Source organism: Arachis hypogaea, chromosome 2 (assembly GCF_003086295.3).
Source record: "Arachis hypogaea cultivar Tifrunner chromosome 2, arahy.Tifrunner.gnm2.J5K5, whole genome shotgun sequence".
Taxonomy (NCBI): domain Eukaryota; kingdom Viridiplantae; phylum Streptophyta; class Magnoliopsida; order Fabales; family Fabaceae; genus Arachis; species Arachis hypogaea.
Window position 1 is genome coordinate 92,154,714 of NC_092037.1, and position 71,192 is coordinate 92,225,905.

The window sequence follows — 71,192 nt, forward strand, 5'->3', positions numbered from 1 at the left end:
GCTCCTCCACCCAATTGTTTTGTTCCTCTTTTCTCCTCCTTATCCCTGCTTTTCTGGCCTCATTCTCTATGGATTTCAACCCTGGAGTTGAGAGTTCAGGCCCATATCTAGGCATTTCTGAATTTACTAATGATCTTGCTAGCTCCTCCTCACATGTTCTTCTGTCATGCCCAATTCTCCCACACTTATAGCAGTAATCACACAGTTTTTCATATTTGAATTCTGCCCAAGAATGGTCTGTGTCTTTTCTTTTGAACCAAAATTCAGTTTTCAGTGGTGCTTGAACATTTATCTCAACTCTAACCCTCAGAAAGGATCTAAGCATATTCCCTTCAACAAAGGGATCTTCAGCACTGATCACTCTCCCAACTATGGCTCCTATTCTCTCAGCATTTTTTATGTTAATTTTATCATAGGGTAAACCATGTATTTGAACCCAGATAGGGAGCTGATTATAGTTTACCTCTTCAATGGACAGGTTTGAGCTCCACCATTGCAGACTCAACATGTGCCCTTCTATCCTCCATGGTCCACCTTCATATGCTCTTCTGGCTTCCTCCTGGCTCTTGAAGTTCAGGATAAAGGAGTTTGGTCCTGCATTGGTGATCACCAGACCCTGTGGATCTCCCCACATGTTGAAGATCGTTTTGCGCACTGTGACCGTATTGAGCACCTTTTCTGTCAACACCCGACCGACTAATTTTTGGTTTGTATTATCTCCATGTTAAGCTGAAGATTCTTCCAGGTCCAGAACATCCTCTTCCTTGGCTACATTCTCCATCCCTTCCATGACTTGCCTTGTTGGATTATGTATCTTTTGTCTCCGCCTGTTGTTTATGATTCTCTTGGAACTTATATGTGAATTTATATGTGAACTGGCTTAAATAATTTGTAAGATTAAAGGCTTCGCTTGTCGAAGCAGTGTTGCTCCACTTCTGGAGAGCGTGAGGCTCCACTATAGGAGAACTGGTTTGCGCCCCTATTGAATGGAGGCTTAATTAGCAAGAAGTTACATATTAAAAATCTTAAGAAGGCCATGAACTCAAAGCGGGCCAAGCTACGTGAGATTTCCATATGGACATTGTCAAAAAAAAAAGTTTTAGTGACAAAAAAATACATAAGATAATAAAGAAGGTATTGCTCATTAAACAAGTTACCGTCCAAAAAAAGAAACATGAAAGCATTAAACAACCTAACACAGGAAAAAAATGTCATTTCAAGGGTGAATGATTTCTTGGTGTCTCATAGTTTGGTACTAATATTAGTAGACAAATAAATTAATGGTTAAATGAAGAAACTATAAATCCAACTGTTTTTAGTTAACACCAATTATTTTTTTATAATTTGACTTTTTAAATTTTGTTAGTTAATCTTTTATAACACATTGACTCTAATTATGATGTCAAATTAATTTTTATCCATATTTTTCTTTAACAAGCTTACGTAAATTCTATTATGTTGAGATTAAATATTTCTTTTGACTTTTCGCTTCATAATAAATATATATTCTTCCAGCACCAAATAATATGTAAAATTATACATATTTTACTTTCAAAGGGGCATATATCTATTCAGTACACGAATAAGAACAATTTTAGTTAAACTACCAACCTCCAAGACACAAAAATATAAACCGGAACCATAATCAATAAAGCTACTTCTACTTCACAAGAAATTTTGGTTTCCCACGGTATCCCCCAGCCCGGCAGGCCAAGGACTAATCCGCCGCGGTACTGAGCTCCATTTAAGGGTTTGTCGCTGGCCAATGGGTTGCTGCATGCACAAGGCGGGATTCAAACCCCCGACACTTGCTTAAGCGGACTAGTGAACTAACCACTAGACCAACCCAACTTGGTTTACTTCACAAGAAATTGATATAACTATTAGTAATTTTTTTAATGGAAGAACCATAATCAGGTTTGCGTCAGAAAAAAAAGCCCATTACATTCCAGAAAGGAAAGAAAGAAAATGTAGATTGAAGTTAATTTTATATCATAACAAGTGTAATTACGCGTGCTATGCACGTAATAATATTAAAATTAAAATTTTAAATTATTTTTTTAAATTATTTTAAATTATAATAATTTGATTAATAAAAAAGTAATATATTATGTATTATTTATTTTATTTAATTTAGTGTTAATTGGATTAACTTTAAAATAGTTATTAATCGGTTTTAATAATCTATTTTTTTCAATAAAATAGACATATATACTAAATGTGATCATAAATAATATAGTAATAGTTAAATTCACCAACAAATATATTGGCTATTATCACACTATAAAACAAATTAAATATGAGAAATTTTTCACATACAAGCATTTTTTTATACAAGTCTTTACAAGTACACCTTCTTCTTCTTCTTGCGCACGTTCTTCTTCCTCTTCCTGTTCTTTTTTTTCTTTTTTTTTTGTTTCTTGCATTCTCTTTCTCCTTCTTCAACCATTACTGTACGTTTCACTGCACCTTCTTCTTCTTCTTCTTCTTGCTGTACGTTCTTCTTCCTCTTCCTCTTTTTCTTCTTTTCTTTCGTTTCTTGTCTTCTCTTTCTCCTTCTTCAACCGTTACTGCACGTTTTTACTTCTTCTTCTTCTTCTTCTTCTTTCATTTTTTTTGCCTTCTCTTTCTCCTTCTTCGTTTACGTGTTTTTCTCTCTATTTTCTTTCTTCGTTGTTCTCGATTTCCATTATTTTTTGACCTCAAGCTCTGAAATCGTTTTTGAAGAAGAAGAAGCAGCAGAAGACGAGGAGGAGAAAGAGAAAGAGTTCTAAATTATGCATAAGGTGTACTTCAACGAATTTTGGGTGTATTTTTTAAATTCTTTGGGTGTAGTTTTTGTAATCCTTTGGGTGTATTTCTGTAATCCTTTGGGTGTATTTCTATAATCGTTTGGGTGAATTCCTGTAACCGCTTGGGTGTATTTCTGTAATCCTTTGGGTGTATTTCTATAATCCTTTGAGTGTATTTCTGTAATCGTTTGGGTGTATTTCTGAAGTTTCATTATCTTCAAATTTGGCAAGAAACTCGTTTTCATGGAGGAAGAAGAAGAAGAGTCGTTTATAATGCATGGTGAGTAGCGCGCTTTGGAAACAAGAAGTGGTTGAATAACGTGCGTTTATTTACTCTTGAATGTGGGAGTGTAATGCGTGTTATTTGTTGGGCTTGTACCAACTTGTAAAACTTATAAGCCAAAAAGACTTGTATGTGTAGCAGGCCTCATTAAATATAAATGCTATTAGCACACACTTATAAATCTATAAAATCGCACTGTCTTTGATTCGTGCAAGGGTTTACTTATCAAATAAACTTAAAAAATGAACAAAAAATATTTATAAAATGGACCTAGCATCACTTGAAAGAATCATGGAAAATAATCAACTTACCTTATCATCCATGAGAACCATTTTTATGTAAGTCGTCTTGTTCTTGTCAAATTTGGATGAGACTTTCTATAACCTTATACTTCTTGCCTTTATTTTTCAAACTTTTTCATTACATAATCTACCATAGGTAATACTGTTGATAAAATCGTAGTTAGTATCCCTTAGGTATGAAAAATAATAAACAGAAGAAGTTTTATGTCTGAGATACGAATTTTTTAGATGATAAATAATTGTAACAATTCACTATTAATCCTTATATATATATATACACACACTAATTATACACGGTAATAATTAGCAAATATTTTCAATGGAGATACTTGCTACAATTAGATAAAATTTATGCTATTATATTTTATTAACCTTTCTGATTAATTCAATAGAAATACTTACTCAATATTTATCTTATCAACATTAATTATATGCCAATATTTTTAGGAAAGAGCTAAAAGAAAAGATATATAAATATATATAATATTATTGCTATATAGGAAGCAAACATAAATTGTTATATTTTTTTATTATATTATACAACTTAAAATTATACTATCATGTTATTATTAATTCTAAATACTTGTTATAATTATATCAAATTTAATTATGACCCTAAATAAATAAAATATATAACATTTAATATTATTTTTTTCTTTTTTACATTCAATATTTACTGCAAATATAAAAAATAAAATAATTAATGAAAAAATATGAGTAGAAAATAAAACATATTAATTAAAATTCAATTTGTTATCTAATTAATAATCTTGTGTCTATACGATATAACTTTACGAAAATGTTATGAATCACAACTTTTTTTATTCTAAAAAAAAATTATATGTAACCTTTAGTAGTACAAAAAATAATTATAAGAATTAATTATTGATATTGATAATCACAATTGATTATTGATACCCTAATTTTTTTAAAATATGTTTTACCTTTCTAAAATATAATGCATGTAACATGTAGACCTTATTATTATTATTATTATTATTATCCATTAATTGATATCAAATTAAATGGGTCACTATTAATGTGTGCATCAACTATCTCCTAATAAAATTATTGCACTTGAATGATAATTAGAACTATATCAATTAATATAATTAGAATGCTTAAAAATATCGATGATTGATAAGTAGTATAATAACGCATTAAATATTAATTTGATATAATTATAATGAAATATTTTCTTAAATTAATATAATCATGCATTATTCATGAGTTAATTGTAATATAATTAGAATAAATTTATTTGAAAGAAAAAAAGAATTCATGTGTAATTTCCAAAAATTATAATAATTTTTTCATATATATATATATAATTATATACATATATATATATATAAATAAAAAATGTATGAATTATATTTTGTTAAACTTTATATGTTACCGGTTATTAAAAATATTTAAATTACATATATTAATTATTTTTTGTTATAATTATTTTGTTTTATATATATGATTATTTTTTATTCTACAATCGTACAATAATTTTTTATTTTTTATATCCATATATATTTCTCAATTTCGACCCCATTCATACGCATATTAACATGGTTTTTTTAATATTGATGTTTTAATTTTTTGTTTTTCTTTCTTCCACGTATCTTTCCTTTTTTTAAATAGTGATGTTTTAATATTTTTTAAATATATTTTTTAAAATAATTAAATTACTAATTTGAAATATGAAATGAGAAATGAAAATATGATACATATATTCAAGAAAGAAAATAAACTTAAAAATCAGAAAACAAATTTTATATTAAAAATATAAAAATAATATATTAAAAAAGAATAGTCGTAATATATAAATTGAGTCAACAATTTAAATTTCTTTAAAACTAATTTAATCAAATAACAATATTAGAAATAAATTATTTAAATGATATTTAATCTATTATAGTTCTTAGACATGTATAAATTAGAGTCATTTTCATAACGATAACCAACAGAAACAATATCGTAAGTTCGAACATTTAGAATTCATGCAAATTCAGTCCATTTCCTTGTTCTTTAAAAACCTTCTGTATCTCTGATAGAGTTGAATCACAATTCTTTTTATGGAAAAAGAGTTACGGATGTGACTTTGAGTTAAATGCTAATTAAAATGCTATAGTCATTAAGATTAATTTGTATTAAACTTCAAAAAGCATTATTAAACTAATTATCAATCAAAAATATTTTTAATCATTTTAATTATATTGATATTATTCTAATTCTTTCATTATCTAATGATTTTATTAGTGGCAAGTTGTTACCTTAATGGTAAACTATTTATAATAATAATAATAATAATAATAATAATAATAATAATAATTTTATTAGGATAAATATCAAATTCTATTCCTAATATAAAAATACAAAATTTTATTTCTTTCATTTTTATTTTACCACTTTTAATTATGTATTTTTTATTGAATGCTAATTATAATATAATTATAATAAAGATATTTTTATAAAATAAATTTAGAAGAGAAAATAGTACATTTATTTTGGAGGAAAAAAAACTCACGAGGAGACACCTCACCTTCATTAGTTGGGAAGAAAACTCAGTTTTAGTATATTAAGTAAATAGAATTTTAATAATAATACACAGATAATTGAAATAGTTTATATACAGGTTTTTCAAGTTATTATTATTATTATTATTATTATTATTATTATTATTATTATTATTATTATTATTATTATTATTATTATTATTGGATAATAAATAAGAATTAGAATTATATCAATATTTTTAAAATTAATATAATTTAAATAACTAAAAATATTTTAAATCAATGTGCGTTATTAATATTATAAGATTTGATCATTTTATGATTAGAATCAAATATTCTTATCATAATTATCACGACCGGTGCAATTATCATATCATTTTCATATATTATTATTATTATTATTATTATTATTAAAATGATTAAAAGTATTTTCAATTGATAATTGATAAATAATTTAATAATGTATTAAATATTTTAATTTGATATAATTTAATGAAGATATGTTCCTAAATTAGTATAATTATATATTATTCAGTAAATATTAATTATAATATAATTATAATAAAGATATTTTTTATAAAATAATTTAGAATAGAAAATAGTGTATTTATTTTGGAAGGAAAACGGATCAGAGTCACAAAAAATTGACACCTTATTTCATTAGTCGAAAAAAACCTAATTTTAGTATATTATGTAGATAGATTATGATCAATATGTTATAAATAAAATAAATAACAAACACTATTGGGTCAAATTATAAAAAATAACTGTTACTAACTAAGAACCCTTAGATTCATATTTCTTTCATGCATCAACCATTAATTTATTTGCGTATCAATGTTAGTGCCAAAAGATGAAGCACCAAAAAATCATTCACCCATTTCAAGGAATCACTTTGAATTCATGCGAGTTCGTTACTTTTTCCAGCAAGGATTAAGAAAGACGTGTTAATATTTAATTTAGTCTTAAATTTGTCATAAATTTTAATTTAGTCTTTCTAATTTTAATTATTTTTATTTAGTCTTTAAATTTTATAAACTTTATTTATATTAGTTTTTGTGATAATTTTTGACACACAAATATTAATAAAGTAATAATATAGAATTAGATACTAAATTAAAATTCATAAAATGAAGCCATTTTTATTTTAGCATTCAATTAGCTCAAAAACTATATCATATCACTTGTTTTAAAAAGAAAAGTTTCAATAAATATTATTTGTGCGTTGTTTTTAAATTATTTGATTGTCAAAATTAGAACGATGTTATTTTATAGAGTCCAACATGATATTCGGCTGTCTACGTCAATATTTTATTAATGATGATGTGTCAAAAATTATTTCAGGATATGAGTCACGTTTGCAAAATTTGAGAACTAAATAAAGATAATTAAAATTTCAAGGACTAAATTAAGACTCGCGTGCAAGTTTAGTGACGAAATTAACCATTATATTAATAAAGACTTTATTATTATGCATTGTGTTCAAACCATGATTTAAATGTTTTTCAAACGGAAGATCCAGAAACATATATATTATAAGTGGTCTTCTACTTCTAAAAGAAAAATAAAAAATTATAGTTGATCTTTCTCTCCTAGATTAGCTTGGTTGGAAGAAGTGACATTTTTCTAATTCTTTCATCATTGTCTAGGGAGGCCATCACCATCTATATTACAAACATTGAAGAAGACATTTCCAATATTCTGTTTTATATGTTTATTTTAAGAGAGTGACTGCTCGGATTATTATTATTTGATCCCTAGGCCCCGGAAAATGGACAATAAGCATCATGTTGTTAAATAATGATATATCACTCACAATTATTTTTATTTATATATTTTTTTAAACTAGATGCTATTGTTAAATAATGAGAGCTAAATTTTAAATATATCAAATGTTTTAATGAAAGTCATAATAGTAGTTGGATATTATGAACTAGTTTAACACTTTATTATATTCATCTTTCCAATTAATTAGCATCTTTTTTTAGCTAAAATAGCGAAAATTTCTGGAATGATCTGAGAGCAAATAAATATTCTTATCCTTTATTATTTATTTTGTTAGTTTGAAATTAGTTATCATTTTATATTTTTATTAATATTTTTAATTTACTTTTAATAATGTTGATATAAAAGAGAATTAATGAATTAAAGTATTAGTACCGATTTATTTTCAGAGAAGCTAATAATAACTCTAAATTAGAATAGTTACCTTGCATAAATAACTGAATGAAACTCTGATCAACTTTATTTCTCTAAGCAAAAATCATGTAGTAGTACACCCATTAAAACTTAAAATTGATTAATAATAACAATGAAAGATCAGGGATAAACAATTTTGAGGCTTACTAGCTTGTTAGGATAATAATGATAACAAGAAGAGTGATGTTGCCAATCTCAAATTTAATATATATTATCACTTCTATTATATTATTATGTGATTTTTCCAAATTAGTCTCTATTTTTGTTATTGATGATAAAAAAAATTTAATGAGAATAATTTGGAAATAAAATATAATAAAAGAGTGTTATTATTAATAATATTAATTAAGACAACATAATCACATTTTGGAGTTACTCCTAAATGCTGTTGTGTCAAAGACTTTGAGGAAAAACCTTGTTCTTGGTATGGATAACTTTGATTGCAAAATGGTGCCAATGGTAGCAATAAGCTTCTTCTTCACTTCTTTGTTTATGCCTCCCATTGAAACAATTTCAGCATATGCAGCTGGTTCTTTGTTTCCCTCAAATGTTATTGGCACTGACCCCTTCAATATTACCATCACAAACTACACAATAATAAGTTACAAATTAATCACAATATACATCATATAAATTTTTTAGTCATGATGAGTAAATTCTTTTGTAGGAAATTATTTTGGCACAGAAGTAACAGTTATAAACATTTGTTAATTTAGGCCCATAGCATTTCCAGAAATTTTTTTAAGTGGCCATTTATTTTTTTAGTAGCAATAATAATATATCGTTTTATATTTTGTCGTTAAAAGATTTTAGTGGCAATTATATAATTACCGATAAAATCTTTTTAATAGCTGCACCAAATATATAATTATTATTATAATATATAATAATAATGACAAATTATAACCGTCACAACAATATATACTAAATAAAATATACGGTGATCATTATATTATTACCACTAAAATTTTTTGTCATTAAAAATTATTTTTGTTGTAATGCAGCTATTACAAGAAAGGAATCTCACCCCTCATCTGGTCAAAATCGATTTTGACAAAAAAAATTGCTATTTTATTTTATTTTATTAACAATTAATTTACATACTTTCTAAAATTCAGGAAGCCTTTTATACCCTTTTTAAAATATAGTGACTAAATTACTCCTTATTTTATTTATTTATTTATTTCATTTATAAAACCGTTACAAACTGTACAATTTTCATTTCAGCTCAAGTATGCAAAAGCGATAATATGGGCAGACAACAAGAATCACAAAATTGAAGAGTAATTTTCTTTTCTAGTCTGAAAGCAATTGCAAATTGACTTTGATACTGTCTAATTTCAGTGTATGTTCACATCTCTGTATGAATTTCAAACAAATAATGGTAGGGTGTGTTAGGTGCCAAGCAAACATTGGTTAATGGCTATTATTAATTTTCAATATAAAGATAAGGTGCTACTGTTCAAGCACACTCCATTACTGTCCTGTTATGTTATTCACGCAAGTGTATCCACTTCTTCCACTCATTCCATCTTCACGTGTGAATTATGTACAGTTCATGATTTGATGCTACGTCAATTCACATTTTATTTTTTATTTATTTAGGTTAGTTATATATTTTATTCAATAATAATAGATAAAATGTAGGGTTTAATATTAAATTGATTCTTTACGTTTGAGTGTAATCATATTTTGGTCTTTAAGATTTAAAGTGTCATATTTGAATTTAAAAAGTTTCATTTAGTTTCAATGTAATCCTACCATGAGGTCAAAATTAAGTAATTAACGGGATATTCTACATGACAGCAATATAAAAATAAAGTTGATAATTTAGAGAACAAGTGTAAGTTCTAAAGGCACAAAATCAACTATGGATTTATTTATTATTTTTCTTAGTTCTATAGAAAATATTTCATTTAAATTATAAGAAAAATTATAAATAAATGTATTGATGCATTTATGGTTGATTTTTTGGAATCACTAATGAATCAACAATGGAATCAAGCAGAAACAGAAATAGGAGCAGAACAACAACAACAATGAAACAATATAATCAATCAGAAGCAGAAGCAACCAGAAACAACATTAATAAAAAATCAACAACATAATAGAAGCAAAAGCAGAATGAAAGCAGAAGCAGAAGAAAAATAGAAGTAGAAGCAGAAGCTGGCGAGCCACCCGAAACCGCCATCACAGCCATAGTATCGCAGATCCGCCATCAAAGCGCCGCAACCCTTTTCTTCTTCTCTCTTCACGCTACCCTAACGCCACCGTCACAACGCAACCTCTTCTCCTTCCTCGGCTCACCACCGAAGCCTTTCCCTATTCTTGTCTCGAACCAGAACTCACAGCCATCGCACACCTCCGCCGAGCCCAGAGGAGCAGTGGCGAGATCCAGCCACCGAATGACGACAAGAAGCGGCGACGGATTGGAGCAGCGGCGGCGGATTGGAGCGGCAAGATCCTTCCGCCTTCCTCCTCCCCCCTGAATCCCTTCCCCCTTTCCCCTTATTTAACGTTGTTGTTTTTTTTTTGGTTAGGGGCATTTTTAGAATAAAAATTAAAAATTTGATAAAAATGACTATTTTAAAACAAACTGAAACCTTCGAAACCATTTTATAGCGAAAAAAGTTAGAAACGAAATAAATTTTCAGTCTCTACGTTAAAGACTAAAATCATACTTAACCCACTAAAAATACTAGAATAAAGAGATTGCTAGACTAAAAATATGTTGTAACTTATTTTTAATTTTTATTTTATATTTTAATATATATTTATATATATAACTATAAGTATAACTGATTTTTTGTATAACTAAGTATGGTTACTTTTTATTAATATTAGTTAATATTTTAGATTAATACTTTATTTCTATATTATTAAAATTTATGATTTAAAATTTATAATTTAGTATTTAAAATTTAGAATTAGTCAAATATTAATTAAAAATAATATATTTTATTGATATATAAAATTGTTATTTTGAGAAAACTAAATAACAATGTTAATAACAACTTTTTATTTAAAGTTTAATTATTCTGTTGGTCTCTATAGTTTTATAATTTTTAATTAAGTTTTTATAAATTTTTTTTTAGTTGGGTCTCTGCATTAATTTTTTTTTAATTAGATCCCTCTTAGTAATAATTGACTTAATTGGATAAGAATCCAACTAAAAAATATTGGTGCAAAGACTCAAATAAAAAAAATTTAAGAACTCAATTAAAAAAAATTAATGTAAGAATTCAATTAAAAAGAAAAAATATAAAAATTTAATTAAAAATTTTGCAAAACTATAAAGACCAACAGAGTAATTAAATCTTTATTTAAATGATAAACAAAAACATAATCAATTTAGTCCTTTAAAAGATAAAATTGATATGAAATAGAATCTCATTTTGCAGGTGATAAAGGAGAAATAGAACTCTATTTCAGGGCAATGGAGCAGAAATAACGTCCTCCGATTTCACAGATAACATATTAAAAATGGCTTTGACATGCCTGACTCCATCTTATGGGTACTGCTTCTGAAATGATGACAAAATTTGTTTGGCAAAGATTTTATGTAAATTGGTCCGGCTTACTTTAGCAATATTTTTGTACCGTGCGTATTTAAAAAATTAAAATATTTTTTATATTTATATTAATAAAAAATATATATTATTTTAACATTTATTTTATAAGAATAATTAATTTAATATCTAAGTTTTTACATACTCCTACTATATATAAATTTTTAAGTGTACTGATATATTAGTGTTTTAGTGATTTTTAACGTTAATTTTAATTATAAAAAAATATATATATATATAATATATAATTAAAATTTACGGTTAAAAATTACTGAAACACCTCTATACTAATATATTTTTTAAACTTTCTATATATATAATTGTTCCTGTGATCTGATTTCCTTTGCTTTTAATTAACATTTAACAATCTCATAAAGGCACTAAAATATTTCCCACTTCCCTACAGGAAAAGCTTCTAACCTGTCTTCTTTTGTCAAAAGTCTTCCTTTCATTAGTTAAAGCTAAGGTTTATCTGTCAGAGGGTTGATTTAGTACACATTCATTCACATCACTGATCACTCCAAATTCCAAAATAAAACATTTATTTTATTTAGTGAAAAATAAACTAATACAAATATATAAAAAGATATATTTTTTGTTGCACCAAATCTAATGAGAATCTGTAACTACCAAGAGTTACTCACTATGAACTATACCCTAAACTACAAAACTGAATCAGAAAATGGGAAAAGAGAGATAATTGCAAATTTTCAGAGCAATCAAAAGCTTCTACATCTGAAAATGATAATAAGGAGAAAAAAAAATTGTGGTCCAATTTTATTTACTAAGAATGATAATGAAACATAGCAGAGGATAAAGCTAAACAGTAGTTGATAGCAATTACATAAGAGAGCACTCACCAAAAAGAGCAATCAGAAACTGAGTCTATAACCATCAATCAGCAAACAGATGAACAACAAAATTATATTATAAAAAATAATCATTATTTGTGTCAACCCCAGAATTTTATTCCCAAAAATTCAGAAACTTTGGTTGTAAAAGAACAAAAAAAACATTGATCAGAGACAAAGAAAGAGAGTATATATCATACCTTTTCAGGTTTTCCTATGATTGTGGAAATAGCAGATGTTGCTTCAGAAAAGATTGGATCCAAGTTAATTCCATCTACGTTAACATTGGTGGAGATGTAAAGGCAAGGCATCTTCTTCCTTTTTCCTTCTTTTCTTTGTGAACCCTTTTTTGAAAGTTATAAACCAATAACCAGGATATTGCTAGTTCTAATTTAATGCTATTGCTACCCTATCTTGTATTCTTATTCTTATATATATATATATATATATATATATATATATATATATATATATATATATATATATATATATATATATATATATATATATATATATATATGAAATGGAAGAAACTATTAAATAATATTGGACCACTTTTATTTTTTTTCAAACTAAACTAAAATATATATATATATATATATATATATATATATATATATATATATATATATATATATATAAATTTAAGTTCTTGGTAATTCATCATGCCATATACAAAATTATTCTGTTATTACTTATTGGCAATGAATATACTTTTCCAAGTACTTTATGGGCATTAAATATATTTTTATTTATTTACATGATCATATAGGAAGTTTATTTTATTGACTTTGTCTAGTCTACCATTCATTAATTTAGTCAATTGTGATAGGAAGTAACCTTTTATTTATCATTTTCCAATTGAATCACATGAGATTTAAGACAATGGTGATTTGGAGCCATTCAATGCTGCCGTTGTTATAAGAGGAGAATCCAGAAGAGATTTTATTTTTGTTTAAGTTTCAATTTTAATTTTTACTATATATAATACAAAATAATTTTGTCAACTATATTATGTATACGTAAAAAATCAGTTATGATCCATATATATAGAATAAAAGAGTGCTAGGGAGTCAGTAATTTTTATGATTTGTAGTCATCAAGTAGTTATCAATGATATTTTTAATAGTGTGAGATTCATTTAATAATGTGAAATTACTCATTTTTCTTTTGCTGGTTACATAATAGCTAGAATTTAATAAAGTTGGTTGTCATAATTTAAAAAAAATGTTCAAAGATTATCAGAATTTATTATTTTTTGTTATCACTTTTAGTCATTAACCCAATTTCTTTAGTATAGTAATTTAACAACATATTTTTATCCCATATTTTTAAACATTAATGGTTAATTGCTAGCTAAAAACAATAAATTCTGCTGGAATTTTAGTATTTTTTGTATTAAAATAAAAAATATATATTAAAAATAAGTTACACAATATATTTATTTATATACAAATATAAAAGTATTTGATAACAAAAAAATAGTAACTAAAAACAGATCAAACTTATCTTATTTAATATTTATTAATTGTTAATAATTAATAAATATTAAACAAAGCAAATTTTGATATTTTTTCTCTTTCTAGTATTATCGATACAAATATATGATAATTGAATTGGTGTCAGATTTTTAATGTATATATTATATAACTATATATAACTTTTTTTTATAATTTTATATATTGTAATATTAAAAATACTTAAATTAAAAAATTTTGTTAAAAATTGCACTAAAAGCTCTTGTTAATATTTTTTGGTTGGACTTAAATCAATCCATATAGGAAGCAAACAAAAACAACCAAAATTAGATAATAAAAAAATTCAATTACTCAAATTTCTTTTAAAAATTACTCTTTTATCTTTTCTGCTTTTTCCTTTTTCTTTCCAACAAGAAACACCACAATTTTATCTACCATTGTGGCAACTAGCCACTAACTATTAGTTACTATTGTGGATCACCTTAAATTCTAAACCTCAAATCTTAGATCCTAAATTCTAAACTTCAAATTCTAGATTCTAAATTTTAAACCCTAAATTAAAATTTTAAATCTTAAATTATGTTTTTTATTAGATAATGATAAGAAATTATTTATTTAACTTTGGGCCCTGCTACACATACATGCAAATAACGCATACAACCCTTACAAGTTGGTCCAACCCAGGTTTAATACACGCGCACTCTCTCCCTTTAAATGGAGCGTCAATTCCACGCGCGTCACTCAAATGATTATGCTTCGAAAAAACCGCTCGTTATGGTTCACTCTTCCTCTTCTCCTTCAAAGATAACACAAATCCTCAAGTTTTGAACAACATTCCAAACTGAAGAGACATTCGAACTCGTCGCGAATATTAGCAAAAACCATCAACAAAATATTATTCAAGGTACGTTACTATTTTACTCATCTTGTACATTTTTCACATTTTTGTTTCTGATTTCGAAATCGAAGAACTAGGTTTTATTGTTTTTCTATGTTCTTCTAAGTTTTACTGATCTTCTTATTCTAAATCTCATATCACTGTTTTTACTGTTCTTCTTATTCTAGGTTTTACTCTTCTTGTAAGTTCCTCTAGGTTTTACTATTCTTCAAAGTGGTTCTAGATTTTACTGTTCTTCTTGTTCTAGTTCTTCTCGTAACTGATTTTTCGCTGTATATTGTTTAATTTATTGGGTGTATATGGAGTAATTTGTATGGGTGTATATGGTTGATTGTTGGGTGTATATGGCGTAATGTGTTGGGTGTATATGGTTGATTGTTGGGTGTATACGGCGTAATTTGTTGGGTGTATATTTCTGAATGCATATCATATAATATAATCAACTATTGCAACTGTTCTAATATTGCTTGTCCTTGGGTGTATATTATTGCTTGACATTGTAATATTGTTAGAGCTTGTATATTTATCCATGTTTCAGTGAATTGAACATAATTTTGAACTGATCTAATTAAATACTTATGAATCGGTTTGGGTGTATGTGCCTTATCTAAGTTTTTACCGTTCATCTTGCTCTAGCTTTTACTGTTCTTCTTGTTCTAGTTCTTCTTCTAACTGATTTTTGTGTGTATATTGAGTAATTTGTTGGGTGTATATGGCGTAATGTGTTGGGTGTATATGGTTGATTGTTGGGTGTATATGGCATAATTTGTTGGGTGTATATTTCTGAACTCATATAATTTAATATAGTCAACTGTTGCAAATGTTCTAATACTGCTTGTCCTTGGGTGTATATTGCTTGACATTGTAATATTGCTTGAACTTGTATATTTATCGTTGTTTGAGTCAATTGAATTGATCTCATTAAATACTTATAAAATCGGTTTACGTGTATGTGGTTGATCTATGGGTGTATCTGACTGATATCTATAGGTGTATTTTTCATTGCAGTAAAAATGAAAGGCAAAAACCAAGCTGAAAAAAATGTAAGAACAAATATATGTCTTCGATCAAATCAGTTTTTCTTAATAGAAATATATCTAACTCTAATTTTGCTTTGTTTACAGCAAACCAAGACCTAAAGTGTGCAACCTATTTGTTGAGTGAGAAATTCAAAAATATGAGCGAGAATAAGTGATGTAATAAGACTGTCCAGACCATCCTCATTGTTATTGAGTCCATTTTGTCAGATAGATTCTAATGATATTGTCACTGATTAGTGTAACTGTTATATACTCTTGTAAGAAATTGAACACATGCTGTAAATATATTTGATCCAATTATAAGTAAGTTTTTTTTCATAATTAAACTCTCTCTGGTGTATTCAAAATATCTGATTTACAGGTACTATAATATGAAAGAAAACATCAAACCAAATATACACCCATAACATGACATTTTACACCCAAAAAATGTTGATTATACACCCAAACATCTATCTCCCCTAATGATTTATCCCTAAAATCCTAAATCCTAAACCCTAAAAACCTAAATCCTAAACTATAAACCCTAAACACTAAACCCTAAATCTTAAATCCTAAACCCTAAACCCTAAACCTTAAACCCTAACTCTAAATCCCTAAACCCTAAACCCCTAAACCATACACCCTAAACCCTAAAAATTAAACCATAAACCCTAAAACCTAAAACCCTAAACCCTAAACTTTAAACCCTAAAACCCTAAAACGCTAAACCCTAAACCCTAAAACATAAACCACAAACCCTAAACCCTAAAAACCTAAACCCTAAACCACTCAACCTACTATACCCAAATCATTGATTTTTACACCCATAAGATCTCATTTTACACCCAAAAAAAGTTAAATATACACCAGATTTCTATCCCATGATGCTTTATTCCTAAACCCCTAAAATCCTATACCCTAAACCCTAAAGCCGCTAAAACCCTAAACCCGAAATCCTAAACCCTAAAACCCTAAATCATAAACCCTAAACCCTAAACCCTAAATACTAAACCACCCAAATTATTGATTTTTACACCCATAAGATCTCATCTTACACCTAAAGAAAGTTAAATATACACCAGACTTCTATCCCCTAATGCTTTATCCCTAAACCCTTAAAATTCTAAACCCTAAATCCTAAGCCCCTAAGCCCTTAAACCCTTAAACCCTAAACCCTAAACCCTAAACCCTATACCATAATAAAAAATAGACAATAATTTATAACATAAACAGCAGATTCTGAAATATATATATGTTTGTAAAATGTCAAACACAAGAAAGTTTACAATACGCCCAAGAAAAACTATAGTTTACACCCATATTCTGTAATTATACACTTTTTTTATTTGTACTCCAAACTCTTGTAGAAAAACCTACAGCATTGGCATAGTCCTTGTAAAATTTTGCAGCATCTTCAAGGTTAAAGTCATTCCAACCTTGGAAACAAGTTGCTCATCAACAACAGAGAGGGGCTGCAAAATACAACATGTTAAAAATAATAAAATGCTATAGAATTTCTGCACCTCATAAAAAAAATAACAATCAAAGTAACATACACCTAAGAACTCCTAATATACACCCGAACGACAACAAGTCAATTAAAAATAACAAGAAAAACCATAAATTGTAAATACACCCAAACTTTCTTAAAATACACCGAAACCTCCCTAAAAATACACCCAAAAAGTTCTGATTTATACTCGAGCGTCTGCTATAAATTGCAGATAATTAATTAAAACTAATACATTAGATTCAATCCACAGATTATGTTCACGCATTAATTTCACAGTCTAGGTTCACGAATTATTCAGCTAGACAATCATAATTAACTGAAACTAAATTAAACCTCAGGAACTTCGTTCGATTCAAATTTAAAATCCACTTCGCCGTGATTGAGTTGACAATTTGAGATTGAATCCACTTCGCCGTGATTGGGCTGACAATCTGAGATTGAATCATTCATTATCTTTAAAAGGATTTCAAATTTTGATTTCAGAAACAAAAAAATTGAAATAAAACGAAGCTAGCGTTACAGTTCATAAAACTCGGGTGAATGACGAAGACTAAAGAAGTGATAAACGCAGAAGAAAAAGGATCCAAAAGACTAGGGGAGAACGCGAGAATGAGAACGAAGAAACTTGGCAAGAGATTCGAAGAAGGTAAGGAAATCTTTTGAAGATTGGAAGAGAGATATTCGCGCGTTCATTGATTTTGATTGAAACTAAATTCTGTTATATAGCGCGTGACTTGTACGTATCAATTGGAGAGCGTTTAGGGTTTTAGTAAGTTCCGCACTTGTAAGACTTGTAAATGCTAATTGCTTGTATACTAAGATTAATCCTTTAACTTTCTACCAAAATTTGAAGTAATAAAAATTGATATATCTAACAAAATAAAAAAATTAAGAACTAATTTGATGATTAAAATTTATTGAGAATTAAATTATACAAATAAAAATGCTTTCAAAACTAATTTGAAATATTACTCGGGATATAATATAACTATACAAGTGAATCAAAATTTAAACTATAAACTTTCTTTATTTCTTTATTTAGTTGAAAAGAAATAAAGAAAAAATAAGAGAGAAAAAAGAAAAATTATAATTTTTTAGATAATTTATAAAAGAAATTTTATATTTTTTTAATTTTTTTTACTTCTCTCTGTCATAAAATTATTCATATCAAAATTTAAGCAAATAAAAAAACGTAATATTAATAATTATATCTCTAACACTCTCTAATTAAACAATGTCTAAATGATCATAAAAGTCTATAAACCATTAGGCTGCCATAATTGGCTTAAGATACATTACTTAAATTAAAGTGGAGCATAATTTTATTAAATGGTATAGTTAGATTACAAATTATTCATGTCCTTTGAATTGTTGTAAGTTCTAGAATTTTCAACAATTATTTAATAATATTATTTATTTTTCTAGAGTATTACGAGAATTCATCAAGTTTTAATTATTTAATCCTCAAACTAACTCAATTATAAAATATATAGTTATTTGATAGAGTTTATACTTTGTTTAATATAGTAGTGCTTATTACTTAGAGAATTAGCTCAGTAAGATGCTAATATGGGCTTAATTAATTAGGCTATGCATAGCTATCACCAAAAAGCATAATTCACCCGTGTTGACTTAGAAAACTGCAAGATACAAATAACATTAACTAAGTCAGGCCTAGTTGATTGAGTAACCAAATTTACATTAGTATTTTGCTGCACTGCAAAAATCCAATTTTCAATGCTTGAATATTTTATGCATTACAGAAGAAACAATAAATAAATGCTTATACATTTTTATATAGGTGACAATCTAGAGTTAAGGATAAATAAATATTCATTTTTTATCAGATAAAAATGCTTATGAAAAACTTTTACATGACATCATTAGAAAGTTACCTCTTGTATAACCTTTTGTTGTGCTGCCTAAAGGGCAATAGCCGAACAGAAACACCTTTTTCCAACCATTTTTGTGCAAGTTTCTTGCCATCCGTTATCCTCCTTATAATTCTCAACCTGCCCATGATTATACATAGACACATTCAATTAGCACAGCATAGAACAGGTACCAATGAATTACAATTAAGAGTAGCGTTAGTAAACAAATTTACCCTTTCTACGATGTTCTCTCCAACCTTGACTCCCCCAATTACATGTATAGTTTCTTTAACAACAGCAGCAGCAAAATATCCCCTAGGTTGATTCATTTGTTCCCCGGTTATCCATGCTTCGCGACGAGGATCAAACACTTCAATGCTCGACACCATTGTGCTTCCATCAAAGCCACCAAGTGCATGCCTACAAGGTGAATGGATAAGTAGTTCATAAATCATAACAGAGCAAAATCAGTCACATAGGTTGTTACTAGGAAAGAAACTAGTGCAAGTCTTAAACAGATCAGCAAAATCAAAATTGAAGGTAATAAAAAAGTTGAACTCACAATTTCCCATTCAACACAACCATGGAGTGGCAGCCCCGCCTTGTATTCATGTCTGGTATTTTGGTCCATGAATGTTCCCTAGGATCAAATCTTTCAGCAGACCTAAAATTATTGAGAAGGGTCACTCTACTAATACATTAAGAAAATATAATATCTATTATTGATATGATAAAAGAAGCAGAAATGAACCCAAAATCTTACTTCAAATAATCAACTCCGTTATAACCACCAGTAACATATAATGCACCATTGAGTTCTGCAGCAGCAACTGCAAATCTCTGGAAATACAACAGATTACAAATGACCATTTAATTGGGTGATACATAATTAATTCATGGATATGGAGTATAAGATGACATAATGATATGGATAATGATAAACTATAATCCCTGAAAAGATGCCTAAACTGTCATATCTTATGCTAATACAAGCCTTGAGATACCTATCATTTGGTTTTCCCAAAATAATCTTTCACATCCGGATCTTATATGCACCAATAAGCCAATGAACTTTACCTTATTCAGCATTGAACGTGTTGAAATCCACCGTCCAACTTCCAAATCAAGCATCTCAACGTCTGAAAAACAGCTATCTCCATCGCCACCACCAACTGAAAATATCTTGTCACTCAAGGCAGCTCCAGCCAAGCATCCTTTCTTCTGATTCAAAGAAGGACGTGAAGTCCACTCGTTGTGGAATGGACTGTATGATTCAACTACATATGCATAGAAGATAAAAATGATTAGAAAAACAATTCATCCCCGTGTAAAATCACAATTTAGAAAACTAGGAAAAGTTCTCGCACCTGTGTCATACCAGACATTACCATCTCCACCACCGAAAACATAAATTTCACCATTTAACTTTACTACCGAAGAATATGAGCGAACTATGCTCATAGGCTTAAGAGACTTGACCACATTCTGGGAAGGCCAATACAAATCCATAGCTGATAACCATGATTCTCCATCGAAACCTCCTATTAGAAACAATGACTCTCTATTGTCTAAGTGCATCTCCTCAGATGATTCAATGGCTATCTTCTCAACAGGTGCTAGAGGAAGATTACATGCAGATTCTAGCATTATACAACGATCTTTTAAATGCTGAATTTCCAATGTCGCCTCAATCTGAAAAGATACATAAATAAATAGTATGAAAATGGAACTGAGTGCAATTACATAGACTAAGACTACTTCGAGATATTGATTATATGGCAGTATCTATAATATGGAAGAGTACCAGCTTCCGTTCAAGGTAACTACTCTTCTGAGTTTGCATTTTCTTGAAAGTTGCCAGCTCTTCAAACTCTTGCTTCATCTACAAGAGTACTAAAGTTAGTTACATGCAAACAAAAGTAGTTTATACCAGTAAAGATATTTCCTTTCATCAATCTAAACCACCTGCTCTATCGACTGTTGATACTCAAGCGGAGGGCTTAAACTCTCTTCATTCTTCTCTACTTCAGGTGGAACCTCTTGATCACTCTTTTTGACAGAGAACTGATTATTATTCTCATCCTCATTGACATTTGGGTTGTTATTGGGAGCTGCATTTGGATTGTCCGGCGAAGAGAGGTCTTGAATTTCGCGGCCAAGAGACAATTCCTTTAGCTTCATGTGTACAAGGTCTTTTTCATCCTCTTTTACCTCATTCACAGCTATGTGAGTATCCAATTGATCATCTCCATCTAAGGAAGAAGTTATCTCGATGGAGTTTGTTCCACTCGAATCAGTAAAATGCTCTGCCTCCGATTCAGGCATTTCGAATGATTCACCTTTCTTTGGAGGAGTTTCATGTGATGGAAGAGGTTGAGGTACTGCCCTCCACTTCATACTCTGCGGCGAAGGAGTAGCAGGTGCAAATGCTGAAAACACTAGTAGAGAGTTCAGCTTGTTTGCTTGTATGTGGTCTAGCTCAAACCAGAAATGGTTACGACTGAAGTAGTTTTCTTTGATTATTTGTCCAAATCTATCTTCAGACAATGGCTGGCACTGAAGTCGGACGCGAACTTTCACCTTAACATTATCAAACAAGAAAGTACTTAATCTAAAGGCCTTTTTGACAAATCATGATCACTATCATCTTTAGTCATATAAGCATTATCCTAATCCATATTAACAAGTTTTTAGCAGTTAATTAGATAGCAAGTCTACCTGTGCAGGATATTGTGTTATCTCTGAACAATCCACAGACCAAGCATGGTGATCAATATACATTTGTCCTTTGCTAGCTGCCTCAAAAATACCATGAATCTTCCTATCACTATAGTTGAACAAAAACAGTGGCAACCCAGGTTCAATGTTCTTCACATAGAAATAATGCAGAGCTGGTAAGCCTGCAACAAATAAAAATTCCGATAAGCAGAAGATAACATAAGCAACTCACATTTAAATTCAGGGGAAGTCACTATAATGCTTTGAGATTTGTCAATATCCTTGGTAAAAACAATTTTATGATATTGATCATACTAGTTTCAAGCTCTAATAGAATTTAAGTTAAAGGTACTAGTGCCGGATGAAAGACTTGTATGAACACAACAACATGATGTCAATTTTCAAATGTAGAATAGTATTGCTCACACTAATCGCTATAGAATTGTTTTGTACACTCATTGTTTACACACATACCAAGTCGACACATGACTTAGGATACAAGAGTGAGTATAAATATCACATCTCAATTGCTACTAGTATCTATTACAAAGAATATAATAAAAATCAAACGGTTGCAAAAAAGACTAACCAAAGAGTTGTTTAGATAAGCATTCTTTCAATGTACTGTTCTTGCAACCAAATATGACACCACCAAGTTGATTCTTCCTTAGATTTCGACAGAATGGAAAACTGATCTCTGAATATGGTGGACCAACAGGTTGTGTTTTCCTACCTGCACCCATCCTGGTATAGGAGGAGAAAAGATTTTTTTCACTAACAATAATGAATGGCATAATCAAGTGCACAAAAGATATGTATCATTCAAATGAGCAAAAGTTCAAACACCTTCAGTGCATTATGTAAGTGTAAGTTATCAATTATCAATTATAAAGCTTTGTTTTTTATTTTTTATTTTTTTGAATAAAAGAGAGAACCTTCACAAATATCACTATTCACTAGACCAAAAGATTGAAACATAAGACTAATAAATCACATTAATCATCTTACAGAACTATATTGACATTGCAGCTAAGATTTTGTTTAAGTAATCAAGAAAGTCACATTATCAGTATCATTATCATTCATTCCTATCACTGTATTTGCAAATTACAAGTAATCATGAAAGTCATATTAAATAAAAATGTTATGAATTTTATAAGTTTCTACATGATCAGTAAGAAAGAGAATTAAACTAACATAATGAGAGAGATACTTGTGAAGTAGAGAAAGATTTTTGTAAATATCACGAAGCAACAAATATGAGGAACGGTTTATATAGGAAATGGTGAAATGTAAAAATAAATAAAACACCCCTGGTGAATATTTTTTGTGTGAGTGGTGTTATGGTAAATTTTACCTATCTTTAGAAATATACTTTTAATGGTAGTAAGTTTGGCTAGTTTGATTTAGATTACTTAAAATTATTAATTTTTTATTTTATTTTTAAAGTATTTTATGTTTTAAAACTCAATTTACAAAATATAAAATAAAACAAAATTACGAAAGGGAAGGCTATGGAGAACCTTCTTTTCACATTCATCACATTTTATTTATGATTACTATAAGAAATATTCAAAAACATGCATTTTGATAGGAAAAAAAGAAAATAGAAAACATATTGACTTTTTAATGTTAATGATAACTTTTATAAAAATCAAAATAAAAAATATATGGACGGTTCATATATTGTTTATGCTTAGCATGGATTTGGCATTATTTTTGTGAATAGCATTGATATCTTATGTTACCACTTACCAACACAAACTATTGGTAAAATAATTCGTTGATTGTGCTGCACACGTAGTTTTTGTTTTATTTTGCAATTTGCACTTACCACCATAAAAAAAAAATCTGAAATTCAATGGTCTCATTAATCTATCTCAAATTAGATTAGTCTAATCTAAAGTGTTCTTGGAACTAATTTTGTTTAAGAATGATTATCAAGCCACCTAAGTCAATTAGATGCTTATCGTTTGACAATTTTTTTTTTCAAGTTTGACATGCATTTGAACGATATAAATAGAATTTAGTTTGACACACTATTCACGTAAAACAATGTTGGGTAAAATACTATTTTAGCCTTTAACATTTGACTTAAGTTCTAATTTGGTTCCTAATACTTAAAATGTTCTATTTTTATCATAAAAGTTTTATTTTATTCTATTTTAGTCCTCTAGTGAAAATTAAAAGCTTTTTCTTAAAATACCCTTTTGATACTTCTGCTCAATACGATATTTACGTTTTTCATTATTGATGCTGACCAAGGTTTTAGTTTATGATTGCAGTGGCAGTTGCTATTGCTGCTGTTGAGTTCCAATAGCTTTGTTTATCTGACTCAAAAAATACATCAAAACATCTACATTTTTTCGCTATTGCAAAAGTTGCAGAGTGTAACATAAAAGCCAAAGAAATGGCATTTCCCTGCAATTTTCTAGTCCTATAAACATTTAGCAGGAGTGTAGGACTAAACTTAACGAATCATCGTATAAAGATCTTTTTTTTTTTTGGTCTTGATCGTATAAAGATCCAGTACCATGCAACAACTCAAGCTGGATCCCATGTAATATATGGTCAACATAAGGCTGCAGCTCAAGGAGAACAAAGATCCTGAAGAAAGATCCAGCTGAAATACCATGGGTAATATAATTGAACCCCATAGCTTTTCCACGCGATTCATCTATGAAGTTGCAACTTTTCCTGTGATTTCAACTTGCTCATGCATGTTCTTGTAGAGCGTTACGTGTATTTGGATTTGACTATTTGAGAATTCCTTCTACTGATCCCAGTAGTTTCTCAGCTGTGACATGTGCAAGAGAAGCTCATCCCTGCCCATTCCAGATACACTGCTAGTCATGATCCAAGGGGGATGTATCTTGTAGTTTTGCCTGATTATTTCTTGAAAATCCCTTATGTTCTCATCAGGCCTTTTTCCCTTTGCCACCTTCATTTTGTCACATTTTGTGAAAACAAAAGTGATTGGTATCTGAAATTCATGGAGCTTTAACCATTAATGATATTTGGACTTGGTTTCAGAATCTCAACATATAACAGCATTAATTTCGGGGCTCGATATGAAAAAAGCATCATACATTATTGCGTCCGAGCCAATTCGCACAATCCAGGTCGATCTTTTGAGGTGGAACACTTGCATCAATGAGAAGCAAGACAGCCACCAGGGTATCTCTATTCAAAAAGTACCCCTTGGTGAACGAGCACCAGTCCATTTTAGCAGCTTCGGGCGCTTTAGCAAAGCTGCATAATACTCAAACACATGAGGAAAACTTTTCCATCAAACTAATTCATAGCAATATCACCAATCAACAGTGCTCAATCCCCTTCAACCCTAAAAGGAACCTCAACGGGGAAAAAAGGACATGGATTGAAGAAAACATGGCAAGCCCGTTGAGCAACATAACTACCGAAAGTATTTAGAGAAGCTTTAATTATTATTAACCATGTCAGGCAAGGAGGATACCTAGCTTAGCTCCACTGTTTTAGAATAAATGAATATCCTCCTCCCCCCACAAATGAGACCTTTATGGAGCAAATAAGGAAAATGAATCAGCTTTGCAAAATTTACACTAATAACATGTAGTTAATAATGTTACCGTGTTGAATTCGTTAATTTGCCCCTCAGTGAAAACGAATAACAGAAACAACTATAATTAGCAAGTACACCTTAGAAATGGTACTATATTATATAAACACATTTGAGTATTGCTGTGAGTGAGTGACTGACCCATAACCAGGCAAATCCACAAGGTACCAGCTTTTGTTGACCAAGAAGTGATTGATAAGCTGAGTCTTCCCTATAAGTGCAACAAACCAAATTAAATCTACAAGAAGAAGAAGACGACTTGTGAACAAGGGCATTAATAAGACTGGTTTCTTAGAGGTGAGGGCAATTTCTTTCTTGTGAACAAGGGCATTAATAAGAGAAGACTTGCCAACATTGGAGCGACCTAATATGGCGAATTCAGGTCGGTCATCTTTGGGGCAGTCCTTGGCCCTGCCACTGCTCTTTACGAACTCCACACCCTTAATGCGAGCATCGCCTGCATAGGGTCCGATTATAATGTTGGATCCCGGAAGCACCATTGACTCGTTGACTTCATGGGGCTCCACTCCCGGTGGAACGAACAGCACCATTCGGAGGAGTGCAGGTGGAGGTGAAGGGGGGATGGCAGCTGCAGAGGAGGAGGTTGTTGAATAGGAAAGAGGGCGCCACAAAGAGAGGAGCGAATGGGTGCTGGTTTTGCCGGGAATGGTGACAGAGAAAGATGATGATGATGAATGAAATGGGATTTGGAGAGTGAGAGTGAAGAAGTGAGTTCTTAGCGCCATTGTTATCCTTCTTCAGTCTCCTTGATGCAACTGGATTATGATCTATCGGTGCCTCGAGCCCTGGAGGGTTTTCGTTTGCCATGAAGCCATGTGTCAATCACAAGGTTGTGACTTGTGAGAACAGATTCGGCAGTGAAATCAAACTGGTTTAATTAAATATATAAATTCAGTGATTCAATAACAATAAAATTAAAAAAATCACATGCTCACATAATAATTTGTTATTTCATCCCTAAAGTTTCACATTCAAGTTCAACACATCAAAATAAAAAATCTCTAATTAATGATAAACCACGCACTACATCAGTAAATGTTCATGGGAGTTTCTTGGACTGCGAGGGAGGAATGACATGAACACAGCATGGCAGAAAGGGATATATGGTGAAAAATGAAAATACAATAATAGCTAACATGATTAACAAACAGAACAACCAACAAGTCAAACATCCAAAGCAATCAGAACGGCATGTATTAATTATTAACAAACAACAACAGCCAAAAAGTAACAACATCACAAAATCAAAATCAAATTCTGAAATTCATGAAGCAAAATAGAATTTTAAAATATAAAAAAAATTACATTATCAGAAACTTATTATTAATTAGGATAAAATCAAATTCACGAAGCAAATGAGAGAGCAGTGAGTCTTACCAGGGACGAAGGAGAAGCGGCCGGAGAGGCGAGCAGAGACGCTGGCGGCAACGAAGGGGAGTAGCGATGCAGGAAGAGAAATGGAGAATGGCGGCGGCGCAGGAGTTGAACGGACTCAACAGAGTAGCGACGGCGGCGGCAGCGACGCTGGCGGAAGGGGAAGGTAGCAACAGATTTCTTAATTGCAAAACGGCTGAGCCGGTCAAACCGTTGCTAGTTCAATCGATTTATTAAATATTTTTGTTTATATATATTTTGCAGTTATTTTTATTATAATTTTTTTATGAGAAACTCTTTGTGGCAGTAATTTTTAATTTTTTTTGTTATCTTTGATTTGTATAAATATTAAATTATTTGTAATAAATAAATTTTATTAATTTATGTGTATAAATTTTAAAAAATATGACTATTAAAATTTTAAAAAATATAGATACAAATTATATATTTTTTATATTTAAAATATTAATAAATGTGTAAATTATTGATAGTCACACAAAAAATTATAATATTTATTAGTCATCTAATATTATTTATTTTTTATTAATTAGATATTAATGTTATATTATAAATTTTTGAAAAATTTTAGGATAGTAGGAAGTTGTTTATTATTTTTTTTATAGCGAACTTATTTTTTAACTAATTGACTTGAATTTGCTTCATTTCTAATTGATTCTCTAACAAATTCTAATTTTTTTCTAATGATATTCTTCATTGAGTGTTTATTTATATTAATTTGACGACAAGTATCTTGTATTCAAAATTTAAAATGACTAGTTTTATACAAACAAATAAAATAAATAAATAATACATAATAAGATTTGAAATATGTCAAGCAAAAATTATTTAATTATTTATGAATTTTATTACTAAATAAATATTTTTATGAATATTCAATTTCCCAAAATACTATTCGTAATTGTGAATTTATTGCATTAATAGTAGATTTATTCAAACCAATTTAATTAGAGGCAAAAAGTTGGATAAAGTTGTATTACTATGTATGTATTTAATTTTTGGTAAAAATCTAGATATAGTTATTTTCGTATGAAGTGATAGTTGTGAATATTTCTCCTTCCACTTGACGCGCAAGTAGTATATAAATAATAGAGAACAAAGTAGAAATATAACTCAAAAATAAAATCCAAGAACAAATAAGAAACCATGATCGCCCAAAAGAACCTCATCACCCTCTTCTTATTCTTTATCATCTTCACTTCTTCAGCCACCTTTCTTGACAACTCCATAGAACCCAAATCACTTAACCTACACAAAGAACAAACCTTATCCCACTTCAGATTCTATTGGCAAGAGAAATTTTCAGAACCAAACGCAACATCAATCGAAATAGTTTCACCAGTTCCAAAATACAACACCACCGCAAAATTTGGTTCAATTAGAGCCATAGACATAGCTTTGACCATAGGACCGAATGTGAGCTCCAAGGTTGTTGGAAGAGCTCAGGGTGTCTATGTCTCGGCATCGGAAACCGAGATTGATCTTCTGATGATTGAGAATATTGTGTTCTACGAGGGAAGGTACCATGGAAGCTCCATAACCGCCATGGGAAGGAATCCGATCTTCAGTAAGGTAGTTAGGGAGTTGGATGTTGTTGGTGGCAGCGGGCATTTTAGGTTTGCTAAAGGGTATGCTGAATTGAGGACTATATCTTCGGATCCTAAGACTCTTGATACTGCGGTTCAGTACGATGTTTATGTTTATCATTATTGATGCTAACCAAGGATTAGATTTTGGTTGCACTTATGACAGTTGGTATTGCTATTGGTGCCGTTGTGTTGCAATGCAAAAGGTTAAGAAAATAAAAAAGTGAAATGTTAGAAGAACATCAAAATTTATTGTTTTTAGTCATTAATTTAGTTATTAACATTTAAAAGTAGAGTAAACAACGGAAGATGCGAATAATGTAACAATGGACTGTATCTTAGACCCATTAAAATAAAAAACATCCCACCCCATTTATACTCCCACAACTCTAGCCTTTCACCTTCTACGACACCACCTTTTTCTTTTTTTAACGTAGTCGCTTCACTCCCTTTTCTTGGTCGTGCCGTCACCAATGCACTTCGCTGTTGCTGCCACTGTCTGAAGAAGCAATGCGTTCGCAGCCGTTGCACCTTCTTCTTCCATACATTGTTTCGTTCCTGTGCTCCTTGCAACCGACGCTGCCATTGTACCTTCTTCTCCCCCCGTGTTGCACTGCTCCTGCTCTTGATGTTGCTGTTGCACTTTCTTCTCCCATGCGTCATGTCGTTCTTGTTCTCTCTGCAAGCGATGCTGCCGTTGCGCGCCTTCTTCTCACCTCCATCACGCCTCGACCGTTCTCCCTGCAATCATCACCGCCGCATGTTCTGAACAAAGAAGTTGGTCCTCTTTTCCCCTGCGTTTGATCACGTCTGTGCTCCCCAAAAGCGACACCGGCAATCGTTTCGAACCCTCCCTGCGTCGCACCATTTGAACAATCAATGCAGCTGCTCATCTGGTCGACTCATAGTGATAATGGATGTTTCTTTTTATGTTTTTCGATGTTTCTTTAATAATGGATTGGATGTTTCTTTGAATAGGGTGACTCGAGGGCGGGGGCGCGGCATGATGGAGGATGGCAACACGAGGGAGGAAGAGGCGACGTTGGACGTGGTGCGGTGGAGGATTACGATACGAGAGAGCTAGGAGGAGGCGACACCGATGCAAAGAAGAAGAAGAATAGGGTGGAGGCGCGACAAACTATACTGAAAGAGATTAGGATTTGTAGGATGAATGGGAGTGAAAATAGAATTAGGTTAAGTTCTGATATTATGATTATTAAAAATCTTATTTTTAAAATTAATTAAACATTTTTTTTAACCTGTTGTTTAGTATAAGTATTGTTTTTCTATGTTTTTTTAAAGTATATGATAAAGTATGTTGTTGGATTATTAGATTAAAGAAATTAAATTAATGACTAAATGATGGCTAAAAATAATAAATTTTAATAAAAAATATTATGTGTTAAAAAAATATGAAATATCTTATTATTATATATTATTTATGTGTAAATTATGGTTTAATTTATTTTTAAAATATATTTTATATTTTAATATATATTTTAAATTAATAATTAATTTAGTGGTTAATTTTGATATATATTTGATATGATTGTAACAGAAAATTCCATATGTGAAAGTTTTAACTGTTATGATATCAATGTATAGTAGACATTAATAAGATTGTAATATTTTATTTAAATAAATACAAAATATTTAATTTTCATAGAAAAAATTTATATATATATAGTTGTATTATTACATCATAAAAAATAAATAATTTTTAAATTTTTTTAAATGATCTAAACCTATAAATTTAATGAAATAACTATTAACCTACATTAAAATTAAATTTTAGAAAAAAATTCCTATTTTTAAATTTGTACAATAAAAGCGGAAAGTAATTATAAAACCGCCTCAGAATGCATGTTAGATCCCATTGTATACTCATGATTGGTCATGGATTAAAGACTTAAGAGGGGAAAAGATTGTTGTAATATTTAATTTGTTTGTTCATGATTTAATATAAGGAGCAAAGACGGCTAAAACTCTTTTTTTAAAGATGTTGTTTAGTAATTAAAATTTAATATATATAATTGATTAAATTATGTTATTTTTGTTAAAATTAAATTAGGTAAATTGATTTAATTGAAAAAATGGTGAATTAAATCTTAAACTGATTTAAATTAATATTATTTTTTTTATAAAAAATAACTACAATACTCTTATTATAAAGAATGATTAAAATATTCTTATATATATATATATATATATATATATATATATATATATATATATATATATAATCTTAACCTACGATAGAAAAATAAAATGCTAAAATTTAGGATTTTCAAAATTAATATATATAATAAAAGTATTTTAGTTATTTTTTATAATAGGGTATTGTAGTCATTTTTTATAAAAAATAATATTAATTTAGACCAGTTCAAGATTTGATTCACCATTTTTTTGTTAAATCAATTTGTCTAGTCTAATTTTAATAAAAATAATACGATTTAATTAATTATATGTATTAAATTTTAATTATTAAAAAACATCTTTATAAAAAGATATTTTCAGCGTCTTTATTTGAGTGACTCTTTTTAATATATCGTGTATCGGATTATTGCAATAAAAATATTATGAAGCAATAATTGCACACTGTCTTAATTTTAGTTAGAGTAAAGTGTTATTTTTGTCCCCAACGTTTGGGGTAAGTCCTATAATTATCCCTAACGGTTCATTCGTCCTATTTTTGTCCCCAACGTTCCTAAATTGATTCAATGTTACCCCACCGTTAATTCCACTCACGGAACAGTAACGGAGATGCCTACGTGGATCGCTTTGTCCACTCTGGCAAACTTTGTCCCTGGTGACCGTTACTGAGAATTTGGGAAAAAAATTGAAAATTTAATTTAAAAGGATGTTGAAACCCTAATTGCAGCGTGCGTCTCCTATAGCTTCTCCTTCTCACCATCGCCGTCTCTGTTGAAGTTGATTGCTGAGCCCATGGCATCGCAGGGCTCCCAGGCGCCGAGTAGTAGCTTTACTTCAGGTCAAAACAGCAGCCAAGGTCGTTGACGGAGAAGAACTTGTTACTATGGGGAGAGGCCAGTGCTTGCGACTTCGTCAACGGCAGAAAATCCGGGACGGAGGTTCTGGGGCTGTGTTAACTATGGGGTAAGTAGAAAACTTTGCATCTGGGTATGACTGTTATTTGGTTTTTTGATTGGGATTTTCTTTTAGTTTTTGCGTAGATTGGAAAAGAGTGTGGGTACTTTGTGTGGGCAGAGTCAGAGCAAGAGCCACAAGTTCCTCGATTGAAAAGAAGAATCACATGCTTGAAGGGTAAAGTGACAACAGTTGAGAGGATGTTGAGAATGACAGTAGCAGTTGGTCTGGTTGGATGGACATGCGCTATAATTTTGCTGTGTGAAAAATTTTCATCAACAAGAAATGGGAGGTTCTTTTTGCAGTAAGGCTGCAGAACATAGTGGCTAGTGTAATGTGTTGGCAATGTGTTGTCTGTAATTTTGTATGTAATGTAACCTGTTGATTGAACGAACTTGAATGAAAATTTGTTGTTATCCACTTTTATGTATTTAGTTTACATTCTCATGGTACAAATAGGGAGGTAACTATCAGCAGAAATGATTAAATGAAACAGTGAAATAGAGCAAACATAAAGCATTAAAATCAACCATATGGTATAGATAGGCAATAGTCAGCAACTTAAGATACATACATTCCTAAGTAGATGTCTTAGAACTAGAAATATAAGTCAACATAGATGCTAAACAGTTTTACTATAGTAGCAGTAGCAAAACCAAATTGAAAATAGTGAAACCAACAACCATAGTTCTTAGGCTGATACAAAAGGCAAAATACAAAATTTGTAACAAGTGAAACAAAGTCATTCCACTTTCTTCCATGCTCTTGGTGGTGTCCTGGCCATGAACCTGAGCTGAGACTGGGTGACCCTCTTCACTGGGCTTAGCAGTACCCTTGTAGTTGTTGGGGCTGGTGCAGAAGCAGTCTGTGAATGATTCACTTTGGCCCTCTTCGAAGCAGCTTGTGATTGTTGGGAGCTCACAGGTGGCTTCCTCTTTGGGTGTGAGGGTGGTTTGTTGTTGCTGCCCCTTTGCTTCCTACTTCCACTATCAGCAGCCTTACCAGAATCTATCTTAGCAGATAGTCTGGAACTTTTTCTGACTCCTTGCCTTTTTCTCCCCCTTAAAGTAGAAGTAGCAACATTGTTAACCTGGTGACAAAATAGAAACAGAATAAATAACCAAAGACACAATTAAGAAACAGAATAAACACATAATTAAAATTTGTTACAGTTGGGTTTGGTCTGACTTTGCGCTTTTTTGGACAACGCCTTTTGTTATGGCCAGAACACAAACAGTAAGAGCACTTTTGCTGTTGCCCTTCACGAGACAGTCTAGTCCTAGTAGCCTGCTCATCAGCACCTCGTGCCCTCTTCTTCTTTGGCCTCCCAATAGGTTTTTCTATAAGTTGCAGGCAACACATCCTCGAATTGAGTTCTGTCCCAAAGGTTTGGCCCATTAACTGAGTAGACAACATGCTGGTAGCAAGAGATGTATGCAGCCTTTTTGTAGTAATCAGCAACATATGAATCCACATTGAAACACATTTTTCTTATGCATGTCATGGCATGTGCACAAGGAATTCCAGATAGTTGAAACTTCCTATATGAGCATTCATGATGCCTAAGATCAACCACAAATTTTTTCTTACCCCCCTGAATGCTAACCACCTCATATTTATCACGTCCAGCATACACACTCACCCATTGACCACTTAGTTCGGCTTGTTTTTCTACCTTAATCCTAATTCTGGGCAACACATCTCTATTGTAAGGCACTATTCTGTCCCTGTTGTCAGCACAACGTTTCATGATGTAAACCCGGATATCCTCTAGCATAGTTACTATTGGCTTCTCCCTAGCCTCAACCAGAATAGAATTAAAAACTTCACACATATTGTTAATTAAAGTGTCACACCTAGGTCTACACTCAAACCTGTGACGACACCAGTACTTTGTTGGAATCTCCATGAGATAGTTGTATGCTCCCTGATCTACCTTCTGTATCTCACTCATCCTCCTTTCCCATTCTTGAAGATAAGTTGCCTTGGCAACATTCCACATCATTAGCTTCAACTGGATTCCTGGATATCTCTTCTTGAAATTTGCATACAGATGTCTGACACAAAATCTGTGGTCAACTCTAGGCAGAAGCTCCTCAAAAGTTGGAACTAACCCCTGTTTTGAGTATAAGAAAAGTTGGCACAAAATATAGAATGTTACATGCTAACTAGAACACTTGTAATTAAGTATCAAACAAAATAAAACACATGTAATTAACTAGAACACTTGTAATTAAGTATCAATCAAAATAAAACACATGTACCTTCTGTTGGTCAGACATGAAGGTGCAGGTCCTGATTTTGTCTACTCCCAGGTCATCACACAGGTGCTGGAGAAACCATGTCCACGAGTCCTTTGTTTCAGCTTCCACAACTGCATATGCTATTGGCAGGATTTGATCGTTTGGATCCCAACCCATAGCAGTCAGTAGCCAACCTCCATAAGGTGTTTTTAGAAAACAGCCGTCCAATCCAATTATTGGCCTACAAGCCATAAAACTCTTCCTACAAGCATCCAACATCACATATATCCTTTCAAACCTGGGCCTTAAATCTACCCCTGACACTGGTCTTTCAGAAGCAAATTCAGGAGGCCTCTGAACCTTCAGATGCACTGATGACCCAGGGTTGGTCCTCAGCAACTCATGACAGTAGTCATACAATCTTCTGTACTGCTCCACATATGTCCCCTGCAACTCATCCAGAGCAAACTGTCTAACTCTAGAGGCCTTAGATTTGGTCAACTCCACATTCCATTTTGTGTATGCTTTCCTCATTAATGTGGTTAACTTAATCTTTGGGTTCTCAGCAATTTTGTTCAAGAAAACCTTACTCAACCACCTTGCATGCATGATTCCAATCTTCAGCTCCTTAGAGCAATTGTGCTTGTTGTTGCAACTCTTCAACTGCCAACTATGCTCATGCTTCATCTTTTCACAGTATGCGTACTAATCACATCCCTCCACACATTCCACTTTAACCCTCTTCAGATCCACCTTTGTGAATCTCAAACCCCTGCCACTGCTGACAGCATATGCAGTGGCACAGTCTTTGAACTCCTCCCTTGACACATACAAAGTTCCCACCTCCCAAGTGTATTCACTCATGTTCTTCAACGGCCTGTGTATGGGATATCTCTTTCTCGTGCCATCCTCATCATCACTAAATGGAGTATCCAGGAACTCCTCACTGTTATAACCTGTATCCTCATCACCAAAACCCCCTACAACTTTTTCCTTACCAAGATTTTGTGCAGCTGGTTGTGATGATTGACCATGAGACTAATTGGGTGCAGACTCTTTTCCCCCTCTTCTGTGATGTTCACATCAACTAAGCCTTCAGCTCCCTCCCTCTCATCATCACTGTCACCAAAATCAAGACTACCAAGACTGTGAGTTGATGCATTCCCAGCAATCGAATCAGAAGTCCATGAGCTTTCACTCCCCCTGGGTTCATAGTCCTCATCTTCAGATGTCTCACTCCCCTCCTCCTCTTCTTCAACAGCACCATCACTCTTTACAACCTCACAGGATCCCTCACTCATAGACCCAACCTCTTCCACTTCAGTAGGCCCATCATTAGGCCCATCAGTTGGCCCATCAGTAGCTGCCTTTGACCCAACACCAGGGCCATCATACACAACAATTGGGCCAGGCCCAGCTTGATCACCTTCTTTAGCAGGAGCAGTAAGTTGCCCAGGTTGCACAACTTCTCCCACCTCACTTGTCTTGTGCACAACATACACCTCAACCATGTCATCCTTTACCCCAATTCTTGCCATATCCATTGCATCTTTGTCGGTTTTAAGCATGGTCAATCCGTCCTCTAACCCAGCATTCACAGCTTTATACCACATCGCAGCAATATCCTTCTTCAAATACCCCTGTCTACTTACTATTTCATACACCTCAATCAAACTCCATTCATCCTCATCACAGTAGTCTACGATGGACGTCTCCCCACCCAAATACCTAACAGTACCTCCTTGAAGCCGAAACATTCCCTGGTGATAAATTTTAACACTAAAATGACTCATCTCTTCCGCTTCTGTTCCTATGACACAAACCATAAAACAACGGTAATCAATATGCAGAAACACAGGTTCAAAAGACTCTACTAACATCAACAACCCCAAACCCTAAGAGCAATAACATTGCAATCACAGAAACCCTATGCATTAACATTTTTACTTGCATAAACTATTCCGGCCAAACAAAAATCAAACATACATTGCACATACCTTTTCGCTCTGTGCCGTTTCGAAGTTTTCATAACCACCAACACGAGGCAAAGCTCTCGTGTGTAGGTAGCACCCAACCACCAACTCGCTTCAATCTGTCTTCTTCCTTTCTAATCGAGCGCGAAGAACAGAGGAGCAATAATCAGTAGGGTTCAGGAGGTGTGGGTGGAATGTGAAGTGTTTCGTTTCCCTTAAACTGCAAGCGTTTCGTATGGTCAAAGAAAACATTACGCGTGAAGTGAACCTCCAGTCAATACACATGTTTGGGGTTACTAACGTCTCGCGTCCACGTAGGCATCTCCGTTACTGTTCCGTGAGTGGGATTAACGATGGGGTACCATTGAATCAATTTAGGAACGTTGGGGACAAAAATAGGACGAATGAAACGTTAGGGACAATTATAGGACTTACCCCAAATATTAGGAACAAAAACAACACTTTACTCATTTTAGTTATTATTTTATTTTAAAGTTTACTACACTACTACACCAATGTTTTTAATTTGGTCTTTGATGGTTGTATGATTAAGACTTACTAGTATCAATTGATGATTCTCTCATCTATGAAAAAATATTTCCTTCCGCAAGACTAGTTAATTTTTGTTTTCTTAACATTATTCTACCTGTTTTATTGTTAATCGAAAAGGAAATGTTAAAAGAGTTTGAATTCAGGTTCTACAGAAGAAGAAAAAAAAATTACGACAAGAAAGGTAGAATTAGTCTTTTTGTTTTAATAATATACGGTGGACAGACAAAGACTTAAATAAAATAAAATCTAAAAAAAAAATAAGAGAAGAAAAGAAAAAGACAATACATTGTCTTTAAAATACTAGTCAATGAAAATAACCATATATATATATATATATATATATATATATATATATATATATATATATATATAAAGTTTAGGTTCAGCATTTTTATTAAAATTTGATCAGTATTTAACTAGTAAAAAAAATGAATAATTCTATAGATTCATATTATTAGATAAAATCTCACACCATTAAAAATATTAATGATAACTAATTAAAAGAAAAGTGAATAATTCCATAGACTCATACTATTAGATAAAATCTCACACCATTAAAAATATCAATAATAACTAATTAAAGACTATAAATCACAAAATTTATTGCCCCCTAACACTCTTATATATATATATATATATATATATATATATATATATATATATATATATATATGTTTGTGTGATTACTTCGGTACGATTACTAATTTATACATATTGATACGATATAAAAAATGAATAAATAAAAATTTGCTACGTAGATTATATTTATCTACAATAGTATTTATTTTTTATTTTTTAAAAAAATATTATATTACTATATATACAAAAATATCTCTATTAATAATTATAAAAAGATAAATATATTCTTTTAATTATTTTTTTAAATGATTAAATAATATTTTTATTTTTATCACATAAATACCCTTTTTCAATAACAATTAAAATAAAATTCAAATCAAATTATTTAAAAAAAAAGAAAAATCAATTAACCTTAAAAATAATTTCAATTTTAAAAAATCTGTTATCTATGTTTGTTCTTGTTTTTTATCTTAACCCACCCAAAAAAAAATCAATTCTCTCAGTCATCTTCTCTTTCTCTTCTTGTTTACTGGTTACTTCCCCAACTTATTTCTGTTGCGTGTTTTTCTGTTTCGCGTCATCCTATTATCACCCGTGCCTCACCTTATCCCGCCTTCACCGCTCAGTTCCGCGTTGTCGGACTGTTGCCGCCCTGCCTCACATTATCTATGGTATATTAACTTTTTCATTATTAATTCGTGAGGTATATTGACTTCTTTGTAAATACAAAATCTGAATTTTCAGTTTGTAAAAATCAATGAATATAGAAGTGATAGAGAAATAAACTTTTTACATTGATGAAGTTTTTACAAATTTTGTACCGAATTAATTCTATTCTAATAAAAATGATATATTTCTTATATTTAGGTTTTGTAATGCTTAAACTTAAAAAAAGATGACACTTTTAGTATTGAGAACATTTTAGCAAAAATATTGTTAGATTCATCTAATAAAAAAAAATAAAATCACATCAGTTGATTCACTGTCTTCAAGCACTTGGGAAAAGGTGCATTTTAATTAATTGTTCGTCCATCTCCGAATAGCTTATGTGATTGGAATGAAGTAAGGTTAATGCCTAACAAACTTGCAGCAAAAAATTTACCTTTGCTTTAAACTTATTTGGTATAGCTAATTATTTTATGATATATTATATTATAAGACAATAACATTATTTTTCATTATCATTATAATTATAATTGTGTACCTATAATATTACTGCCTCTAGTTTGCTTTGCTATATATTCAGCCCAAGAGTGCCACTTGAATTTTCTTTTTGTTCATATAGATAACACTCCAATGTATAAATATTTATGATTATGTTATTTATACATTAAAATTAATTATCAAAGTCATCAACTACAAATATAAAATATATGTTAAAATATAAATATATATTAAAAATAAATTAAATCAGATATATATTTATATACAAATATATTAGAACTAATTTTAGTATATAAATAATATTTTTAAAACATTTATATCTTACTAGAATGTCTTATGTGAGATTAAGGCTAAATTACAATTAATAATTATAATAATACAATTACAACAATTCACAATAACAACCTATACTGCTGAAAGCAAATATTAAAAAAAAAAAACCCTTTTGGTTTACCAAATGGTTTAGTCTGGGCATGTGTGATAGGAAGAAAAACAAAACCGTTGGCATAGAGAAAGACAAATAAAAAAAACACAAACAAAAAAACAAAAATAAAAAACACTACTTTAATACTTTGTGAGGTAATCATCTATTTGAAATTGAGTAGTTTCAACTCTAAAAACAAAATATATAGTATAAAACTTTGTCAAAACTTGAAATTTAATTAACTTGATGAATGTGATGTTTTACCATACATTAAGTTTATCCTTCTTTATTACTTAATTTATTTTACTTAAACTTATCATTATTATTTTAAGGCTAAAAGAATTGAATATGGTTTCCAAATCAGTAAAATTCTACAAAATGGTCCAATGGTTCATATGCGTGCTTTCATATACTCCATCTCCTTCTAGTTATTCCCCTATGAATTGTGAATAGCGATTTTGGGGAGCAAATCACCAAAACCATTTTTTTCATACAAATCATATATAAATTTCAATAATATTAAAAAGACAAAAAAAAATTAGAACTTGTCTTATTTAATATTCATTAATTATCATAATAATTAATAAAATACTAAACAAGACAAGTTATAACTATTTTTGACTAAATTTTTTTTATTATCAAACATTTTTGTATAAATTTAAAACATACTCAAATATTATTAGGTCAAATTGTTCAACTCATCAACTCACTTGGTCTCCTAAATTCCTCCTAAATCCATTGCTTATAAATTCTTCCTCTTATTCCTCCTCCTATACTCTCCTCACCCCACCATTACTACTACTACTATATCAATCAATAGAACTATACACTATAATAAAACAGAAAAAAAGATGATCACCCAAAAAACCCTTACTCTTTTCTTCTTTCTTCTCCTCTCTTTCTACACCTTCACTTCCTCAGCCACCATAGAAGCCGAACCCGCTTTCGGAAACCCTATCGACCGAAAATTACTCGGCCAAGACAAAGAACGAACACTATCCCACTTCAGATTCTATTGGCAAGACATAGTTGGAGGACCAAACGCAACTTCAATCCCAATAGTTCAACCAATTCCAAAGTTCAACACAAGTTCCAGCTTTGGCTTGGTTAGGGTAATAGACAATGTTTTGACCATAGGCCCAAACTTAACCTCCAAGGTTATTGGAAGAGCTCATGGCTTCTATGTCTCGGTTTCGGAAACCGAGCTTGATCTTTTAATGGTGGAAAGCTTTGTATTCTATGAAGGGAGGTACAATGGAAGCACCATTGATATTGTTGGAAGGAACGTTGCTTTGAATAAAGTGAGGGAGATTCCAGTTGTTGGTGGAAGTGGGGTTTTTAGGTTTGCAAAAGGGTATGCTGAATTGAGGACTTTGAAATTTGATGCGGCTTCTGGGGATACTCTTGTTCAGTACGATGTTTTTGTTTCTCATCGTTGATGATGATTCATGCATCTTTTTTTCGTGTTCTTGCTTTGTGTTTTTTATTATTATGGTTGATTGGAAATAGAAGTTGCTATTGTGAGCGAGTTCTTTTAGGGTCAATAATCAAGAATATCACAAAAATAAGGTGTTTGTTACAGTATGATGATAAATTTATACGTACTGATACATTTATAATATAATATGGACAAGTTATAATAAGGTATGTGGAATTTATTTTTCACATCAGCATTTAATTTTTTTTCAAATATATATTATATCAATACTTTTATTAAAACACTTTTTTAATTAAATAAAAATAAAAAATATTTATTTATTTAATTTTATAAAAAGACTTAAATACTCTTTTTGTATATATTAGACAAAAATTATTTTTTTAATTAATTAAATTGTTTAGTTTTATAATTTTAAAATTTAAATAATCTAAAAAACAAAAAAAAATACATTTAACAAAATCATTTATCTCTTCATAAATCCTAATCAATTATTCATACCAAAAAATTAAATAATTTTAAAAAGTACTAAACAAAATCACTTTGTTCTTTGTTTGTTGGTTCTCACGCAACCCTCATCTCTAATTGTTCATACCAAAAAAATATCATCTTAAAAACTGAGAAAAAAAAGAACAGAGCTTCATGTCTTCATCTTCCTGGGTTTCTCACCAGTACACTCTCAACGAACGTCTCTCTCATTCCCAATTCTGAGACTCAAACTCTCTCTTCTCTCTCACTGCCACTAGAGTCTCTCTCGGTCTCACTAGAGTCTCTACTCGTTCACACTCACCGGCGTCTCGTTGCTCCTCTCCTCTCGTCGCCGGCGTTTCAACGTCTCGCGGCCTTCCCTGGGCTCCTCCTCACCGGCGATAGAAGCACTCGTCGGATCATTGTCGCTTGTCGTCTTCTGGTTTCAATTACTCGTCGTCGCGAGTCGCCGTGGATCGTGGACCGTCGTAGGGTCGTCACTTGCTTCGTCGCTCGTCCTCTTTTGGGGCCGGGTCCTCTTCGTCACCCAGTCGCACTTGGTAAGTCCATGCATCATCACTTTCCCTGTTCTCCCTTTCCTAGATTCCCTTCTCCCTGTATTTTGAGATGATGTTGAATTGGTAATCAATTAATTTGTTAGTGATTGAATCTTGAATTTGTTGCTGTCTTGCTGAATAATCACCGAGTTTAATTTTTTTTTCTTTGCTAAAAATCATCAGAGTTGAATTTGTTACTGATTATCATCGAACCTTGAATTTGTTGCTGGCTTTCTCAAACACCCCCTATTATGTTTTCTATGCACTACTTGTGTATGTTACAGCTTTCATATGACCAGGCTTACAATTTGTTGCTGTCTTGCTCAAACACCCCCTATTATATTTATCTCTACAGTTTTCATATTGTACATTGCTTCATGATTTCAGTTTGTTTTTGCATGATATACTTCAACTGATAGCTTGTTTCCCCTGAATGAATTAAAATAAAAAATTGTAAACTAAACATATACCCCATTCGGGTATTTGGATCAAATAAAAGCAAACAAGCCAAAACCCCAATTGACAAAAGGAAAATACAGCCAGTCTTATGATTGGACCAAGAGCAAGAATGTTCATTTGTTTCACATTTTGATAGGAACCTGCGGGTCTTAATACACTGTGATCTGCGGAGCCGTTTTATGTGATTACATTCTATTTTATGTAATCCTTTTACCAAAAAAAGGAAAAAGAATCTATATCCCTCAACCATTTCTTAATGGATGCAGCGCTTTGAGATAGTTAATGGTGTCACTGAAGTTGAAGGAATAGCAGAGGAGAAAACTACAGGTGCTGAAGAGGATGAAGGTACTAATTACAAGATCACACCTTTTCTTTAAATAGCATTTCAATTCATTCACTGATAACATTTTGATTTGGTTTTGTAGAAAAAGGAGTACCTGGTTTTTGGCTCAATGCAATGAAAAACAATGAAGTGTTAGCTGAAGAGGTTAGTTGGTTCTATCAATAGTAACTCCCTTTTTTTAAATGTTTATTTTATGTCTTGCAAGTTAGTTACATGTGCAGTTTTCTGCTGTTCTCCTATTCTTATGTTTAACAAAATGAAAAATTTGCAAACTGCATTCTTTTACCTCGACTGAACAAGAGAAGATATTTGGTATATTCTTACATGCTCATTTTCTCATTGGTTGTTTCCCTGTATCTTATGTTAAAGCAAGGCAGAAGAAAATTGTTTCTCTATGGCATAATATTTTATTGATTTTACATAATATTTTTATTATAAAGGGAGTACTTTGTCCTATTGTAATTCTTATTGATTACAGTTGTCGTACTGTGTTACTGTAAACTTTGTACCTAGGGGCTGTTGGATTAGCAATATGGGTTCCCTCTGTGACAAACCGGAAGAAGGAAATTGACAATAAATTTGATACAAGAAACTCACCTAAAGGATATTCTCTAGTTTCACCTGCTGATGAAAATGAAGGTAACTGGAGACAGGCAAATGCTGCTGATGGTTTAGAACTCTCTGTTGTTGGTGATGCTGCTGATCATGAAGCAATTGACAAGAAACTTCATCTCAAAAATCTTAAGGTTGATAAAAGCTTTTAATCAATAAAAATAATCCTTCTCTTGTTAACTATCCAACAGAATGCTGACATGTGATCCTTTTTTTGTCCATCAACTTTATGCCTTCATTAATGTCATTATTGCTCTTTTCAGGTTTCTCAGGCCATGTCTGGCAGCTATCTGAAGGTTTCATCATCTGCAACCCTGAAAGATGCAATCCAATGCATTCATGATGGCCACCAGAACTGTGTGCTAGTGGTCGATCAAGAAGGTTTTCTGGAAGGAATACGGACATATGGTGACATCAGAAGGTGTCTTCCCGAGAAGTCTAGTGACACTTCTATGAGGGATTCAGGATTTGTGGATGTATGTAGAAAGTTCTTCTGCTCTTTATATATTTAAAAATCATTCTGCAAATTATTCTGGGATTAGTATATTTTCCCCCCTATTCTTTCATTTTACAATACATGATAATAGAAAATAAGTGAGGGTTCCAATTTCAGAATAAAATCATAACATAAATGGTTTCTATGTTTTGGTTCGGTAGGGATACAATTGCTAAAATGATATATTAAAGCTTTGATGAATGGGTTTTAAATGCAGTGATGAACAAATACATTAGTGAAATTCATGCCTGGATCTTTCTGTTATACTACTGTGATAAAAATGTCAATTGATTTATTCTTGAAAAATCCCAGTTATACTGTCTACAATACCTGTTGGTTAGTCTTGTCTCAAATAATATTTCAAATTAAATATTTGACAGGCAAATACATGCTTGGTTTCCTCTGTTTGTACTCGGGGCATGACCTATCGTGGACGAGAGCATGGACTTCTAACCTGTTATCCCAATACCAATTTGGATGTGGCCAAGAAGTTAATGGAAGCAAAGGGCATTAAGCAATTACCAGTGGTTAAACGCGGTGGAGATTGCAATAGAGAGAGGAAGCAGAGAATTGCTGGTCTTCTTCATTATGATGCACTATGACATTGTCTCAGGTTAACTTATTATCTAATACTTGTTTATACTTTAATTTCTGTTTCCCTACCTATCACTAAAGCTGGGTTTCTCATTTCAGCACATAAAATACTTGCAGATCATTTTTGTTACGCAAACTATGTATGTTAGTCAGTTAAAATGTTGTAGTGCTGCAACATATTTCTGTAGATGTCAAGACTTGAGTTTAGGTTTATAGATCTTTCTTCATTGCCATGTGTGTTCGTGAATGTTTGATCAAACATATTTAGTTGCCGAGTATATATATACATATTCTTTCTTTAAATTTTTTTCTTACTAGAGGAGATCTAGATGATCATAAGTGAATTTTTCTTTCTGTGGTTTGAACATAATTGTTATGCCATTTGATCTATGTTGTTAATCCCATTTAGTGGTATGATACTTGGCCACTACTGCAATTGGATAATGTTTAAATACCTTTTTCATGTGATACTGAATGAAATTATAAGAATTATTTTAGCCGAAGATATTCATGGTGCATTTGATATTTTGCAGGAAAGAGATTAACCATCGGAAGGAAGTGAATCGAAATAGGAGAGAAAACCATTTGGCTGTGGAAACTGCAAACAGGAATTAGCTTGGTTACCCTCACCAAAGAAACAGTAAGGAGGTGGCATGGATCTCCTTGATTACCATTTTGAAAGCCATGTTATGAGTGAAGACTGATTATATAAGTTGATGTATATTTTAGTGTCTCAATTACAATGGTGACAAGTTAAGCTGAGATTCTTTTGCATAATTTAGCAAAGTGCGTCTTGTAAAGTAACTATAAGAAAGAAGCAAATGAATATCGAATACAATGGGATTTTAAAAGCATACTCTTGTGTTAGTTAATAATCAATCTGTTACTCACCTAACCATTTAACATGTATATATGATTATAAGCCTTTTTTGTACCACTAAAAGTCAAGTCAACAAATATGAACAATATAGATAGTTGAGGAGTGAGTGTGTGTGAGAGAGAGAAAGAAAGAAAGAAAGAAAGAAAGAGAAAGATGGAAGAAAGAATAGTGTTGTATGCAGCTCCGAGCATAGGCCACATAGTTTCAACGGTTGAAGTGGCCAAACGCCTCTCCTTCCATCGCCACAACATCACCATCCTCCTTACCAACAAAATTCATGTAATCTACGGGCACATATAATCAGAAACATACCTTATAGTGAATATATAACTAAAACCATAGTACTTAGAACATAACATCATGCATAATCCAGATACATATATGAACTCTAGCAATACTTCAACTACACAAGGGGCCAAAACAAGACCCTTTATTCAAAATAAAAGGATACAACAGTAAAGAAAATACATCAAACTGAGGACAATAACAGTAAGTAAACGTGATATCATAATCTTCAATATTCTGAATTGAGCACAAACTTTTCTCATCTTCCTCCGATTCTGATTCAGCATTCCGAAGCCAATCAATAAATGGTTGAGCATTCTTCCATATCTGAGAGTCCTTCTTATCACCCTTCAGTCCCTTTGAATACCAATGCACGACGTGCTCTTCCTCCACCAAATCAACATCATATAGGGCTTTCAGAATAAGTGCAACCTCATTCAATGCATTGCTACCTTTCTTGTAACAGAACTCCTCAACAGCATTGAGCAATAACAGCTGCAAACCCTCGTCATCTCCAGGAACTGCAGCAGCAAGGTGATTCTTCCTCTTGGTAGCTTCTTTTCCAAACGCTTTTTCGACACCATCAAATAATCCTTCAAGAAGTGCATTCATCTTCTCCTGAGCAGATACAGGAAATGCAGCAATATGTGACTGCAATTCCTTCACTGCAACACCTTTTTTCAAATATGCTTTCACTTTCCTGACCACAGTTGCATAGTTCACAGTGTCACCATTCTCAGAACCCTTGCTTTCTGTCTTCTTCTTCTTCTTCTCTGGTTCATTTGTCGAGAGCATGACCATATCAGTAGTCACAGCACTTAACTGTTCTTGGATACGTTGACGAGCAGCATCAATAGATGTATCCGTTTGCCACTGAACATCATCATCACCATCATCATCTTCATCACGGGCCTCCTCTTTCTCATCAATTTGTTGTGCATAAGCTTCCCATCGCTTAATCTAGAAAGAAGATCTTCTGTCAGCTACTGCTTCAGAAGCTGCAAGCCCAAAGCTGACAGCAACTAACAATTCTCTTTCATCCTTTTCAACACTGAAAAGGTGGTGAAAATTTATGAGCCACAAATAGTATTGTCAGCTTTTTAACATAGCGTAGTGTTATGTACCTCATGATTACAGCAGCAAGTAAGTGACTTCCTTCTACCTTGAGGACTTGATGTCCAGGCTTCAATGACCTATATTTACTTTAACAAAATATCCGAAGAATTCCCATCTTCTATATCCTTGGAGAAATAGGATTCTTCTGTTTTAGGTTTATCCATGCTGTCTATTGATGACAAAGGATTTCCAGTTTCCTTATACAGCCAAGGTGCAGAATTTCCATGTTCAGCATACTCATGCATCCTCTAGTAAACACAATAATATAAAATGTCAAGAAATAAAGTATAAAGAATTAGCCCATTTAAAATCATTTGGCACCTGTGTTCTTATTTGTACTTCAAGGAATGAGTTATCAGGACCTTGTACTGCAGTGTGCAAGGACTGCAAATTTAAATTATACAATCATTAGCACTATTATTATGCTTAGCATACAAGATGATCATTTAAATTTTATAATAGTATGAACAAGAAAGCCTAACCTGATAGCCACTAGGTTTTGGATTAATGATGTAGTCATCAAATTCACCATCTATGGGAGTCCAAAGCCTGTATACAAATAAAATACCAAAACATGTAGAAATTAGAAGACATTATTAGGGTCAATACAGTTAATTGAAGTAAACGATGTTACAGCTAAGCCTACAAATCCTAAAATATGAATGTACTTTTCCAAACTAACTCAAAAAGGGGGAGGGAATGGAAAATATAAAAGGATATTTTCAATCAATATCTTTTTCAGTTGATTCTGGTCTATGAGGATATGTTATCTTCATACTGACAATTGACCTCTTCCATGCTGCTTCTTTTTTTTTTTTTTTGAGAGAAAAGAGCAAAATGGCCAAAGCAAATGGTTTCAGGCAATAGTGATTTACTGAGTGAAACATAATAGATCAGTGAAAGATACATAAGTAGATTGTAATCCAACTAAAGTATCTAGCATACGGCAAGGAAGCATAAACATTTGCAAGAGAAATTATTATTTATTAAACAAACACACAAGCCCCATATCCAGTACACAACTAAGACAGAAAAAATAGAATACTAGATTGTATAAAAGAACTAAATTTCAATCACCAAAAGAGTATAAATTCATACATAGGCAATAGATACCTCGGCAAGTCACCACACGTATCATTCCCTACCCCTCAACATCCACTAGATTCCTCCCCAAAAATTACAAAACATATTAAGATACATACATGTGAATCTAAATATACATATGAGCTGAGTAACTTTACCTTTTTTCCCTGATCAGGCAGCATATTGAAAACTGAGCATAAATGAACTTTTAATTATTTAAACAAAAGCTGCATCAACCAGCCCCTTCTCTCGGGTATAATCCAAATCACTCGAACTCCTACTTCCACTTCAAAACTCCAGAAAAAGGGAAAACCCCACTTGCACTAGAACTCCCACATCAAGAGGGAATGATCAAAATGCAAAAAAATATCCCTTAGAGCTAATAATTAAATAAGATAAAACAAAAGTAAAAGAAAAAATCTTCACTTCAAATCCCAACAGAGCTCAATTCATATATCAAAGATACTAATATTAGCTAATATGTATTGAATCTGAATCTATCTAATTATGATCAAATCAATCATAATGTCAAAATGGCATAATAATAAGCACCACTAGCGGAAAAATCATAAAACATAAAAGTAATAATAATGGTCAAGAAAAACCCACCCTTAAAAATAATAATACTTATATCTCTAGTCAAATGGAGACATAAATAATCCGGCAAACAAATACCAACACAAACGTAAACAAAATATAATGTCGTATGTCACTAGACAGTTCATATGCCCACAAGAAAATAATAAAAACAAAAATAATAAAAAATATCCTATGTTGTAAATTTAATCTTGTGGGAATTCATAATCATCACGATGGTGATTATCATACAGCTTATTAAGATTTTCAATGGCATTTCTTTTGACCTTATAGCTGATCATATTATGATTCTTTGACACGAGTGAGACTGCAATCTTCATGCGAACCCCATCATCCACCTAATAAAATTTGAATAATTACACATTAGGCTTAACTACCTAAATATAAAAGAAAGAACGAAGAAAAAGATTAGTGCATAATATTAGCTTTATGTTAAAATGATCATCTTCAAAACAAGCTATCATTCAACTTGTAACCCACACACCCGCGTCATTCTTAAATATCGAGGAAGCTATATTAAAATATTATATAATTGCATAAATTTCATATCAATAACTACTAATTATATGATCTTACGATCCAGCTTCGAGGGTGGAAAGGCCTTCTGGTTCTTCAAATTCAAACTGTGAAGAAATCAAATTTGGAGTGGTCTCAAAGTCATAGAATGAACGATCTTCCAATACCTCGTCCAAATAAGAAGGACTCTTAGATAAGGAAGAAGGCTCAACCATTCATTGATTGGCTTCGAAATGCTGAATCAGAATCGGAAGAAGAATGAGAAAAGTTTGTGCTCAGTTCAGAATATTGAAGATTATGATATCACGTTTTTTACTATTATTGTCTTCAGTTTGTTGATTTTCTTTACTGTTGTGTCCTTTTATTTTGAATAAAGGGTCTTGTTTTGGTCCCTTGTGTGGTTGAAGTGTTGCTAGAGTTCATGTATATGTTTGGATTATGCATGATGTTGTGTTATAAGTACTATGGTTTTAGTTATATATTCGCTATAAGGTATGTTTCTGATTATATGTGCCTATAGATTACATGAATTTTGTTGGTAATTTCAATCATCAATAATACTTATGATCTTTTCCATGTGTACAACATACATTTGATTTATTTTTTCATACAAGTTAAGCATACAACATTAATTTTCTCTATAATTTAGGCATTGATGATTTGCTCTTTTTACAAAGTGATCACAGTATCCTCATCTCCACTCCGATTTTTATCAAATATTTCAACATCAAAGCAATTTCTTCATCCGAAATTGACCATGTAAGATGGAATCACTAGTATGATTTGCACTCTTCACGTGATGAAATAGGGGAATGATGAATTTGTACATAGAAACAATCATTAATTGGATTCCAACTAATTCTTACAATTTTATTAGTAACTAATTCTCACTACACCATCTAACTCACTAGTAGTTAAGAACAAATGTTGTAACCTGGTATTGAAGTCCTTGGGCCATAGTAGTTAGCTTTGACAATCGTTCGAAATCAATATCCCAAGGATTCCCAAAAGTAATAGCTGCAATCAAATTGAATCATTTTTCTTAAATCCTCTAGATTATTGTGTAGGCTCTTGAAAAAGATGGAAACTATTTTTTAATAATTATCTATAAATGTATCCTCTTACCATAAATACTGTTAATGAATACTCTTATGTTTCACTAAGTATCAGTATAACTTGAAGTGTATGCCTTAAAACAATAAGATCAAGAAACTGCAAAAAAGCCAAAGTAGCAACTAACATCATAGACAAGGCAAAAAGACATGAAGTTTGAGAGAGAGACAAAGAGAGGAACCTGAAGAAGAGGTCATTCTTCGATTACTGTTGCATCATCAAAGGAACCCATATTCCCAGAGGTACCCATTTCCTCAGAGGTCATTCTTCGATTATGTTTGTTGTTTTCGTCACAAAAAATTAGAGAATAAAAGCAATGATGAAATATTAAAATGAGTACAAGAATGTGTCACATTTATAACAATAAAATATTTCTTTATAATAATAATAATAATAATAATAATAATAATAATAATAATAATAATAATAATAATAATAATAATAATAATAATAATAATATATTGATAGAAACGAACGAATACAAAGTACAAACCAAAAATGGAGAAAATTTAAAGTATAATATATAGATTATAAGTCTATGGCTTTTTGCTGTTGATGACATCATGCAAAAGTCCAACCCATGTATTCGTATCACTGGGTCGACTAGAATAAGACGAGACATGGAAACACTGAGGATATGATGTAATTCCGGCAGTTGAAGGATAAAGGTTGAAGTACGCCGTGCCATTTTGAATAGGATGAAATTGAATGGGGAGGACTCCACCATAACGTCGATAAGGATGGACCACTGGATAATGATGCATGGGATATTGCGGCGATCCTGGTATTTTGGTTGTGGGTGCACCTGTAACTTCCGACACTACTATTTCTGATGTGTTGGTCTTTTCTTTTAATGTTTCTTGAGTTATAGTGATCTCTTCAGTTTGAACATAAATTAGAATTTTCAAACAATTGCGATACAAAATTTAAAAAAAACCAACAAGACAAACTAGAGTCAACTAAGACTTTTGAAAGTCTTGCTCTCACTCTCCCTTATTTTCTCAATTTCACTTATGCTATTGGATTAAAACAATCTGAAGTCAATATAATTTATTAATTTTCCCTCTTGAACACACTAATATAAATGATTAGATATGCAAAATGTTACCTTCTGTCGACCTTTTCTGCCAGTTGCTCTAATCTTCGGTGTTGCTGTCAATTTAGATACAAACTTCTTGCTTTCACTAGCCTTAATTTTTTTGTTATTGGAAAAAAAAGAAATAACATAAGCACTAAGTGAATAATTTGTTACAAATTTAAATTGAAATGATGATAAATTTTATACATGGTATAATATAGACAAGTGCTTACTTTAAAATTATTATTATTGTGCAAGGGTGAATTTTCTACTGATCTTGTGTCCTGAGAACGAGTCTGCTTGCTAGAATCACATTCTTCAACTTGCTAAACAAATAAAAAATTACTCAATATTGCATTATTTAATAGTTCTACAAAAGACACTGAAATAATAGGTAAGCATAAAGTACCAAATTAAAAAAGGCATTATATTAATACCGTTAGTTTATCTTCCGTATTTGAGTATTCAGCAGGTGAGTCCTCGTTGACTAGTAATGGACATGTCCTGATGAAATGCTTTCTTGACTTAGAATGTGAACATCTTCGCCTTTTTTGGCCTTTCGGAACCTTTCTTGGAGCACCTTTTGACTTAACAACAACTGGATCACCTATTAGCGCTGACGTGGGGGAAAGCCTCGCTTGTGCATCACTTTTATTTTGCACCTTCGAAATTAGCTTAAGTAACTCACTTGAGATTTTCCTATAGTCGGCTGAATTTTTTGTAGAAATATCACAAAGCTTCCAACAAATTGAGGCCATTGCACCGCATCTAAGTGTGTGCACTATATCATCAGCGGAGTCTTGCTTGCCAATTGAGCATATAAAATCACTCTTTGCTTCTCTTGTCCAGCTTTTCAGGATAAGAGATATAGGGACGCATTTTGCTTTCCGATGCTTCAAGACCCCAAAGATGTGGGAGCACGGTAATCCACGAGTCTCAAATAGCCTGCACTCACACGCAAACAGATCCTTGTCTTTATTGTAAGATACTTTAAATTGCCATTGCTGAGTAAAATACTCACTCGTGTTGTACTCAACAATGTCTCCACTGTTTGGGTATTCAGTCACATTTAAGGCACCTGCTGCTTCTATCTCATCTTTCACAAGTTTAAAAATATTTCTAGTATAAAGTTCAGCAGCCTGTTTCTCAAAACTTTTCAAGCATGTAGTCAAAACAGGAAACTTATAAAAGGTTTCAAAGTCAGTAGTAAGATGGTTGTTTCGGTAGTGTCTTAGTACTTCACTGAATTTATGCATGAATTCAAGGAGATTGATTTTATTGTCAACATAGTTCTTCAATAATGAATGAATTCCCTCACACTGTGATGTAGTTCTTATGCGGCCAAAGAAGTGCTCCCTCAAATTTGTTGTAGCCCACTTCACTTTGTCATTATAAATGCCCTAGACCCATTCCTTCTCGGCAAGTTCGTATTTGGATATGATCTCGCACTATTTCTCTTCAAATATTTGTACGGTAAACTGTCTATACAATAATACATTAAAATCGTCCAAAAAATTCTTTTTTTTATTTTGTACCACATTACGATGGAGATGCCATGAACAAAGGCGGTGTGGTATACCAGAAAATACTTCTAAGATAGCCTCTCTCATAGCACGGTCTCCATTTGTCACAACGCCTCCGGGTAGTTTTCCTGACATGATTTCCAAAAATTCCTTTAGTGCCCACTTGAAAGTTTCGGGCCTTTCATCTGAGAGCAGGGCACATCCAAAGATAGTTGTTTGGCCATGGTGGTTGGTCCCTGAAAATATGACTAAAGGCTTGTTGTAGACATTTTTCTTGTAAGTGGTGTCAAAAGCGAGTATATCGCCAAAACATTCGTAATCAACAACGCTTGCTCCATCAGCCCACACCAAATTATCCAACCTACCATCCTTTAAGGTGAACTTTCCTAGAAATAACGAGTCACTGTCTGCCTTGGACAATAGATAGGCCAACGCAGCAAATGCATCACCGTCTTTCACTTTGCCACGCCTAGTCTTACTAATGTGGTTATGTAAGTCTTTGCTGGTAAAACCCACTTTATCGTATCCACCTTTTTGGGAAACAATGTAACCCATTATGTGGCAAGTTTTAACACCACATGCTCGCAAGCTGTCTGCTTGTGTTTTATTGGCCTCATTAAGCCCACGATTCGCGTCAATAAGATGTCTGTACTTAGGTGGACACAGTGGATGATTGTGTTCACTCTCAAAGACACTGACTTTCCACTTACCCGTTCTATAGTGACGAATGAAACAAATCCTCGCCTTGCAGTTGACATGAGTAATTGTCCTATGCTCCCTTTGTCAATTGTCCCTTTTAAGGTGCTTCCAATGTCTTTCTCCTGCTTTATTGCAAACCAATTGTCTTGTATGAATGTTGTCATTAGCATCCACAGTCTTTAAGTCTTTTCGGGACACAAATCCTAGCACTGGGCATATTTGGCATAAAATTCACAAACTTGAGATTTTGTATCAAACACCAGTCCCCATATGTCTTCGATGGTCAAATCAGTTATCAACTTTTCAAAACCATCAACATTAATTATATCTGCCTTTGCTTCATTTACAGTTACATCCACCATATCATCACTTTCATCGGAACTGCATTCATACTTAACACTTAAATCCTCCGATTGATCAGCATCCTTATATGACTCTTTGCCATCATTCTCCATGATTGAACTTAAAATTTTAACATGTTAGGTACTAAATAAATTCTAGGAGAATGGAATAGGAAAAATGAACTCAATTTTTTATGATTAAAATTATTGGTTAATTAAATTCTATGAAATCTAAGAGCTATTAGTGCATAAGAATGTTATTTATATGACAACCAAGAGTTATGGAAAAAAGTTCTCTGACTTAATAACCTTCTATGGTCTTTTTTTTTTTGAAAACAAGAATACAACATATTCAAATAAATATGAAATGACTTATTATCTAGGAGCATAAAGAAGGAAAATTGAGTATGATCCACTCCAAATTTCTTTTTATTCTTTTTGCACTTTTTCTAGTGATAAAATTCACTCAATGCACCTATTTTATTTCAACTACTCTGTTCTAAGATCACAATTTTAGTCACATGCTTCTCTAGTAACTTACCCAGGGGAAAAGTGTTCTATTTGATAAGGTAAGGATAACAATAATGTTAGATATTAGATAAATCTATATGAGACAATAATAAGTGAAATTTTTGTTCATTATTTATAAAGATTATATAGAATGTGATGAAGGATCCATGAAAGTAGTTGAGTAAAGTTGGGGTTACAAGTTACATACATATATACAACTAATTAATAAGCAGGAGTTAATATAAGAACTGAGAAGACCAACTCAAGTTAAATGATTTAAGCACAATTATATATTTAGCCCACTCTTGCACCTACGCCATTACGGCAATACTCTTCTATTCTGTTCTGTTCCTCAACAGTGGCACTCTGCAAAGCAAAGGTGAACAGAGCTCATCATTCCATTTTTTACTCTGCTCAGTTATTTCATCTCCGTAACTTCATGGATTTCGCATTTTAGTTCATTGTTTATTTCACTTATCATAATATTGTTACTATTCCTATATTGTTATCACTGACCTGAATGTTCTGCGCTCCATCTATTTGTTGATATGTTCAAATGAATAACAGTTTGGTTACCCTGTGTGCAGGTTATCTGTTTGATATGGAAGGTGGAGAGAACATTCTAGATATCATTAACAATGATTATGATGATGGTGATGATGTTGAAATGGTTGATGTTGAAGAAGGAGAGTTGGTGGAACCTGATTCTCGGAATTCTTTGGGACAAAGTGAAGCTGGAGGTATCAATAAAGCAAATGAAGACTCTCATAATAAGGACCACAGGCTTAGAGGTCAAAAGAAAAGGAATAAGAGAAAGAAGAAAGCTTCAAGGTCCAACAAGGCAACTGATATAAATAGGTTTATCATTTTCTCCAATGTGAAATTTAACATTATCTTCATGGACTCATTTTAACTTTATGACCCAGTAGAATTCAGATTGTTTTATGATGTATTTAAGGCTTTTGAATTCATCTCTTCATTTTAATCCCAACCTCAATACAGTCCCTGAAACTTAATCAAATTAATGTGTAGATAAGCTTGATTTGTTTGTATCTCTATTAACAAGTTTTGGCTACCATCTTATCCACATGATTGAATTTGTAATGAATTGTGTGCTTTTCAGATTTATGATAGATGTGTGTTGCCGTTTGAAAGAGAAAAAATAATATATGGTATACACTGCTGTAGGTTGCCTTGGGGTTTCTGCACTAAGCGATCTCGTCAAAGAGGTAGGCTATGCATTCCATGTCGGTTTAGAAAGCAAGTTTCATTTGTTCATTTTTTTTGTCCATAAGAGTGCACCATGTGACTTGGTAGTATTCAACTAGAAGTCTAGAAGATATATCTAATCAGAGGGTCTACCAACCTAATTGTTTTTCTGTCATCAAAAGCTAATCAAGGATTTATTTTTAATGAAATTAGATGTGCATTAAGACACTATGCAGCATCTGAAAAATGAAACTATTGTGATCTAAATTAAGTTTTCTATTAAAAAAATTGCATTCACAGTTTCAGAAACATATGTAGATAAAATAAGAGTTCAACAATTTGTCAAAATTAACAACTAATATCAAATCATATAAATCAAATCAAATTTGAGTGAATTATGAAAACTTGAGCACGTCATGAATCTGAGTATGATAATTTATTTTGCTGCAGTGTGCCATTGTGTTATACACTTAGATCTGTATTTTATGTAATTTGAACTCTATTCATGAATTTAAGTCGAAGGCAGGAAATCTAATACTGCAGTTTTTCATATTTGTATCATGCCTAATTGCCTATAAAGCATACTATTTCAGATCTCAGATTGTGCTATTTCCTAAGTTTGATTTTATTTTTTCATGTTTAAATTCCTAGTGCTTTTAAGCTAAATTGTGTTTGCATCTTTTTACCCTACATGTTGTCCATATTTCAGATGGGGATTCTTCCAAATTAGCAATAGCTACAAACTTATCTGGGAAGGAACGAAGTAAGGGAATCAAAGGGGTAGCTGGGCCAAGCCAGAAAGCTTCTCGGCTGAAATCTACTTATTCGGAGAAGAAACATGTGTTAGAAAGGCCAGCAAACATCCTTACCAGCTTTGATCAAAATGATAAAAGGACTCAGGCGCCTGAGCTGCAAATGAGTATTGTCCCAAAAGACTTCTGTTTTGATGAATTGGAGAGTGTAGTTAAAATCAAACAAGCAGAGGCTAAAATGTTTCAGTCACGTGCTGATGATGCAAGAAGAGAAGCTGAAGGGTTGAAACGTATTGCCCTTGAAAAGAGTGAGAAAATTGATGAAGAGTATACTCAGCGAATTGCAAAGCTGCGACTGGGTGAGACAAAGGAAATGCGTAGGCAGAAACTCGAAAAACTTCAAGCATTAGAACGGGCAAATCTAGAGTATTTCAACATGAAAAGGAGAATGGAGGCAGACCCCATTAAAGATCTTTTATCTAATATGGAAACTACTAAAAGGAGTCTTGCCCTGTGAAGCTAACAACACTCTAGAATAGTTCTTTCAGGTAAATGTAATCTTCGATCTTATAATTTGTAGGTCTCAGTTCCATCTTAATGTTATGAGTTACTGTAGTTTCTGATCCATAGATTGATGTATCTATCTGCTGTTGTAGTTCATTTGGGATTCAAGCTGCTAACCAAGATCTTGTACAGAGATTCCAATAGTTAATTACTCTTATTAAACAATTGGAATTACAAAAACTATTTAAACTAGATTACTATTAAAACACCCTTGCAAGAATTTTCACTATTTGGCTGCATTTGCTAAGCAGAATTTTTCTACTGACTCACAAGAGAAAAAGGATAAACTTAGCTACATATTGCGCTTTAGATCAATAATTGCATTATAAATTTATTGCTTTCCTTTGATCAGCTGTTGTACTGAATTTGGACATTAATGAGAATTCAGAATTGTCAATAATTGAAAAAAATTATCAAGTCTTATTACATTTTTTCCATGTTTGGACAATATAATCAATGTAAACATAATACATAAGAGGAGTATAAATGGGTCAGTTTGGCACTTGAATTTCTATTGCTATAGAATATAGTGTTTAATGAATTCAACTATTGATCTGTCATTTTTGCTTTTGAACCTTAGTTTGTAATTGTCGCATCTAATTCAAAACACTTAAAAGAGAATCAGACAATTGTACCTTAATTTAGTTAGGACTTCATTCTATTTATATCTTAAATTCCTTCCCTCTCTCATCTAATTATGTCTCTTTAATTTATGAAAAAAATTATTTGCTGTGGTTAAAATTTGACAAGTTGAGTTTGGAAACAATTGTATATACAACTACATGTAGACTATCACAACTTTGTGGATTGTCTAATCTTGTCCAAGTTGATTTAAAGTAGAATAATTTACTTGGTTTTAATTCTTTTCTGCTATTTTAAACTTATCATTACATAAGATGATTTTCAGAAAGATATTCCGTAAATAAATTAAATGGTTCAATCTTCAAGTTGCCAAGCACTCATTAATCAAATTAACAGAATTATTTATAATTATATTAGCTCAAATTTTATCTATTTTGCTCATTTAATTTTGTAGGCCATGTGGATGATAGTATATGCAATCTACATGGAACATGTTTTTAACCGACGTGCATATAATGAATCTCATCATCTGAATTGACTATGTTTATAAACATGGTAGTTCTAATGTGAAAAACCGGGAGGTTTTGAAGTAAGATCATATTTTTATTTGTATTCTCTGACTTTCTCTTGAAAATTATTATAGTAGTTGTATGCTATTTTTACTGGTTATATAATTGACCTCTTTTGTTGATGTTGTTCTATTGTTTCAGCAGTGCAGGCTATTTTTTATTTTCTTGAGATGTGTTTTTTGAATAATTTATTTTTTTGGAATATAATCTGATAGTAATGTATTTGGTTTAGTACTTGAACATGACATGAGTTAAAATATCTAGCGTTGTCACAATTTGTGGTGTGGTTATTAAGCATGGTGCATATAGGGCTAGAAACTATAACATGTGAGAAATAGTTCTTTAAACTCCTTTCCTTTTATTTAAGTAATGGTAATAGTTAAGTTTGAGAATGTTAGGTATTCTTTTCGAGTTACTTTGTGTCGAAGTATACGCTTTAATCGTGCCGTGTAATTTGACATATCTTTCATTCTTCTTTCATATCAGAAGTTCCTTGTTTTAATTCTTATTGAAATGCGATTTAATTCTTTTTCTTCATCTCTTAAATATATATCGATCTGATCGTGCTGCTGGCCATCCTATAGATTATCAACAACAAAGATGTTGACTTTGCTTTTCTCTACATGAACTATGTAACAACTTGATGTAAATCTGAACTTGCTTCGTTGTGATACATTATGTCTTGTAGTATTCTCCTAGAGTTCTTGTTCCGGATTTTCTTTGAAAAAGTTTTGATTTTATTCTTCTTCTGCCTGATCTTGTCCCTAATCATTCTTTGAATTTTTGATAAGATAGCCCTAGATCTTGCCTGCACTTCCTTATATGGCCCAAGTAACTTCCTTATGTCGTTTGAGCCTGCTTATTTGTAATGCACCACTTATTCCTGTATTAACTTTATAGGAGACCTTCACTCTGGATTTTTTTTTCCTTCGAATACAACTCGATTCTCTTTCAACCACATTCCATTTGCTCATGCATAGTGCATCTAGGTATCCTCTAAAATTCTTGAGGAAAAAAAAACCCTTAGCCCTAACCCCTATTAATCTTCAATTTATAAACCCTGCATCTTTTGTTTCAACTTAAATTTATTTGACGTGACAACATTTATGCTTTTAATGATTCTCTTAGTTTTACCCATTGTTGATGGATGTCCTATTTGATTGTGTTCCTAATCATTCTCTTAAATCTTTGTGAATATTGCCGTTGACTTTAGTGGCCATTTCTTGTGAACTTCGTACTTCTTCGATTCAACATAAATTTTTTTTGACTTTTTACACCATCTTTTTCTTTATTGTTCTATCAAAGTTTCCTGATTTAGATTTTCTTGCTAAGATGTGATTGATTCTATTTTTGGCATGTTTCACTGTTTCTGTATATCCTTGCTTAGTTGCGATCCTACGCATCCTTCTGAATTCTTTCGAACACTATCCGTGATGATTGTTCTCTTCCTAGTTTTTGTATCCCATTGAGTAAATTCGAACTTGTTTTGATGTTACATGCGATTACTAGATATAGCTAGCGATACGTTAGTTCTATGGAACTGATGAGCGGATAATTTATACGCTTTTTGGCATTTTTTAGTATGTTTTAGTTAGTTTTTATTATATTTTTATTAGTTTTTAGTTAAAATTCACTTTTCTGGGCTTTACTATGAGTTTGTGTTTTTCTGTGATTTCAGGTATTTTCTGTCTGAAATTGAGGGACCTGAGCAAAAATCTGATCCAGAGGCTGAAAAGGACTGCAGATGTTGTTGGATTCTGACCTCCCTGCACTCGAAGTGGATTTTCTGGAGCTACAGAAGCCCAATTGGTGCGCTCTCAATTGCGTTTGAAAGTAGACATCCTGGGCTTTCCAGCAATGTATAATAGTTCATATTTTGCTCGAGATTTGATGGCCCAAACCGGCGTTGCAAATCAGCTTCAGAATTCCCGGCGTTTAACGCCGGAACTGGCACAAAAATTGGAGTTAAATGCCCAAACTGGCATAAAAGCTGGCATTTAACTCCAGAAAAAGTCTCTACACATGAAAGCTTCAATGTTCAGCCCAAGCACACGCCAAGTGGACCCCGGAAGTGGATTTTTACGTCATTTACTCATTTCTGTATACCCTAGGTTACTAGTTCACTATTAATAGGACATTTTGATATTGTATCTGTACCTCATGACACTTTACACGTTTCTTATTGTATCTTCTACGGCATGAGTCTCTAAACCCCATGGTTGGGGGTGAGGAGCTCTGCTGTGTCTTGATGGATTAATGCAATTACTACTGTTTTTCATTCAATCACGCTTGCTTCTATTCTAAGATATCACTTGTTCCTAAACTTGATGAATGAGATGATCCGTGACACTCATCAACATTCTTACCTATGAACGTGTGCCTGACAACCACCTCCGTTCTACCTTAGATTGAGTAGATATCTCTTGGATTCCTTAATCAGAATCTTCGTGGTATAAGCTAGAATTGATGGCGGCATTCAAGAGAATCCGGAAGGTCTAAACCTTGTCTGTGGTATTCTGAGTAGGATTCAAGGATTGAATGACTGTGACGAGCTTCAAACTCCTGAAGGCTGGGCGTTAGTGACAGACGCAAAAGAATTACTGGATTCTATTCCAACCTGATTGAGAACTGACAGATGATTAGCCGTACTATGACAGAGCGCGTTGAACATTTTCACTGAGAGGATGGGAGGTAGCCATTGACAACAGTGAAACCCTACATACAGCTTGCCATGGAAGGAGCCTTGCGTGCTTGAAGAAGAATACAGTAGGAAAGCAGAGATTCAGAAGATAGAGCATCTCCAAAACCTCAACCTGTTCTCCATTACTGCAAAACAAGTAATTATTTCATGTTTTTCCACTTTTCACAATTAAACCTGAGAATTATTGATATCATGACTAAGAGTTACAAGATAACCATAGCTTGCTTCAAGCCGACAATCTCCGTGGGATCGACCCTTACTCACGTAAGGTATTACTTGGACGACCCAGTGCACTTGCTGGTTAGTTGTGCGGGATTGCAAAAGTGTGATTGCAATTTCGTGCACCATGCTTTTGGCGCCGTTGCCGGGGATTGTTCGAGTTTGGACAACTGACGGTTTATCTTGTTGCTTAGATTAGGATTGTTTTATTTTTGTTGGTTTAGAGTCTTTTATTTGAGTTTAGTTTCATATTTTAAGTTTGGTGTCAATTGCATGCTTTTGTTTTCTTTTATTTTTTGAATTTGCATGTCCTTAGTCCTTTCTTGATCCTTAAAAATTCTAAGTTTGGTGTCTTCTTTGTGTTTTCCTTTAAGTTTTCGAAAATTTGTGTCTGATTTTCTAAAAATTTTAAGTTTGGTGTCATTTTGTTGTTTTTCTCTTTCCTCATTTCAAAAATTAAATCTTTTTCAAAATAATTTTCAATCATATCTTTTCAATTGCTAATTCCAAAATCTTTTTTAATTAACTAATTGATTTAGTTTTCAATTTGTTTTGATCTCATTTTTTTTTAGTTTTCGAAATTTTATTTTATTTTATTTTAAATTCTTCGGTCACCTTTAATAAAAAAAATTACTTTACTTGTGAATCCATATCATATTCCCTTTCTCCATCATGGACCTAAGTGGAATTGAGCAGTCCAGAAGGACTCTGGGATCATATGCTAACCCCATTATAGCTGCATATGGGAGTAGCATCTGTATACCTCCCATTAAAGCAAGCAGCTTTGAGCTAAATCCTCAACTCATTATCATGGTGCAGCAAAATTTCCAGTATTCCGGTCTTCCACAGGAAGAATCTACTGTGTTTCTGGCACAATTCTTACAAATTGCTGACACAGTACGTGATAAAGAGGTAGATCAGGATGTCTACAGATTATTACTGTTTCCATTTGCTGTAAAAGATCAAGCTAAGAGGTGGTTGAATAACCAACCCACAGCAAGCATAAAAACATGGAGACAGTTATCAGACAAATTCCTGAATCAATTTTACCCTCCAAAAAGGATGACACAGCTAAGGCTGGACATCCAAGGCTTTAAACAAGAGGATAATGAATCCCTTTATAATGCCTGGGAGAGGTATAGAGGTATGCTAAGAAAATGACCCTCTGAAATATTTTCAGAGTGGGTACAGTTAGACATCTTCTACTATGGGCTTACAGAAAAAGCTCAGATGTCTCTAGACCACTCAGCTGGTGGATCTATACATATGAGGAAGACAATTGAAGAGGCTCAAGAGCTCATAGATACTGTTGCTAGAAATCAACATCTATACTCAAGTAGTGAGTCCTCTACAAAAGAAGAAGCTATGGCAGTAACTACTGATCCTAATCCTCAAGAACAGATTGTTGAGCTTAATCAGCAATTACTCCTGATGACAAAATAGTTAGCAGAATTTAAAGAGATGCTCCAAGAAACCAAAATTGCTAACAAGAATATAGAATCACAGTTGAATCAGACAAAACAGTAGTTATCTAAACAGATAACAAAAGAATGCCAAGCAGTTCAATTGAGGAGTGGAAAGACATTGAATAGCACTGCTCAAAGTGGCAAAAAGTCAAAAAAGGAACAACTGACAGAGGATAACCAAACCACTGTCCAAAATCCCTCTGAGGACAGTAAGAGCCCAAAGAGGAATACTCCTGGCGTTCAAACGCCAGAAAAGGGGGAAAAGTTGGCGTTAAACACCCATTCCTTGCCCAATCCTGGCGTTCAAATGCCAGAAAAGGGGGAAAAGTTGGCGTTAAACGCCCATTCCTCACCCAAGCCTGGCGTTCAAACGCCAATGAGGAATCAGACACCTGAGAGTGCTGATAGTAACCCCTCTAAAAAGGCTTCTCCAACCACCTCTGTAAGGAATAAACCTGCAGCAACTAAGGTTGAAGAATATAAAGCCAAGATGCCTTATCCTCAGAAACTCCGCCAAGCGGAATAGGATAAGCAATTTGCCCGCTTTGCAGACTATCTAAGGACTCTTGAAATAAAGATTCCGTTTGCAGAGGCACTTGAGCAAATACCTTCTTATGCTAAGTTCATGAAAGAGATCTTAAGTCATAAAAAGGATTGGAGAGAAACTGAAAAAGTGTTTCTCACTGAAGAATGCAGTGCAGTCATTTTGAAAAGCTTACCAGAAAAGCTTCAAGATCCAGGAAGTTTTATGATATCATGCACATTAGAAGGTGCTTGCACCAAGACAGCACTGTGTGACCTGGGAGCAAGTATCAATCTAATACCTGCATCTACTATCAGAAAGCTTGGGTTGACTGATGAAGTCAAACCAACCCGGATATGTCTCCAACTTGCTGATGGCTCCATTAAATATCCATCAGGCATAATTGAGGACATGATTGTCAAGGTTGGGCCATTCGCCTTTCCAACTGATTTTGTAGTGCTGGAAATAGAGGAGCACAAGAGTGCAACTCTCATTCTAGGAAGACCTTTCCTAGCAACTGGACGAACCCTCATTGACGTTCAAAAAGGGGAATTAACCCTGAGAGTCAATGAGGATGAGTTCAAGTTGAATGTTGTCAAAGCTATGCAGCATCCAGACACATCAAATGACTGCATGAGCGCTGATATTATTGACTCTTTGGTGGAGGAGGTCAATATGACTGAAAGTCTCGAATTAGAGCTAGAGGACATCTTTAAAGATGTTCAGCCTGATCTGGAGGAACTAAAGGAAATAAAAGAAATTCTGAAAATTCCTCAGGAAGAAGATAAGCCTCCTAAACCCGAGCTCAAGCCACTACCACCATCCCTGAAATATGCATTTCTGGGAGAAGGTGACACTTTTCCAGTGATCATAAGCTCTGCTTTAAATCCACAGGAAGAGGAAGCACTAATTCAAGTGCTAAGGACACACAAGACAGCTCTTGGGTGGTCCATAAGTGATCTTAAGAGCATTAGCCCAGCAAGATGCATGCACAAGATCCTATTGGAGGATGATGCTAAGCCAGTGGTTCAACCACAAAGGCGGCTAAATCCAGCCATGAAGGAGGTGGTGCAGAAAGAGGTCACTAAGTTACTAGAGGCTGGGATTATTTATCCTATTTCTGATAGCCCCCTGGGTGAGTCCTGTCCATGTTGTCCCCAAGAAGGGAGGCATGACAGTGGTTCATAATGAAAAGAATGAACTGGTTCCTACAAGAACAGTTATAGGGTGGCGTGTGTGTATTGACTACAGAAGGCTCAATACAGCCACCAGAAAGGATCATTTTCCTTTTACCATTCATAGATCAGATGCTAGAGAGACTAGCAGGTCATGAATATTATTGCTTTTTGGATGGCTATTCAGGTTACAACCAAATTGCAGTAGATCCTCAGGACCAAGAGAAAACAGCATTTACATGTCCTTCTGGAGTATTTGCCTATAGAAGGATGCCTTTTGGTCTGTGCAATGCACCTGCAACCTTTCAGAGGTGCATGCTCTCTATCTTCTCAGATATGGTAGAGAAATTTCTGGAAGTCTTCATGGATGACTTTTCAGTATTTGGAGACTCATTCAGCTCCTACCTTAACCATCTAGCACTTGTTCTGAAAAGATGCCAAGAGACCAACCTAGTTTTAAACTGGGAAAAATGTCACTTTATGGTGACTGAGGGGATTGTCCTTGGGCATAAAATTTCAAACAAGGGAATAGAGGTGGATCAAGCTAAAGTTGAAGTAATTAAAAAATTACCACCACCTACCAATGTTAAGGCAATCAGAAGCTTTCTGGGGCATGTAGGATTTTACAGAAGGTTTATAAAGGATTTTTCAAAAATTGTAAAACCTCTGAATAATCTGCTAGCTGTAGACACGCCATTTATCTTTGATAAGGAGTGTCTGCAGGAGTTTGACCTTCTGAAAGCTAAGCTGGTCACAGCACCAGTTATCTCTGTACCAGACTAGACACTGCCATTCAAACTAATGTGTGATGCCAGTGACCATGCCATTGGTGCAGTATTGGGACAAAGGCACAACAAGCAGCTACATGTCATTTATTATGGCAGCCGTATTCTGAATGATGCACAGAAGAACTACACAACCACAGAAAAGAAGTTACTTGCAGTGGTTTATGCCATTGACAAGTTTAGATCTTATTTAGTAGGATCAAAAGTGATTGTGTACACTGACCATGCTGCTCTTAAATATCTGCTCACAAAGCAGGATTCAAAACCCAGGCTCATAAGATGGGTATTTCTTCTGCAAGAGTTTGATATAGAAATAAGAGACAAAAAAGGGACAGAGAATCAAGTAGCTGATCACCTGTCCCGGATAGAACCAGTACCAGGAGCATCCCTCCCTCCTACTGAGATCTCTGAAACCTTTCCGGATGAGCAATTGTTTGCTATTCAGGAAGCTCCATGGCTTGCAGACAGTGCAAACTGTAAGACTTAAGGTTCTCCTTCTGTAACCATGGAGAGGAGGCATGAAAAGCTTCTCTCAATACAGAGTCAAACAAAACCCCCACATTCAAACTCTAAGTTTGGTGTTGGGGGGCACAACCAAACTCTAAGTTTGGTGTTGGGAGGTTCCAACATTGCTCTGAATATCTGTGAAGCTCCATGAGAACCTATTGTCAAGCTACTGACATTAAAGAAGCGCTTGTTGGGAGGCAACCCAATGTTATATTTATTAATTTCCTTTGTTATTTTATGTTTTCTATAGGTTGATGATCATGGAAAGTCACAAAATCAATTAAAAAAGCAAAAACAGAATGAAAAATAGAAAGAAAAATAGCACACCCTAGAGGAAAATTTGCTGGCATTTAAATGCCAGTAAGGGCAGCAAATGGGCGTTTAACGCCCAGTCTGGCACCATTCTGGGCGTTTAACGCCAGAAAGGGGCACCAGACTAGCGTTAAACGCCAGGAAGGGGCAAGAAGCTGGCGTTAAACGCCAGAAATGGGCACCAGCCCGGCGTTTAACGCCAGAATTAGCATAAAGAGCATTTTTGCTCGCCACTTGGTGCAGGAATGAATTTTCCTTGACACTGCAGGATCTGTAGACCCCACAGGATCCCCACCTACCCCACCACTCTCTCTCTTCTTCACTCATTCACCATTCTCTTCACCACTCACATCCATCCTTCATAAAATCCCACCTACCTCACCATTCAAATTCAAACCATTTTTCCTCCCAAACCCACCCACAAAGCTCCCTCCATCTCCTCCATTTTCTTCTTTCTTCTTTTGCTCGAGGACGAGCAAACCTTCTAAGTTTGGTGTGGTAAAAGCATTACTTTTTGTTTTTCCATAACCATTTATGGCATCTAAGGCCGGAGAAACTTCTAGAAAGAGGAAAGGGAAGGCAAAAGCTTCCACCTCCGAGTCATGGGAGATGGAGAGATTCATCTCAAGGGTGCATCAAGACTACTTCTGTGAAGTTGTGGCCAAGAAGAAGGTGATCCTCGAGGTCCCTTTCAAACTCAAAAAGGGTCAACTTGGATCAAAGGTTGGACCAAGTCCTCATGGGTACCACTAAGAAAGAGGATGGAGTAAACAAGAGAGTCCACTCATGGACCTCAACAAAAGCAACCATTATCCTCCATGAAATCAAAGAGGAGCAACAAAGGAAAGGAAGAGACATTGAGGAGCTTAAGCACTCCAGAGGATCTTCAAGAAGGAGAACTAGCCGTCATCACTAAGGTGGACCCGTTCTTTAATTTCCTTGTTCTTATTATTCTGTTTTTCGATTTTTATGCTTGATGTTCTATCTATGTTTGTGTCTTCACTACATGATCATTAGTGTCTTAGTGTCTATGCCTTAAAGTTATAAATGTCCTATGAATCCATCACCTTTCTTAGATGAAAAATATTTTTAATCACAAAAGAACAAGAAGTACAGGATTTCGAATTCATCTTTGAAACTAGTTGAATTAGTTTTATGTGGTGACAATACTTTTTGTTTTCTGAATGAATGCTTGAACAGTGCATATGTCTTTTGAATTTGTTGTTTTAAGAATGTTAAAATTGTTGGCTCTTGAAAGAATGATGGAAAAGGAGAAATGTTATTGAGGATCTGAAAAAAATCATCAAATTGATTCTTGAAGCAAGAAAAAACAGTGAATACAAAAAAAAGGCCAAAAAAAAGAGAAAGAAAAAAAAAAGAGAAAAAGCAAGCAGAAAAAGCCAATAGCCCTTTAAACTAAAAGGCAAGGATAAAAACAAAAAGGATCCAAGGCTTTGAGCATCAGTGGATAGGAGGGCCTACAGGAATAATATCCTGGCCTAAGCGGCTAAACCAAGCTGTCCCTAACCATGTGCTTGTGGCGTGAAGGTGTCAAGTGAAAACTTGAGACTGAGCGGTTAAAGTCATGATCCAAAGCAAAAAGAGTGTGCTTAAGAACCCTGGACACCTCTAATTGGGGACTCTAGCAAAGCTGAGTCACAATCTGAAAAGGTTCACCCAGTTATGTGTCTGTGGCATGTATGTATCCGGTGGTAATACTGGAAAACAGAGTGCTTTGGGTCACAACCAAGACTCATAAAGTAGCTGTGTTCAAGAATCATCATACTTAACTAGGAGAATCAATAACACTATCTGAATCCTGAATCCCTATAGATGCCAATCATTCTAAACTGCAAAAGATAAAGTGAGATGCCAAAACTGTTCAGAGGCAAAAAGTTACTAGTCACGCTCATCTAATTGGAGCTAAGTTTCATTGATATTTTGGAGTCTATAGTATATTCTCTTCTTTTTATCTTATTTGATTTTCAGTTGCTTGGGGACAAGCAACAATTTAAGTTTGGTGTTGTGATGAGCGGATAATTTATACGCTTTTTGACATTATTTTTAGTATATTTTAGTTAGTTTTTATTATATTTTTTTTAGTTTTTAGTTAAAATTCACTTTTCTGGGCTTTACTATGAGTTTGTGTGTTTTTCTGTGATTTCAGGTATTTTCTGGCTGAAATTGAGGGACCTGAGCAAAAATCTGATCCAGAGGCTGAAAAGGACTGCAGATGCTGTTGGATTCTAACCTCCCTGCACTCGAAGTGGATTTTCTGGAGCTACAGAAGTCCAATTGGTGCGCTCTCAATTGTGTTGGAAAGTAGACATCCTGGGCTTTCCAGCAATGTATAATAGTCCATACTTTGCCCGAGATTTGATGGCCCAAACTGACGTTGCAAATCAGCTTCAGAATTCCCGGTGTTTAACGCCGGAACTGGCACAAAAATTGGAGTTAAACGCCCAAACTGGCATAAAAGCTGGCGTTTAACTCCAGAAAAAGTCTCTACACATGAAAGCTTCAATGCTCAGCCCATGCACACGCCAAGTGGACCCCGGAAGTGGATTTTTACGTCATTTACTCATTTTTGTATACCCTAGGTTACTAGTTCACTATTAATAGGACCTTTTGATATTGTATCTGTACCTCATGACACTTTACACATTTCTTATTGTATCTTCTACGGCATGAGTCTCTAAACCCCATGGTTGGGGGGTGAGGAGCTCTGCTGTGTCTTGATGGATTAATGCAATTACTACTATTTTTCATTCAATCACGCTTGCTTCTATTCTAAGATATCACTTGTTCCTAAACTTGATGAATGAGATGATCCGCGACACTCATCAACATTCTCACCTATGAACGTGTGCCTGACAACCACCTCCGTTCTACCTTAGATTGAGTAGATATCTCTTGGATTCCTTAATCAGAATCTTCGTGGTATAAGCTAGAATTGATGGCGGCATTCAAGAGAATCCGGAAGGTCTAAACCTTGTCTATGGTATTCTGAGTAGGATTCAAGGATTGAATGACTCTGACGAGCTTCAAACTTCTGAAGGCTGGGCGTTAGTGACAGACGCAAAAGAATCACTGGATTCTATTCCAACCTGATTGAGAACCGACAGATAATTAGCCGTGTTGTGACAGAGTGCGTTGAACATTTTCACTGAGAGGATGGGAGGTAGCCATTGACAACGGTGAAACCCTACATACAGCTTTCCATGGAAGGAGCCTTGCGTGCTTGAAGAAGAAGACAGTAGGAAAGCAGAGATTCAGAAGATAGAGCATCTCCAAAACCTCAACCTGTTCTCCATTACTGCAAAACAAGTAATTATTTCATGTTCTTCCACTTTTCACAATTAAACCTGAGAATTATTGATATCCTGACTAAGAGTTACAAGATAACCATAGCTTGCTTCAAGCCGACAATCTCCGTGGGATCGACCCTTACTCACGTAAGGTATTACTTGGACGACCCAGTGCACTTGCTGGTTAGTTGTGCGGGATTGCAAAAGTGTGATTGCAATTTCGTGTACCAGGAACATGAATTGTGGACGCGGAATGTGAAACTTGTAAGTGTGCCTTACAAGAAGTTGTGAAGATAAGTTATGCTGAAGTTTGGAAAGTTGAAATCCCAAGTCTTGATGTGAGACCGGTTGCTACCATGGATATATTATATATGGGCAACAGAATAAGGAAATTATGAAGTGGGAGTTATCTGAGGAGAAAGTTAAGGAGATTTTGGTACAAGTTGAAGAGCGCTATATGTGTTTGTCTTATCAAGGGAACAAGGGTGTGTTTGAATGTTAACCACGTCTTTTTGAAACAAACCTATTTTGTAACTTTTGCATCACTTTATACTTCTTTCTCATGTTTAATAGTGTGATAAAATCGTGTAATCTTTTGCATCAGGCTTATTTTCTGGCTTCTATTTCACTTCACATTTTTTTTCTTATATTCAAGCCATATGGTATTTGAAATTGTATATGCTGAAACTATTTGTTTTTTTATAAGGTGTGCAAAAGTAAAGCTGGTATAGATCTTTTCCATCTTATATCAATTTTCGAGGACGAAAATTTTTGTAAGGGGGTAGAATGTAATGTCCTGAATTTTTTTTAAAACCTTTTACATTTGATTTCTTTTATTACTATCCAACCCTCCAATTTTATCGGATATTCCTATACTGCCCTTATTTCTTTTACCAAACCCTAATCCTAATTAACACCCAATTATCCCTTTACCCCAAAGAAACCCTAGCCCCCTTTCTTTTTCAGCAACACACACACACCTAACAGTAGCAGCTGAGAATGAAAGAAAAAAAGAAAGGAAGAGAGGAAGAAGGAAAGGGTGAGAGCAGAGGTGAATGGAGACCAGTGAAGGGAAAAAAGAAGAGGGAGGTGGTGTGGCGGGTGTTACTGCCATCGTCGCCGCTGCTGTTGACATGAGAAGAGAGGGAGATCTGAGAGAGTGATATCCGAGAGAGAGAGAGAGAAAGGAGAAGATGCAGCGACGCTGGTGGGCCTCGTCGCCGCCGTCACCGCACTTGCCAAGTCGCCATCGCGTAGCTGTCACGGCTTGCTGCTGCTTCGCCGCCACCACGCTCTGCCGCGTCCCCGTCAAACTCGCCAAGCCGCCGTTGCACACCAGAGGAGAGAGAGAGAGAGAGAGAGAGAGAGAGAGAGAGAGAGAGAGAGAGCAGTGACGCTGCCGTTGCTGTTGGGGCTATCGTGGTGGTTGCCGTCGTCACTGAAGGAGCTCATCGCTGAGCTGCTGGGTCGCCGCCGGAGGAGAACTCGTCGGAAAGCTACTGTCCTATCCGGCCGTGCTCTATCCTCCATTCTTCCTCCACTGGTTCCGCCATTATCCTTGCCCTTTGAAAACTTCGTAGGAAGGGTTTCACACCTCTTCCAGTTCTGTTTCACCACCGTTCTAGCCTGGTTAGTAGCTGTTCTATTTTGTTTCTGTTTTCACTAATGTTTTACCACAGTTGTTGATGTTGTCATTGTTGTTTTGCTTTTAGCCGTTCGTCACTTCTGTTCTGTTGTGCCTTTGTTCGCTGTTTTGCTTGCCTATTGGAGCTGTTGCTGCCTCCGTCCAAATTTTTTGCTCTGTCGTACCCTTTAGTTTGGTACCCCGGATTTGGTATCTTCAATCCCTTGAGACTAAGTTGTGAGTAGGCTTTACATTTATAATTATTTGGCTTTACATTTATAATTATTTTGATATATGCTGCTTGAAATTATGACTATACTTACAAGTTATTAACAAAGGATTTGAACTTGATTTTAATAATGGATTTATTAGAATTAAATATTATTTTTGTGAAATTCGAATTTTTAATCTGCACATGAGACTATATACATGTTTGATGAAGTTTTGTATTATTTTAAAATATTTAATTTTATTGAATATGTGCTTTTGAAACATTAAAGTATTGTGAATACTCACTCGTATACTATGAATTTGTAAAATATATTTGACATTTCATATGATTGAAAAGAATTTTTGATAAGAAAGTATTATTTGATTTGATTTGATACTGTATATATTTGAAAGATCAAAGATTGGTTGTATTTGAAATTATATGTTTTGAATTGGTTTGGGAGGCTCGTATTAGAAAACCGTAGTTAACGGCAGTTATGATGTTAACCTAGATGCGTTTGACTCAGAGGTGGAGCCGCCCAAGTGTGAACTATTTGATTTGACTTCTATATGAGAACTCCCTTATTGATTCACTTATTCATATAAATTATTATTTTCTAACTAAAATTATTTTTATAATAATGTTTAGATAGTCTCATGTGAATTATAGATGTACTGTCTAGTTAATGAGTTGCAAAACTCACCCCTTTTTAAAAAAATATTTTTCAGGAATAAGTATTTGATTATGTGAGCCTTTCTATTCACGAGTAATGATCTGCAATGGGTTCTATGCCTTGTTGAATTCTTAGACGTCATCTGCTCCATATGTCACAAGTAGGATCCATCTATATTTATTTATTTTATTTTTGTTAAATTATGTAATTATTCATTCTAGAAAGTGTAAATTTATCAAAAATTATTTGTGACCTTTTTATTTATCTTATATTCGAATCTGTTAGGCTTGCTAGGGAACTCTTTTTTCTGAGCGCCAGTCATAACTCATTTTGGGCTGTGACAGTTTATTAGAAAGAAAATTATCCGAAACGTTTTACTGATAGGTTTGATAGAAAACTTATAGGTGCCTTTGAAAATTATACAGTAATATTAAAAAATAATAATTTAAAGTTATATTATTTAATAATTTGATATTTATAATTTTATGTATTTAATATTTAAAATAATATATTTATTATATTTAATATTATGTATTTATTTTAAAAATAATTAATAAATATAAAATAAGATAATTTTAAATTGATTTAGATAGATTTTTATTTTTTCTAAATATTTTTGAAATTATATGCTCTTAGAATTATTCGATTCCCTGTGAAT

General features: G+C 33.0%; 8 protein-coding genes, 1 long non-coding RNA gene and 1 pseudogene across 14 annotated transcripts; 5 read left to right on the forward strand and 5 right to left on the reverse strand.

Moving 5' to 3' along the window:
- Positions 1-8,110: 8,110 nt before the first annotated feature.
- On the reverse strand, positions 8,111-12,927 carry LOC112751116 (uncharacterized). The gene is made up of 2 exons (XM_025800167.2): positions 12,707-12,927; positions 8,111-8,673 (listed from the first exon to the last, which is right to left on the reverse strand). The coding sequence occupies exons 1-2, from the start codon at positions 12,815-12,817 to the stop codon at positions 8,446-8,448; spliced, it is 339 nt and encodes a 112-aa protein (XP_025655952.1). The 5' UTR covers positions 12,818-12,927; the 3' UTR covers positions 8,111-8,445.
- Positions 12,928-14,668: 1,741 nt separating this feature from the next.
- Positions 14,669-16,229, forward strand: LOC140179987 (uncharacterized). The gene is made up of 3 exons (XR_011874228.1): positions 14,669-14,888; positions 15,891-15,925; positions 16,007-16,229. It is a non-coding gene; the product is annotated as an uncharacterized lncRNA (long non-coding RNA).
- Positions 16,230-19,220: 2,991 nt separating this feature from the next.
- Positions 19,221-22,752, reverse strand: LOC112751125 (uncharacterized). The gene is made up of 10 exons (XM_025800180.2): positions 22,599-22,752; positions 22,010-22,191; positions 21,257-21,871; positions 21,096-21,173; positions 20,659-20,983; positions 20,369-20,568; positions 20,055-20,131; positions 19,854-19,955; positions 19,525-19,711; positions 19,221-19,429 (listed from the first exon to the last, which is right to left on the reverse strand). Exons 1-10 carry the CDS (start codon positions 22,750-22,752, stop codon positions 19,340-19,342), a joined length of 2,010 nt encoding a protein of 669 aa, XP_025655965.2. The 3' UTR covers positions 19,221-19,339.
- A 1,497-nt stretch (positions 22,753-24,249) lies between these two features.
- Positions 24,250-27,257, reverse strand: LOC112751142 (GTP-binding protein At2g22870). Of its 3 annotated transcripts, XM_072220369.1 has the most exons (5): positions 27,006-27,257; positions 25,957-26,496; positions 25,749-25,818; positions 25,099-25,261; positions 24,250-24,992 (listed from the first exon to the last, which is right to left on the reverse strand). In XM_072220369.1, the coding sequence occupies exons 2-5, from the start codon at positions 26,351-26,353 to the stop codon at positions 24,783-24,785; spliced, it is 840 nt and encodes a 279-aa protein (XP_072076470.1). In that variant the 5' UTR covers positions 26,354-26,496; positions 27,006-27,257; the 3' UTR covers positions 24,250-24,782. The 3 variants fall into 3 exon arrangements, with proteins under 3 accessions (XP_072076470.1, XP_025655984.1, XP_025655987.1); XM_025800199.3 differs by having other exon boundaries at positions 25,749-26,496; positions 27,006-27,225; XM_025800202.3 differs by having other exon boundaries at positions 25,749-26,413; positions 27,006-27,143.
- A 909-nt stretch (positions 27,258-28,166) lies between these two features.
- On the forward strand, positions 28,167-28,733 carry LOC112719997 (dirigent protein 22-like). Its single transcript, XM_025770780.3, has one exon. The coding sequence runs from the start codon at positions 28,167-28,169 to the stop codon at positions 28,731-28,733; it is 567 nt and encodes a 188-aa protein (XP_025626565.1).
- A 4,275-nt stretch (positions 28,734-33,008) lies between these two features.
- On the reverse strand, positions 33,009-34,644 carry LOC112728147 (uncharacterized). Its single transcript, XM_025778179.1, has 2 exons — positions 33,979-34,644; positions 33,009-33,830 (listed from the first exon to the last, which is right to left on the reverse strand). Exons 1-2 carry the CDS (start codon positions 34,642-34,644, stop codon positions 33,009-33,011), a joined length of 1,488 nt encoding a protein of 495 aa, XP_025633964.1.
- A 4,721-nt stretch (positions 34,645-39,365) lies between these two features.
- Positions 39,366-40,292, forward strand: LOC112720004 (dirigent protein 22). Its single transcript, XM_025770789.3, has one exon. The coding sequence runs from the start codon at positions 39,501-39,503 to the stop codon at positions 40,086-40,088; it is 588 nt and encodes a 195-aa protein (XP_025626574.1). The 5' UTR covers positions 39,366-39,500; the 3' UTR covers positions 40,089-40,292.
- A 1,358-nt stretch (positions 40,293-41,650) lies between these two features.
- On the forward strand, positions 41,651-41,761 carry LOC112765229 (small nucleolar RNA snoR2/U65; annotated as a pseudogene).
- A 67-nt stretch (positions 41,762-41,828) lies between these two features.
- LOC112728154 (chloride channel protein CLC-f) lies at positions 41,829-44,467 on the forward strand. The gene is made up of 6 exons (XM_025778191.1): positions 41,829-41,913; positions 41,994-42,059; positions 42,425-42,657; positions 42,787-42,999; positions 43,400-43,632; positions 44,147-44,467. The coding sequence occupies exons 1-5, from the start codon at positions 41,829-41,831 to the stop codon at positions 43,619-43,621; spliced, it is 819 nt and encodes a 272-aa protein (XP_025633976.1). The 3' UTR covers positions 43,622-43,632; positions 44,147-44,467.
- A 384-nt stretch (positions 44,468-44,851) lies between these two features.
- Positions 44,852-49,492, reverse strand: LOC114925309 (eukaryotic translation initiation factor 5). 4 transcript variants are annotated; one of them, XM_072220380.1, is made up of 8 exons: positions 49,385-49,485; positions 49,216-49,302; positions 49,025-49,107; positions 47,136-47,912; positions 46,377-46,443; positions 46,216-46,278; positions 45,903-46,142; positions 44,852-45,829 (listed from the first exon to the last, which is right to left on the reverse strand). In XM_072220380.1, exon 8 carries the CDS (start codon positions 45,577-45,579, stop codon positions 44,893-44,895), a length of 687 nt encoding a protein of 228 aa, XP_072076481.1. In that variant the 5' UTR covers positions 45,580-45,829; positions 45,903-46,142; positions 46,216-46,278; positions 46,377-46,443; positions 47,136-47,912; positions 49,025-49,107; positions 49,216-49,302; positions 49,385-49,485; the 3' UTR covers positions 44,852-44,892. The 4 variants fall into 4 exon arrangements, with proteins under 4 accessions (XP_072076481.1, XP_072076484.1, XP_072076476.1 ...); XM_072220383.1 differs by having other exon boundaries at positions 47,841-47,912; positions 49,216-49,492; XM_072220375.1 differs by having other exon boundaries at positions 49,216-49,491.
- Between the last annotated feature and the right edge of the window lie 21,700 nt (positions 49,493-71,192).

What these genes read in the sequence shown, in the direction of transcription:
- LOC112751116 (XM_025800167.2), bottom strand. Translation starts at nt 12,817, where the DNA reads ATGCCTTGCCTTTACATCTCCACCAATGTTAACGTAGATGGAATTAAC. An exon ending in TCATAGGAAAACCTGAAAAG is followed by an intron (nt 8,674 to 12,706) that starts GTATGATATATA and finishes ATTATTGTGTAG; the next exon opens with TTTGTGATGGTAATATTGAA.
- LOC112751125 (XM_025800180.2), bottom strand. Translation starts at nt 22,752, where the DNA reads ATGGGTGCAGGTAGGAAAACACAACCTGTTGGTCCACCATATTCAGAG. An exon ending in ATCAACAGTCGATAGAGCAG is followed by an intron (nt 21,174 to 21,256) that starts GTGGTTTAGATT and finishes GTACTCTTGTAG; the next exon opens with ATGAAGCAAGAGTTTGAAGA. An exon ending in GTTGTGTTGAATGGGAAATT is followed by an intron (nt 19,712 to 19,853) that starts GTGAGTTCAACT and finishes TTCACCTTGTAG; the next exon opens with GCATGCACTTGGTGGCTTTG.
- LOC112751142 (XM_025800199.3), bottom strand. Translation starts at nt 26,353, where the DNA reads ATGGCGCTAAGAACTCACTTCTTCACTCTCACTCTCCAAATCCCATTT. An exon ending in GTGGATTTGCCTGGTTATGG is followed by an intron (nt 25,262 to 25,748) that starts GTCAGTCACTCA and finishes AGTATTATGCAG; the next exon opens with CTTTGCTAAAGCGCCCGAAG. An exon ending in ATTGGCTCGGACGCAATAAT is followed by an intron (nt 24,993 to 25,098) that starts GTATGATGCTTT and finishes CATGAATTTCAG; the next exon opens with ATACCAATCACTTTTGTTTT.
- LOC112719997 (XM_025770780.3), top strand. Translation starts at nt 28,167, where the DNA reads ATGATCGCCCAAAAGAACCTCATCACCCTCTTCTTATTCTTTATCATC.
- LOC112728147 (XM_025778179.1), bottom strand. Translation starts at nt 34,644, where the DNA reads ATGAAGCATGAGCATAGTTGGCAGTTGAAGAGTTGCAACAACAAGCAC. An exon ending in TCATGTCTGACCAACAGAAG is followed by an intron (nt 33,831 to 33,978) that starts GTACATGTGTTT and finishes TACTCAAAACAG; the next exon opens with GGGTTAGTTCCAACTTTTGA.
- LOC112720004 (XM_025770789.3), top strand. Translation starts at nt 39,501, where the DNA reads ATGATCACCCAAAAAACCCTTACTCTTTTCTTCTTTCTTCTCCTCTCT.
- LOC112728154 (XM_025778191.1), top strand. Translation starts at nt 41,829, where the DNA reads ATGCAGCGCTTTGAGATAGTTAATGGTGTCACTGAAGTTGAAGGAATA. An exon ending in AGGTGCTGAAGAGGATGAAG is followed by an intron (nt 41,914 to 41,993) that starts GTACTAATTACA and finishes TTGGTTTTGTAG; the next exon opens with AAAAAGGAGTACCTGGTTTT. An exon ending in AGTGTTAGCTGAAGAGGTTA is followed by an intron (nt 42,060 to 42,424) that starts GTTGGTTCTATC and finishes CTTTGTACCTAG; the next exon opens with GGGCTGTTGGATTAGCAATA.
- LOC114925309 (XM_072220383.1), bottom strand. Translation starts at nt 45,579, where the DNA reads ATGGTCATGCTCTCGACAAATGAACCAGAGAAGAAGAAGAAGAAGACA.